The 72,089-nt window shown below is 42.7% G+C and overlaps 1 protein-coding gene across 2 annotated transcripts; it reads right to left on the bottom strand.

The window, feature by feature from the left end:
• Positions 1-17,269: 17,269 nt before the first annotated feature.
• Positions 17,270-40,263, bottom strand: Serp2 (stress associated endoplasmic reticulum protein family member 2). 2 transcript variants are annotated; one of them, XM_048341337.1, is made up of 3 exons: positions 40,064-40,263; positions 35,470-35,542; positions 17,270-17,437 (listed from the first exon to the last, which is right to left on the bottom strand). In XM_048341337.1, exons 1-3 carry the CDS (start codon positions 40,145-40,147, stop codon positions 17,397-17,399), a joined length of 198 nt encoding a protein of 65 aa, XP_048197294.1. In that variant the 5' UTR covers positions 40,148-40,263; the 3' UTR covers positions 17,270-17,396. The 2 variants fall into 2 exon arrangements, with proteins under 2 accessions (XP_048197294.1, XP_048197295.1); XM_048341338.1 differs by lacking the exon at positions 17,270-17,437 and adding an exon at positions 25,039-25,249.
• Between the last annotated feature and the right edge of the window lie 31,826 nt (positions 40,264-72,089).

The following is a 72,089-nucleotide window of genomic DNA, read 5'->3' as shown; positions in this document are numbered from 1 at the left end:
GATTGTTTGGGTAAATCGCCAGTGGTGGGATTGTTGGATCATAGGGGAGCTCCATGTTAGTCTTTTGAGGAGCCTCTATACTACTTTCCAGAGTGGGTGAACCAGTTTGTATTCTCACCAACAGTGTAGTAGTGTTCCCTTTTGGCCACTTTGCTGCCAGCATCTGTCATTATTTGTTTTCTTGATAATGTGGTCAAATCTCAATGTAGTTTTCATTTACATTTCTCTTATGGCCAGAAATGTTGAACATTTCTTCATGTGTCTATTGGGCCATGCTTATTTCCTGTTCAGAAAATGCCTCTTTTTTAATTCTTTAACCTACTCATTATGGGGTTGTTGTTTCTTTGAGGATTTGCTTTTCTGGGGAGGGGATTAAATTTGTTTTTAGCTCTAGGTATATTTTTGATATGAGGATTTGTCTGTTGTATAGCTAGTAAAGCTCTTCTCTCAATCTGTGGCAGTCAATGGTTTCTGGGTAATTAATGAACTTCTGTGCAGCCATTCATCACTTAGCAACTTTACCTGCCATTATTACAAAGGTCATGCTAGCTAAGGAAACCCTCTAAGTGTGGGACAGAAGCCACTTTGGGCAGGTCACTGGGGAGGCTGAGTTGCTGGTGCTTTAGGATAATATTGGCCTTTCAAATTTCAGAAAAATTGTGGAGACAAGTTGTTTTTCTTTGCCTGTAGCCATATAGGTCTTGCCTCCAGGAAAATCACTGAGTTCAGAAGTCCTGCCAGGCGGAGTAGCCTCCTGGCTTGGGTGATTGGAAGCAAGCCGAATTTTCTCCATTTCAGTTTATTGACAAGAATTCAAGGAGCTATGCTATAGCAACACCTTGGGTTATCAGTGGTCAGCTGAAGGTGTTTGTTTACTGGTCTTCTGGGATCTTATTAAATTTGAACTGAGGAAAAGGAACAATAAAACCCAGAGCTGGTGAGTGTATGAAGTCGCATTTCTGCACTGAGCTCAGCGTTTCTGCAGGGCAGTTTGGCAACCTGGACCTGAAGCTTTCAGTCTATGCAAATATTTTGTCTAGCAATCAATCTTACTGCTACTAGATTTTCTTGAGTCAGCTGTGGTGGTGCACACCTATAATTCCAGCGCTTGGGAAGCTCAGGTAGGAGGACCATGAGTTTGAGACCAGCCTTCAAAGCAAAACTCTTTCTCAAAAATCAAAACAAATCAAAGCAGCTCCCATAACAACAACCAAAGGTTTTCTTGAGCAAAGAATTGTGTTTACCACAAAGGTAGGTGCTCAAAATATTTATTGGTGGCTTTAACAATATAGCAAAAGAAGAACAAATAAAAATGAAGCAAATCATTCACAAAGTGTTTTTCTTTTCTTTGTTCTTGTACACACTATAAAACAAATGCTTTCAGGATCCCTAAGAGTACCCTGAAGAGTACTACAACAGCACAGCCCTTTGGAAAGCTGGAACGCACACTGGTCAACATCCTTGCTACAAACGCTCAAACAGTGAACTCCACATCAGGTTGCCCAACACTGATTTCTTTCCTAGGTGTCCTAGCATTCTTGCAGAGAGTCTATATTGCCTAGTTTAGGATGCAGAATTGTTTTCAAGAACTCAAAGGGTAAACTTGTCTGAAAGAGAAGCCATTGTATTTCTTTCCAAAATCATATCCATGAAATTCCAGCTCCATTCATACCAATCACCTATTTCCTAATCATGTGATTTCATTGAAGGCCACTTAGGGAATGACTTGGCACCTGCCTCACAAGTATGAGGCTCTAAATTCAAACCCCAGTACCTCAAGAAAGAGAAAGAGGGGAGGGAGGAACAATCTACCAAAAAAGAAAACAGAAGAATGGGCATTTGGGGGAGGAAGTAAGGATGATCATGGTTTGAGGCAAGTCAGACAAAGCCACAAGATTCTACCTGAAAAATAAAGCCAGAAAAGGCCTGGAGGCATTGTTCAAATGACAGAGCACTTGCTTAGCAAATGCAAAGCCCTGTGTGTAACTCTGGCCATACCAAGAATAATAAACTATGTAATTTAAAAAAGAAAAGGGACAAACAGAAAACAAAAGGCCTGTTTAGGGTGTGGCCTCATGACTTTCCCCCTGTGTTCATCCAAAGTTTCTCCCAAGGGCCTCAGTAGCCTGTTGAGTAAATGAGCCCCACACTCAGCCTGGTGCAAACTGCCATTGTGACTGGGTAGCAGACAGGAGTGAGGAGTGAGTTCTAGCATAGGGACCACTGCGGACCTTGTGGCACTCTTCCCCACCCCATAGCTCCACACACCGCCTCACCTCCTCTTCACCTAGAAAATGCCGAAAATGCCTGTGAAGTAATGGTCAGTAGGATCCAAACAACTCCGGGCAAGAAATACACAGGCTCATCTCCCTAAGACCTTAACATTCTGGAATCTGCTAACTCAGAATGTCTGGAATTCCTGGTGCCTTGCTTTGGCCTTACAAACTTTTTCCTTCTGAGATTTATTGCATCTCCAGCATAAATATTTGCAGTACCTTCGTGCCATCACTCCACAAATATTTGTTAAGTATCTTCATTAGAGACAGAAAACTGTAGCTCCCTCCAGGAGCTTTGTTGACTTCTTTGCCCCACTATCCCCCAGGCAGATTCCAACCATGTTTCTAAGTTTGGTGAAGGGAAGCCCTTCAGGTGAGATGTGGAAGAGCAGGGCAGGGATCCATGCTCTGGGCTGGGGGGGTCTTGAGGGTCTTGCATGCAGATGGCCAGGCAGGGATGAGGTCGTAAGCTAAGCTGATTGGCAAAGTTTAATACCTTCATTAGGATTCTCCTAATAGGAGATATAGAGACCCAATAGAAGATATAGAAACGCCTAAGAAGTGATTTGTCAGGGAGGCCAGGATGTCCCCATGAGCTAAAGAAAGGTGGTCATGTCATTCCGGACAAATCTAAGGCCTGACAACCAGGGTGGCAGAAGACAGATGCCACCATCAAGAAGAGAGAGCAAATTCTTCCTTCCCCTGCCTTTTTTGTTCTGTTCAGATCCTCTATGGATTGGATGATGCCTGCCCACCCACAAGGCCATCTGCTTTACTTATCTACCAATTCAAATGCTAATCTCTTCCAGAAACGCCCACACAGACACACCCAGAAATAACAGTTCACCAGCTCTGTGGGCATCTCTTAGTCCAGTCACGTTGACGCATAAAATTAACCATCATGACGGCATTCATGTCTTCCTTCACTCCACCCATCCATTTGTAGCTTCTTGTAACTACACTATAGACTGTGTGCCTCTGAATGCTGTAAAATAGTTTCCACTGCCTGGGAGGAAACAGGAAAGTAAACAACTGGAATCTAGAAAATTCTATGTTGAGGGAGTGTAAATGGCAGTATTGGAGACAAGATGGAAATGGCTACTGACTTGGAGGGGCAAGAGGGAAAGGGTATAGGTAGAAGGAAGCAACTATGAAAAGCAGAACATGGTGAATTAGCTAGCATGGCCTGCTCTAGGAACCAGGCAGTAGCCAAAGTCAAGGTTGCTCATACCAGAAGAGGCCAAAGATAAGGCAGGCAGCGGTCCTGGGACGCTACCAAGAGAGCTGAGCTGGCCCAGGCAGGTAGCATGTGTTGAGTGTTGTCTTTAGAAGACCTGAGCTGATTGGTGGACAGGTGGATTTGGAACACAGGGATGGGCAGGGAGTGGTGGCTGACCCTGCAGCCCAGCGATCACTTGGGAAACTGTGGTCACACTTAGTGGTATTCTCTCGAGGAAGGAGTAGATCTGAGACACAGGTAGGAGCAAAATGGCCAGTAGGGTGTGATGGATAAATAAAGGAAAGGAGGGGCCTGTAATGGCTAGCGCTGTGCCGGGCAACTGCTTGTGTGAGGGCAAGAAGAAAACTTAGGTTTGAGTTCCTTAAGGGACACCTTAAAGGAGAGCGAGGAATCTAGTGGACAGCTGGTCATTGGGAGGTGCAGTGTAGAAAAGAGGGGGGAACTGGAGCCAGAGCTGAGCTTGGCAGACAATGACAACCTGAATAAAGCAGACCTGCTGCAGAACTGGGCAATGGGCCTACTCCAGAGCCAGCTCCTATGACCCTGAACAACCCATCTTATCTCTGTGCCTCAGTTTTCTCATCTGCAGACTGTCCATCATAATAGGTTGGTGGTAGTGATTAAATGGGCATGCCTAGGTGTGCTCAAAGCATGTTAGCTATTGCTACTGGTATTTGGCTTTTTTTCCAGCTGAAGCTTTATGGTAGTTGGGATGGAAGAGAGGGGGAGAGAGTTGGAGTGAGCAAGAAGAGGCCTGGAGATAGAGGTGATACTGAGCCTGTAACAATGCTTTCTTGCTCCACTTCTGGATGGCCTGTTGCTTACAATTTATTTTAATTTAATTAACGTATTTTTTTATTGTCAAGGCGAGGTACAGAGGGGTTACAGTTACGTACATTAGGTAGTGAGTACAATTCTTGTCCAACTTCCTACCCCCTCCCTCATTTTTCTCCCACACTCCCTCTTCCCCTGTCCCCCCTCCCTGTTGTATAGTTAGTTTACAACATATTGTCTTGTAAGTATTGCTGTTGCACTGCTTTGCCTTTTACCCTTTGTTAAAGTCAAGTCCTGACCAGACCGGTATCTAAATGTACCAAACAACTTAATTCTATGAACAAATTAAATTGAAATGTATACTTTATGTTTCTCAGTGAACAAAGTAATGATATAAACACCATACTTAACATCTGTGCAAGCCACAGCTGTGTCCAAACCTGGCTGGTAACTGGCTGTGTGACTTTGAGTAGTTAACTACACTCTGTGAGCCTGAATTAGTTTACCATAAAATGAGTTCATGGGATCAGAAACATCACTCCATTTTCTCCTAAAAGTCAAATTCCAAAGCAACCAAACCTAAGTCGTAACTTGATAGATTTGAAGGTCAAATGGCAGGTCTTCTTTGACAGTGTGTACACGCGTGGGCTGGGAGAGGCTCAGTCCACACCAAGCGTGAAGCAAAGGCAGGGAGGGGACAGTGTGGCTGAGTGGAGGACACAGAGGTCTGCGAATTGACTGGCTGGGGCTCTTTCCTGGGTTCTGACCACAGATGGGTCAGAGGGTTCCCATCAGGAAGGGTCAGGTGTCAATCAACAGTGGGGCCACACTCTAATGTTCACAGCACAGTCTTTGCCCTCATTCTGTTTACAATCTGTTGGGGAAATAGGATATTGAACTAGTTTCAATAATGAACGAAGTGATTCCAAGACCAAGGGTGAGCCACTCAATTTCTTTGAGCTTTAATTTTCTCAGCCAAAAAGAGGGGATGCAAATGTGCCGTCAGAGGCGTTATGAGGGTAAAGGTGCTCCCATGGCTTTGCGTTTGCCTGGGGCGAGGTGTGCAGAGACCTCGGGAGTAAGGATTATTCAATGAAGAAGTGGAGCCAGAGGGACAGAAAGATGAAAAAAAGAAGAAATGAACCTATAAACTGCACACTCGTGCCCCTCAATGCTTGTTAGTTATAGACTCAAATTCTGTTCTGAGCTTCTAAGCTGTCAATGAAAGAAGGAAATAAGACCAATGGGAAACTATCCCTTCTGGCTTAAATTTTGTCATTGGATTCTTTCGGCTCCAAGCTAAATTCCAAGTGCCTTGGTTTGTCCTACACCCTCCTCTCTCAACAGCCCCTCACCACCAGAATCCCAAACTCTGCAACCATCTGTGAGCTCTCTCCTATCTCTCGTTCTGTACTGCTGTCCTCCTGTGCTCCTCCCGTCTGTCCTGCCCAAGCTGCTGGCCTGTTATCTCTTCGGCTTCCCAAAGTGCTGGACAGGAAAGAAAGCCTCAGTAAACATTGGTGGAATGCATGGATCGGCTGGAAGTGAAATGGCTGTCCCCAGGGGACAGACTGCACAGCTCTGGCCTGGCCTGACCTATTGGATTGTACAAATGCTCATCTGAGAGAAACAGGCTACTGAGTGGCGCCTATGCAGGACTCAATGAAGAAAGGCAGCGGAGATGAGAGGCTAGGAAGGAGTTTACTGAAGAGGGAGTGAGGGATGATTAACTTGTAAAGGGAGGATAGGAGTCTGCATCTCATCACCACACTGTGTAAGGTGCGCCTATACAAATCAGTGAGATTATAATTATTTCAAAAACAACAAAAGATCAAAGAGGAAATAAATTATAGTTCAAACCTGCAGATCCACACATTCTGAGACAAAGGTTACAAGGGAGACCAATGGCCAGTCCTAAATCATCCAATGTATGGACAGATAACAGACAATCAGACCTTGTCATAGTGAACTTTGAGATATACTGATCTGTGAAGAAGGCATCATAAATCTCATGGTAAATGTTTCCAGAAAAATCATAGCAACCTTCCCACACTGACATTTCATAGATAGAGAAAGCACCAGTGGCTCTCCTAATCTCTTTGTGTTTGTGTCTTTCCCTCCCCCTTTTCCTCCCCTCACCCCTCCTCCCTGGCCCCCCTTCTCCTCTCAGAAATAGCAAGAACATGTCCTTTTCATACATCACCCACAGCATCTGTTCCAGAATTTTCATGTCATACTCACTTGCGGAATAAAATTGGATTCAAAGAATTGAAGGTACAGTTCTCAGCTGTAAGCATGATGATGTAGGCCTGGGTTGTGTGCAATTTAAAAAGAATTATCCACGTGTAAAAATGTTTACTGCCTTATAACAAAGTAATCTAGAATGTATGTGAGAAAAGAATTCAGGCTGATGTAACTCTATGCAGCTATCCCTCTGTGTCCCTGCGGGTTCCCCATTCACAGACTCAAAGAACGATACACTGAAAATATTGGGGGGAAAAATTGTGTCTGTACTCAGCACATGTGGCCTTTCTTCCCATAGCCTGTTCTTCCCCAAATAACACAGCATGACTATTTGGCATTTGCATGAGACGAGGTATTGTAAATAATCTAGAGATTATTTTGAAGAATGCAGTAGGATCTGTGCATATTATTTGCAAAGCATAAGCCCTTTTATCTAAGGGACTTGGGCACGTGTAGATTTGGGTATGTGTGAGGGTGCCTCTCCTCTTGGTGACGGCCAAGCTGGACTATGAGGTCTGTTCTGGGCTTCATATCCTCTACAGAGGTGATAGAGAAACCCAGGTTGCCTTCGGGAAAGGGGGGATTAGAAGATCTTTGAGTTCTAAGATGTAGGAAATGACAAAATTATGGTTCTATTCAAGTTCCACTCACCTGGCCTGCAAGCCAGACCTTGCTCTGCTTGGAGTATTTGGATTCTCACTCCAGCCGTTACCTCTTGGACCCAGGCACTGCGCTCAGTACACTGGTGTCTCCAGCAGAGTTCTGGTGTCCATGGGACCCCCTCAGGCTCCGCCACAGCCCTTCTGCCAGGCCAGCCTAGTCATCTCCATCCCTTCTCCTACATAGCTGTCTGGATGAGGTGTTACTGTTGAGACAGGGTCTCTCTGTAGAGTCCTGGCTGGTCTCAAACTCATACTTCTCCTGTCTTAGCTTCCTGAGTGCTGGGATTACTGAGGTGAGTTTTCTAAACTTGTGTCACTCCCTGTTAAAATCTTTAATACATATGAAGAGTCACCATCTGACTGAAGACTTTCATGATTTGGCCCAATCCCACTATGGTAACCTCTTGTCATTTCCCCCTTCACGAGCACCCTAGGGCCTGGCCAGGCCACATGCCAGGTGGTCCCTCGGGATGCCAAGCACTTTCCCATCTCTACCCATTTGCAGCTGTGATTTCCTCTGCATAGCGGACTAAGACAAAATCAATTCAAAGTCACATGTACAAAAATAGAAAATAAAGGCATGAATACAGCATATGCCACCAATAGCTTAGCTCTTGAATGGCCCCAGAAGGCCAAGTGTTAAAGGTTGGCTCTCAGGGTGTTGTTATTGGGAGTTGGTAGAACTTTCAAGAGATGCCCTAAGGTCTTTGACAATGTGCCCGAGAGCCTCTGGCAACGTGTCCTGGAAAGATGCTGCAGGACCCCCCTTCCTCCCTCAGCCTCTTTTTGGCTTCTTAACCATAAGGTGGATGGTTTTTCCCTGCCACACACTCCTTCCATGATGTGCTGCCTTGCTAGGGGCCCAGAGCAATGGAGCCAACCAATCATGGACTAGAGGGCTGGGAATATGGTTTAGCAGTAGAGTACTTGCCTTGCATGCACGAAGCCCTGGGTTCGATTCCTCAGTACCACATACTCAGAAAAAAGCCAGAAGTGGTGCTGTGACTCAAGAGGTAGAGTACTAGCCTTGAGCAAAAAGAAGCCAGGGACAGTGCTCAGGCCCTGAGTCCAAGGCCCTGGCAAAAACAAAATAAAACAGTCATGGACTAGAAGCTCCAAACTTGTGAGCCAGAATAAACCTTTCCTCTTCATCAATTAATTATCTCAGGTATCTTGTGATAGTAACAGAAGACTAACACACTGCCCAAGTAAAAAGTAGCACAAAATGTAAAACACATCCCAGTAAGAAGTCTCTTCCCTGTCCTAGTTTTTTTCCTAAGTAGAATATTTAGATGGCAATCCAATAGCTCTAACTCTGCATCATCTTGGTGTCCTGAATTCAGAGGTTAAAAAGTAGTTTTTGTCGCTAGCAGAAGCTCTCCAGAGAAGAGGCTCTAGCTACTGCAGTAGAGAAGAACCCAGCCGACTCATATCTCACAGGGCCGGAGGGAAGCAGAGAAGCAGCTCCCCAAAGATGCTGGGGCTCAGGCCCCTGCATCTCCTTGCTTATCAGGCTTCTCTCACCCTCCTAATTTTCCTTAAGAATCAAATGCTAAGGCTGGGATGTAGCTCAGTGGCAAAGTGCTTGCCTAACAAGTACAATGTCCTGGGTTCAATCCCCAGTACCAAAAAAGAAAAGACAAAAAAAGAATCAAATGCTTCTCTATCAGAAGGATTTGTGAATTCCTCACTACTATCATGAGTTAGATCACAGTAGTTGATGATGATAAGGACAATGCGATGATATGCTTTTCCATCCATAAAGAATGCTCCTGTTTAGCTGACCGTCTATCCATCTACTGTCCAAATCTGCCCTCTGCCCTAATGTGGTACAAATCACCAGGATCTCGAGCTGTTTCTAGGGGTGCTTGGCCAGTGTGTTTCGTAGGCAGATGAGAACTCCTCAGTATGATATGAGAACTGGGTTCTTAGCCCTCTGACTGCTTTCCTGCAGGTTTCTGGGAGCTGGCTGCCTCCTGGCTGAAGGCTCAGTCCTGTCAGTAAGTCTTGTCTATCCACAGAGGTTGGGTTCTAGAAGCAGCTGCCTTCCCTCTCTCCTTCCAAGCTTGTCTTTCCCTTCAGAGTCTCAGAAGTCGACTCCATCTCCCTAGTTCTCCCTGTCCTTACCCACTCCTTATAAATACTTCCTTTATTAAACTTTCCTCATGGTGCTCCGCCAGGATATGCCACCTGGTTCCTACTGCACAGTCTTCTATTCAGTCCTGCTGACCCAGCGTCCAACTTACTACCTTCCCCACCACGAGCACTTAACAAATCCAGGAATGAAGGCACAGTCAGCATAGGCTGGATAGAGGAATATTAAGGTCTGTGTGGAAAATGGCCTGGGAGAGAAACTTTCAATATTTTTTTGTACCAGGACTCAGCATTTATGTACATACCCATTACACATGCACACACACGCACACACATACACACACATATGCATGCACATCTGGTTGGGAAGCAGTTCTATGTGGGATGCACTGTGATATTTTCTATTTCAGTCTGCTCCATTTCAGTTTTCAAATTAACTTCTCATATGGTCTGTAAAAAATGATTTTCAAGGTATTTGCAAGTCATAGCTGCCCATGGCTTAAAAAGCTGTAGCCTGGTGACTGTTAGCATTCACTCCCCTCTGTTTTAGAGAGGCGATTCTAAGGCACAATGGATGAGGATGTAGTACTGTCACAGTGGTGATGCGTTTCACAAGAATTGGTGTCACTGCCTTGAGAAATGGTAGCATTCTTGCTTGGAATTAGATTCTTTTAAGGCTTATCCTAATGTGAGAATCTGATTTGAATCACACTGCCAAATGAGTGGCTTTTAACTTCGGATTAAAACAAGTTGCTGTCTGGGAACCACAGGCTCCAGAGTAAACCAGAAGGGAATGGCCATCATGAGGGCTTGCCCAGTGGTCCCCGACCTTCCCCTGCTGTGTCCCGCTCCTTCCAGCATTCCAGCAGCTCCTCTCCTCAACAAAAGCATCGCCAAGGGTCTGCTCACATGCAGTGTTCTAGCAAGAGCACAACAGAGACCTGTCTGTGTCACCCAAGCCATGTATTATTCCATTGGCAGCTGGGTAGTCCCAAGTTTCAAACTCAGCCCACGTCTGTGGTCCTGTCCCCTGCAAGCATTATGTGATTCTATCTTGAAAAGTGAGTTTCGTGTTCTCTAAAATTAAATCTCCTCTTCTACTGGCCATCTGTCATTGTGCTGAGAACCAAACCACAAGGCTAGGGAGAGAGGGTAGAAAATGGTCACAAATATTATTTAGCTTCTAGTTAGAATCCAATCTATAAACTCCAGACAGCATGCACCTCCCTCAAGGTTCTTTTTTTTTTTTGGACAGGGGCTTGACTCAGGGCCTGTGCACTGTCCCTGGCTTCTTTTTGCTCAAGGCTAGCACTCTGTCACTTGAGTCACAGCGCCACTTCTGGCTGTTTTCTGTATATGTGGTGCTGGGGAATTGAACCCAGGGCATGGTGTATACGAGGCAAGCACTCTTGCCACTAGGCCATATCCCCAGCCCCTCCCTCAAGGTTCTTGAGACAAAGGTAGAAAAGACAAGCCTAAGGGTGTGTGTGTGACCAGATCGACTTTGGCTTCAAGCTTCTAATAGGAACCTGGATGGGATTTACAAATCATCCATTCGCCTGTTCATCAGACCTCAAATGCACACTGTATGTACAGTATGTCAGGCACAGGCAAGATAGTGGATGAAACAGAGACCCCATCTCTGCCACCATGTTCTAGTAGGGGAAACAAAACAAAATCAAACAAGCAAGGTTACAGGAGACAGAGCTCAGCACCGTGCAGAAAGTGATTCTGCAGGTGACGGCTCACCAGTGTGTGGTTTACTGTCATTTTGGTGCCATTTGATGGTTTCTGAAGATGCAGAGAGGAGATGAGCAGAAGAAAGAGCAAAGCCTGAGACAATAAAGACACACCTGTATCCTGAGGAGATGTAGGGCCAGAGCCTGAACCGTCATGGTATGAGGTGGCAGCCTGTGTTAGACAGCACACCTGCTGATGCTGTGTAACACATAAACCCAGACTGCAGGCAAGGCTTGCTAGATGAGCAGATCTGAAAAGGACTGCTATGGAGAAGAGAGTGAGTGATGAACATGGCAAAACCTGACCCCTCCTTCCTGCTATCTTTTTTTTTTTTTTGGCCAGTCCTGGGGCTTGGACTCAGGGCCTGAGCACTGTCCCTGGCTTCTTTTTGCTCAAGGCTAGCACTCTGCCACTTGAGTCACAGCGCCACTTCTGGCCATTTTCTATATATGTGGTGCTGGGGAATTGAACCCAGGGCCTCATGTATATGGGGCAAGCACTCTTGCCACTAGGCCATATCCCCAGCCCCTATCATTTCTTTAAAATACACTGAGCTGCTCTTATTTTGTTGAAAGTGGGGATTGGTCCTGTGAAATAAAACCAGACCTAATCCCGTGAGAAAATCAGAACCTTGCAAAGAGTAAATGACCCACCAGACAGCCAGGGGTCATTGAGTGGCGAGGCAGGGCAGCATAGGGTCCCTGCTCTCAAATCAGGGCTGTTGCCACCAAGCTCAGACACCAGAAAAGGATGCTGCCTCCTTTTGCTTCTCCTCTCCCCTCTGCTTGGCTCTGTCCCTCCCCTCCAAAGTCAGAGCAGGCGAAGGACAGGAGGAAAGGAAAGCAGACCTTGCCCACACCCAGCCTAGGCCTTGGGCCCAAAGGGACAGAGTTACCTTTCCCTCCATAGACTTTCACTAAGCTTAGGGCTGGCTCAGGACTGGGGTTCTCTGGAGAACTCAGGCCTCTGGTAACTCAGGAGGCCCAGGGGTGGTCAACCTGCACGTGGTGGAGGGGCTTCTGCATGTGGGAGGCTGTTCCTCCTGAAGAGGAGAGCTGCTTCTTATTCAGTAGACTAGACACTGTGGGCATGTGAGAGAGAGTGAGAGACAGACAGACAGACAGACAGACAGGGAGATGCAGAGAAGCCGACAGAACCTTCTGCCTAGTTTTGGGGTTAAATGATCTGATGTGCTGGGAACGGTCCTGTGGCCGTGTGACTATGGCAATGGTGTTTATTCTTATCGAGGGGGATTCTGTGATGGGGTGAGGGGAGAAAGGGGGCGGGGGCAGGAAGCAGCAAGGAAGGCTCTTGAACCGCCTGCCATTTAACAGGAGGCTGAGACTTATCTGATGAGTCTCCCAGAAAACTGCTTCTCCTCACCTTCTTCTCCCCCACCCCACCCCTCACTGAATTTCACATGTAAATAACGCAGCTACACCCCACAAAGGAGCAGGCTTCCCTGGGGCAGCCAGGCAGACTACACTTAGAGACCTGGTTGGCAAACAGGCGCACAGCTGTGGGCTGTGGGTGGCCAGCGGCCGGCCATCCTGGCTGCCTAGGAAGCAGCTGTGCGGCACAGCTGGTTCAGCGGCCCAGGGCACCATCTATAAATGAACCATTGGGCCTTTAAGCCAGGCCTCACCTGCCTGTAACTTATGCCTATCTTTCTGGTGACTCAGGAGGCTGAGATCTGAAGATTGGGATTGGAAGCCAGCCTGCCCCCCCCCGCCCCAAATTTAGTGAGACTCCTATCTCCAATTCAGTAGCAAAAAGGTGTAAGGGGAGCTGCGGCTCAAGTGGAAGAGTGCCAGCTTTGAGCAGAAATAGCTCAGACCCCGAACTCAAGCCTCAGTGCCTGCAGACAGACACACACACACACTACCACCACCACCACCACCACCACCACCATCATCATCAACATCATGACTTCACATTTGACAGCAGGAAAACTGCTTCCCACATGTGCAAGATTAAAGAACCTTGTGGTCCCTGGATGAGATGGTCTTTGCCACTCCAGACCCCACAAGATCCCCCTGCCCCCAGTGCCTTCTGAGCCTAGCAGGAGCCCCACCCCCATCTGTTGATTTACAGTCCAGACCATCACAGAGAATCCTTTCTGGTTAGCATTTAAAACCTCGTTTCTCCTTTGGTTTCCAGACAAATACTGACCAGGGGCTGGCAGGAGGCTGTGCCCAGCAGGCTGGCCGCCGCTTCAGTGCCCCCAGCCCTCAGCGGGCCCTGGCACTGGCTCTGTCCTTTGTGCCAGCAGTGGCTGCCTAATTATACTTCTCCCCTTTGCACCAAGAAAAGCAAATATCCCCCAGAAAATGCTGTTTGCGTTTGCTCCAGATCTGTTGCTGTGTGTGTGTGTGTGTGTGTGTGTGTGTGTGTGTGTGTGTGTGTGTGTGAAAGTGGAGACACTGCCTTGGGGGTGGGGACATGTTGGGTTGTGAGACACAGCATTGAAGCTTGAAGAGGTGCTAATGTTCAACACCACATGCATAGCTTGCATTTCAGAATTTCAAACCACAGAATAAGTAGTCTTGTTTCATACAGAGAGCAGCAATGATAACTGCTCAGAGGACAAGGAGGGAGGAAGAAAGGGAAGGAGTGAGGGAAGGAAGGAGGGAGAGAGAGAGGCGTAAAGAGGCACGCAGTACTCCTAAGGGCTTCCTTGCAGCACAGATGCGCAAACTGTTTGTTCAGCTGGCAAATAGTTTGCCTGGCTGCCCTGAGGAAGGCCGAGGACCCAGCTTCCTCCTGCCACAACCGGCTATAAGCTCAAGCTGGGTTGTTACATCAGAGTCTCCACCTCACTGCCCCTGGGGAGATGCCTGGCTTGGAAAGCAGCCCTGGTCTTTTCCAACACAAATAGGCTGTGATCTCAGGTAGCAACCTTGATGCTAGAAAAGGGGGAGCAGTTTCTGGGGACAGATATGTTCCCCATGGAATCTGCATCTCTCCCAGAGGTAGGCCCTGGTTCCCATTCAGGTTTGCAGGCCCGTCTGGGAGATTGTCCCTGAGATAAAGGTTTGCTGATGGTGGCAGAGAATGGCCCCAAGTCACTGAATGTAGCTGTGTGGTTCCTTGGCCAGGCTGCTTTGTCTGTTTGCAGTGCTTGCAAGAAAACAGAACATATGCCAAGTTTTCCAGCTTTCCTTGGGTGCAGGGCATGGAGCAAAGCTGTTTCTCTTCCCTGCATTTTCCCAAGTAGGCTTCCAGAGGGGATGGCCCGCACCAGCACCATGGACATGTGTAAGACAGTTTGCAGCTGGCTGAGAGAAAAATGTGGTTGCTGATTTCTGGTGCATGATAAAACGAATCTCGAAAGTGTCAGGAAACCCCTTTTTTCTCTCCATTAGTTCCTTTATTCTTTCTCCTTTTTCTTTCTTCCTTTTCATTTTCCCTCAGCTTTATGTAAGTGTAGTAACAACAACAACAACAACAAAAAACACCACCCCTGCATGCATTTAGGATGATTTGGTTATGTTATATAATTTGATGAAGTGTAGAATCCTGCTAATCATGTTAGTTAATGCAGCCACCATATTGCTTAGTCATCATTTGTTTGTGTGAGAGAACATTGGAGACTTGCTCTCTTAACAAATTTCCAGTATTTGGTATAGCACAAACCGGCTGCTGAAGCCTGTCTCTGTCCTCTTCTGGAGGAAATCTTAGGAAACTGAAATATAATCAGGATGAAGCCTCTTGAACACCTATGGTCTTCCACCAACTCAGATTAATTCTGAGGCTTGCCTAAACTCCAGCTTTAGAAATTACTACAAACAATAATAATAATGCATAAAAGCATGACACTGACAATGACATATACCCTTGAATTCTTTCTCCTCTTGATGGGCTAGGTTGTCTCTGTGTATATTCTCCCTTTTGGACCCTTATGGTGGGGACAGGATCCTGAAAATGAAGAAATAGTTTTCTCTGTACAGTCTCACAGACAGTGAATTGAGTGGCCATTATTATTGATTGATTGCTAACAATAATTATATATGCAAGTACTGCATGTTGCAGTTTTTGAAAAGCAGGGTTGCATACATCCTTTTGTTTGCTTCTCATGACAGCCCTGTGAAGGGTGGGGTATCTTTAAATAAGCTCATGCACATGTTCACATCCAGAGGACACAATGATGGCCAAACCCATGGCCCAGCCTTCTAAGCCTGAATTGTTTCTTCAATTCTACCCTACCTTCTACAGCTTCGACCTAACTGATGCCATTTCCCCCAAAGAACTGTTCATCCATTCATTCACACCTTCATTCCTTTCATTCGTACCTACTCACTTCTGTCTCAGATGGAGAACTACAAAACCAGCCACAAAGAAACAGCTTATGCTACCCACAGGACAGTGTCCTTTCCCAACATGGTGCTGTGCTCAGAATGCAGACATGGAAGGCTGGCTATTTAAGATTTCATCCCAGTTTACCTATCTTCCAGTTGCATAACCTTGAGCCATTTCTCCACACCTTTTGTGCCTTGGTTTCTCTATCTGTAATATATATCATTATTATATCTGTAATATAAATAATTAGTATCTATCTAAGGGGCATTGTGTGAGAATTAAAGCTCCTGGAATTGTTAGCTGAGAACCGAACCTATCTTACAGGAAGACTCAGTTCTGTTTCTTCTTAGGAAAGAGAGATTGCCCTATGCAATGAGCACTGGACTTGTGAACGCATACACCGTCCTGGCTTTGCTTGGTGTTTGTTGTGATTACTGTATGTCTTGATCTGCTCAGGACAATCTTAGGTTAGTTAGTGGGGTGTCTCAGTGGAATTGTTGATGATATTTTCTTCCATGTTTAAGAGTTTGTTGCTTTGGGTGATAAATCTCTTGGTCACCTTTCAGCATGCTGGTCACCTACCAACCGTGAGCTATACACAGTAGTATAGCTGTAGATGGCAAATGAACATGGTGAGATTAAGTCTTCAAGGGAAGGGCTGGCTAGAAAACCGAACGTAATACAATCACGCAGCACACAGGAAATATAATGGGTGGAAGATTCTGGCAGAAACAGAGTTCATCTAATTGATAACTTGGTTTCTCCAGTTTTCTTGAAGATTGCATGAATCACGATTAGTCTGGCCAGGCCTCTATGAATGGAAGTGAAGGGCTACTTCTGGGGCAAGGCAGGGAATGCTGTCCGGGACCTTCCTTTCTATGCTGAGGTGACTTGGTGAGTGCGATGACAAACCAGTACTGAGTCACCCTTTGCAGTGAAGCCCCTGCCAGGCTGCATCAGATTTGTGTGCAAGAGAAGAAAATGCTGTCTTGTGAGGCCATTGAGGCTTCATTGTTACAGCAGCACATTCTGTTCTAATGTTGAAACAATCTCTGTTTGAGATCATTTAAAAAAAACACAATGATCCCCTCTTGGCTCCCATCTAACCAAGTTGTTTCATTCCACAGTGTTTCATTGGGTTCAAGCCTCCTGCTTTCCCTGCAGAGTTTGCCAAGGTAGCTCCAATATTCCAAGAAGTTGTTTATTTTGTGCCAGAAATATGGATGGACTGTGACTGAGATAGGACTTTAGATTCTCATAATTCAAAGCAGGATTCCAACTTTCCTTCCTAAGAAATCCTGGTTTTCTATCTAGCCCTTATTTAAGGATTTCAATAAGGACAGAAGGTTCATGTTTGTGTTTTGTGCCAGTACTGGGGCTTGTACTCAGGGCCTTACAATCTCATTTGGCTTTTTTTTTTGCTCAAGGATGTTGTCCTACCACTTGAACTGTAACTGTACTTCTGGCTTTTTGCTAGTTAATTGGAGACAAGTGTCTCACAACTTTCCTCAATGGGCCAGCCAAAGTAAGAAGAAGCACCAAATGTGTGGCAAATCCAATGTTATTAGAACTACCCATGGGTTCATTCAGGCAGTTTTTGAGGGCTTGGCTAAGGACCTAGTAAATCTAGCTCTGTTTCACCACCCACAGATTCCCTATCTTCTTTCCCATGATACCACCTACTTCCTACTTCGCTAGTCTCCTTGTGCTTTCCTGCTATTTTTTTTTTCATTTTTCTCCTTGTAACCCACACAGTATAAGGTTGAACACAGACATTTATTTGTGAAGCCACTCACAGGGCTCCATGCACACATCAATGAAACCCAGGGGGAAGCAGACAGATGGCATTGCTCTGGCTACAAATCCAGCCAACAGAAATACAGAAATGTCCTTTCCGCTGGAGGACTCGGCTGCATCGACATGTCCAGTGAGGAGGCGATTTGGTCTGACTTCAGCGAGGGAGTGGTAGGAGCCTCCTTTCCATTGGTTTGCGTCCCACGAATATCCACTGCAGGCCTCCGTGGTCCTCCACCCACCAACATGAGGGTGTCCGATGCCTGGACCCTCTCACATGCCCATCCTTATGCTCTGAATGATCTGAAAAATAGCTGAAAGGGGAAACCAAAGCAGACAGCTCAGACACCAGAGAGGATGCAGTCAAAGACTCAAGCCACCGGCCCTCAGCTTCTGCTGACCGGGGCCTCGTCACAGTCGGCTCACAGCTGATTAGGTATTTCCTAACAAGGAGTTAAGTTAACAAGGGGTCAGTGAACTTCTTTCAAAGGCAGCCTGGTTCCGTCTGCTGATGGATGCCTTAGGGATTTAGAGCTAACGCCTGCTAATTCCACCAGGAGTTAAGGCCAGAAATCCCTCAGGATAGAGAGGACAGTGGCCCCTTTCCCCAGCCATGTTCTGTGGCTGCTGGGGAAGAGAGGCATGTGGGCTTTTGTGCAGAAACTGCACTCATTAAGCAGGTCAGTGGATCTGCATTGTCAAAATGGCCATGACCTGTAAAACAACCGGCTCTGTGTGGGAAGAAAGGCCAGGTGCTCACAGCAGACGCAGGAAGAGGGGCCTCTGGCTCTTGGTCATGCAGCATGCAGAACACAAAGACACAGTCTGTGTCTTTTGGCTGCCTAGGAATCTCTGGGATAGACTACCTCTTATTCCAGAGCAGTAGTGATTTATTCAGGGCTCAAGCCCTACCAGCTGGGCTGGAGTAAGGAATAATCCGAAGACCACAGAGAAATTCTGGGTCCCCAACTTATTTGGAAAGAGCTGGTTAACTATGCTTCTACCCCGGTTCTAGCTATTAGATTTCATATGTATCCCAGGAGAGAAAAGTACCAATTCCTTTTTACATTTTCCCTCTGTAATCAGTGGTTGTCAATGTGGATGAAAATGATGAGTAGCTATAATAGAGATGAATGATTTTTATGATGCCTTATTTTTATTGTGAAAGGAGCCTTGGTATTATCTCATATAGTCATGTGTAAAAATAGAGTAAACACTGAGCAGTTAGAGATCTGTCCCTAGAAGATATCCAGGAATATAGCTTCCTAAGGTGACCACAGCGAAACGAGGCTCTCCAGAGCTCTCCGAAAACAAGTCCTTTGTCATTTCGTCATCTAACATTACTGAGCACCTCCACGTTGTTATTACCTATTACCTGAAATGCTTGGAACCAGAAGTATTTAGGATTTCAGATTTTATTTTGGATTTTCAGATATATACACACATGAAATAAATTATCTTGGAAATGGAACCCAAGTGTTAATACCAAAGCTATTTATGGTTGATCACCTATGGTTCATGCCTATAATCCTAGGTATTCAGGAGGCTGAGACCTGGAGGATTGTAATGTGAGGTCAACCTGGTCAGAAAAGTTCACTAGACCCCACCTCCCAAAATTATCAGCAAAAAGCCAGGGTAGAAATGTGGCTCAACTGGTTAAAGCACCAGACAGGCACAGCAAACCCCAGTACCACAAACTTAAAAAAAAATCTATTTATGTTTCATATATACCATATACATATAACCTTAAGGTAAATGTATAAAAATTTTAAATCATCTTTAAATAAATCAAAACTTCATGGTATCAAATTTTCTACATATAGCATTGTGTTATCACTTTAAAAGCTTTGGATGGTTGAGCGTTTCAGATTTTAGATTTTTTGAATTAAGGATGTTAAACATGTACCAGGAGCTTTGCTTTGAGAACACAAAGAGAAATAACCCAGAGGGCACTGGGAATTATTCTTGGATAGCTCATGATCACCATCTTTCCCAAATGAGAGCTACTAACCATAATCATTTGGTATTTGGTGTTTTCACAATTATTTTGTGCCTATATCATAATGAGAAATAATAATAATTCTCACTGTGACATTGTTATGGAGGACAGACTGTGTGAAATAGTGAAATAGCTCTGTGTTGCTCTACTTCTGGACTTCCATTTCCTTTTCTTGTCTTTTTTTTTTTTCCGGTCACTTTATTCTTATTTCTGCTCACATCTCTGTCACCATGCCCATTTGTACTGGGCTATCTTCTGTTATTTTGTTGCTGTATGGGTGGGAAACTTTTTTCTACCAAGAGCCATTTGGATATTTATAACAGCATTCTAAAAATGACCAATACAAGGCTGGGACTGTGGCTTAGTGGTAGAGTGCTTGCCTAGCATGCATGAGGCTCTGGTTCAAATCCTTGGTACTACATAAACAAAAAATGAAACCAAAATGACCAATACAGGTGGATGGATACATGTGTCCTGTAGGCAGCCAATGAGAAGCATGAATATCTTTTCTGTCATGAGGCAAATGATTTTGTGGCCTGCATACAGTCCTTGGGCTGGATATTCCCCACCCTTGTGAGACTAAGCTCACACAACAACAACAATAACAAATTAGAACTGTACATTGAAATCGACCAGTTCCACTCAATTGCTAAAGAATGCTCAGGAGATTAAGTGAAGGAGTTAGTTCAACAACTTAGGACATTTGGCTAATCTTGACTTCTTGAGTAGATCTTGACAGAGAAGAAAGCATTCTACTAAAACATAAACTTGTAGAAATACTTGATGTTTCTTTCCTTGCTAGCAAAATAACAAGAAGTAAAGACTGCATAAATATTTTGTTTTCTGGTTCAACAAGAATACCAGGAGGCAATCGGACATGCAACAACATTAGGAAAAACAGTATGTCATGCTTCAGACTTTGTTCTTGGGATCGAGGAATCATCTTAGTCTTGACAAACAAGGATGCCATGCCCATCAGGACTACACATTTAGTATCCTTATCCAAAATGCTTGGCCCTGGAAGAATTTCAGATTTCAAAAAAATTTTACTATTTGCATATAATAAAGAGATCTTGGGAATGGGACCCATACCAAAACACAAAATTCATTTATACCTTATACACACGTACCCTGAGGTAATTTTATACAGCATTTCTACTGTAGCTGCATTGTGACTATGACCTGCTGATTACACAAGGGAAACTGTGCGATTTTCCACTTGTAGTAAGTACTATGTGGGCACTCAAAAAGTGTGGGATTTTGAAGCCTTTCTCCTCTCTGTCTCTCTCTGTGTCTGTCTCTGTCTCTCTCTGTCTCTGTCTCTCTGTCTCTGTCTCTGTCTCTCTCTGTGTTGTAAGGCTTGAACTCAGGGCCTAGGCTCTGTACCTGAGCTTTTTGCTCTACCACTTTGAGCCACAGTGCCACTTCCAGTTTTCTGGTAGTTAATTGGGGATAAGAGTCCCATGGCCTTTCCTGTCCAGGGTGGCTTCGAGCCACAATCCTCAGATCTCAGCCTCCTGAGTAGCTAGGATTACAGCCATGAGCCAGTACTGCTGTTGCTGCTGCTGCTGCTGCTCCTCCTTCTCCTCTTGCTCCTCTCCTCCTCCTCCACCATCTCCTCCTTCTTCTTCTGTGGTACCAGGGTTTTAAACTCAGGGCCTTCTGCTTACTAGGCAAGTGCTCTACAACTTAGGCCAGCATCTTTATCCCTTTGGCTTGAATTAATTTTCAGATAGGATCTTGAGCTTTTTGCCCAGACCTGCCTTCAATTGTGTTCTTCCTACTCCCTCTGAGTACAAGTATGAACCCCCATGCCTGACTCCTGTTTTAGAGCATTTCAGATTTCAGATTAGAAGTAGCCAGCCTACATTACAATTAATATAATGACTACTGCTTATCTGTGTGTGATTATGAAAATCAGTATTACATATTATTTGCCACCCTAAGAAGTATGTACTTTGAGAAAGTACTACAGTTGGAGCCCTGCTTTTTCTGTTTATAAAGCAGTAGATACAAGTACCTTGAAGATAGCAATATATGTAAAAGATCTGTTGGCGACAAGTGCTCAGAATGTTACTTTTCTCCTTAATCTTGTCTTTAGATAAGAAATTATCACTGGGATGTTGGTCAATTAATTTAGTTAATTCATGACTTCAGCTGTCCTGGGTAGTGGTTAAGTCACTCAATTCTCTTTACAGAACTACTACAAGTCTCTCAAAGTCATCTTAGACAAGCCAGCTGCTAGTGGCTCATATCTATAATCTTAGCTAATGATAAGACTAAGATTTGAAGCCAGCCCAGGCAGGCACATCTAATAGACTCATCTTACTTCACCAACAAAAAGCCAGATGTAGAACTGTGGCTCACGTGGTAAAGTGTGAGGCTCTGAGTTCTCTAGCCCCAATACTAGAACAAAAACAAAAACAAAAAACAACTTCGACAAAATGTGCATGCCTCCAAATGACAAGACATTCCTTAAAATAACTTATCTATTTCTTTGAGTCTGCTTTAGAAGTGAAAGGACATTTCTGATCTTAATTGAATCTCTGAAGTAACTTGCAAAAAAAAAATCCAGTAGCTTTTTAAAAACGTGTGGAGATAGCCCTTTAAAACAAATCCTTTTAGAGAAGTTACATTGATTAAAGTCTATTTTAAGCCCACATCTTAGAAACCGGAGAGACTGGTGTGTGTTTATTATTCTTTTTCCAGTTGTGTCCATGTCTTTTTAAGCAGTCTTCCACATTTTATACCAATTATGTTAATTGTAATTCTGTATGCTTGCCAATACTGACCTGCAGAGCAACCCTGGCCTTCTAAATGCTGACTGTAAGGCAGCGAACAGGAAGGGAGCCAATATGAGTTCAAAGAGAAAGGAAGCAGGGAGTCTACACCCTGACAAGTTAATAACTTAACAGTGGGTGAACAAAGCTGAGAAAACAGTCAAGCAGGCTGCAGGAGAGGGCCAGAGGAACAAGCATGGCAGGAGACAGAAAAGATGCCAAGAAAGGGAGGGGCGCAGGCATTCCAGGCCAGAGACAAAGTCCTGGGCAGGTCACTCACAGAGGCTGAGACAAGTCTCTGTGAAAGCCAGGTGTTGGTGGTTCATGCCTGTAATTCTAGCTGAGGTCTGAGGATTGTGGTTCAAAGAAAGGCTCCTGGGCAAGAAAGTCCTTGAGACTCCTATCTCTAATTAACCACCAGAAAACTGGAAGGAGAGCTGTGTCTCAAAGTGGCAAAGTGCCAGCCTTGAGCACAAAAGCTCAGGGACAGTGGTCAGGCCCTGAGTTCAAGCCCCACAATTGACAAAAAAAAACAAAACCAAAACAACAAACCAGTCTCTGTGAAAGTAGGTAGTACCAGAACGAAAAAGCTTCATAGGACCCAGTCCTAATGTGTAGTCCACCCTGTCCATTTCCTCACCATCTATTCCTGCCTCAATTGCCATTATCCTAGCTTCTCCCCTCACCTCATAGATGCATCTTTTGCTGAAGTCCTAAAGAACTTGATGTCACTGGGTATGTAATAGATATCCCTCTGCCTTCTTTTGCCTCACTACCCTCCTCTACACCACTGAACACTAACATTGGCTCTAGGAGGGCCCAGCCCCCTGGTTTCTAGTGTTCTTCTCTTTAGGTCTTTCTTCTAAGCTTCTTTTATGGGATCATCTTCCAGTACCTAAACCACTAGACTTGGGCACTGATATAAAACCATGAGCATCATAGGCTTTTTTCTCTTCATTACATTTTCTCCTAAGGTAACTCCTTCTGACCTGTGGGCATCAGTGGCCATCTAGCTGTTGATGACTCACAAATGTGTATCTCCAGCTCATACTTCTCCTCTAAGCTCCAGATACCTACCTTGTACCATCTGTTATCTCCATTTGAGTGGTTCTAAAATACTTCAAGCTCAATAGGACCTTCTCATGGTCTCTTCCCACTGACAAAACTGGTGTCATTATTCTCCATTCTGCATGTGAACTCAAAATACTAGGGTCATCTCTGACACCTCCCATTGATGGCCAGGCTGGGTGGATTTCTCCTAAGAATACTGGGCATGTGTGCTTCTTTTGATTTCCCTCACCCAACACCCAAGTCCAGGTCACATCATCATTCCCTAGACCCTGTGATGGCCTGCAGCTGGTCGACTCCTGTTGTTGAAGCCTTTCTCCTCAATATAGCCAGAGTTACTGTTTATTTTTTTTAAGCAAATAACATAGTGCCACTCCTGTGTGTAAAGCACTACCGAAACTTAGTACTGCTCAATTCTTCATGGCCTACAGATCCTGGCTCCTGTCCACCTGTCCGGATTCCCCTTGTGCACTCATTCCCCTGTGTGGTACCCCCTCATAGTTTCCAAAAGCTCCCTGGTGTCCCACAGAGCTTTAGCACAGTCCATTCTTTCTGTCCTGAAATATTTCTCTTCCCTGTTCCATAACCTGTTTCCTTTATAACTCAACATGTATTTCTTTTTTAGAGAAAGTTTCTTTGGCCCATTGGAACAGAGGTTCTCAAACTTGAGTGTGTATCACAATCGCTTGAAGATGTGTTAAAACAACAGGTACTGGGCTCTGTTAGTTTTTTAACCCAATGGGTCTTGGGTAGGGACATGTTGAGATTGTATTTCTAACAAGCTTATGGGAGTGTTGAGGCTGCTGGTCTAAGGACACACTTGGAGAACCACTTGCCCAAGAGTTTATCAGCCCTTATATACTTTCATAGACCCACTTGGCTCTTCTTTAATGTTTCATGCCCAGAATTTTACATAGTTTAGGATAATTACTGGGTTAATTCATCTTTTTTCTTAAATTCCAGGTAAGTAGGTACCATGTACAGTACAAAGTAGATCTGCTACAAAGGGCACAAAGAGAAATAAAATTTTAAAACCTCCATTGGGAGCTGGTAGCTCACACCTGAAATCCTAGCTACTCAGGAGACTGAGATTTGAGGATCACAGTTTGAAGCCAGTCTGGGCAGGAAAATCTGTGAGACTCTTTTTGTAAATTAACCACCAAAAACAGAAGTGGAGCTGAAGCTAAAGTGACAGAGTTCCAGCCTTGAGTGAAAAAGTTAATGGAAAGCACATAGGCCCTAAGTTCAAGTCCCAGTAAAGGCACACACACAAGAAAGAAAGAAAATAAAAGAAAGAAAGAACCCCTAAAATCTCACTACTTCACAAATCAAGAGATTAAATAGCTACCTTTACATCCAAAAGTCCCAAGAGCTCAGTCCTTGGAGAAGCCAACTTACCACATACCATAAACTCCCCATGGCCTCGGCTCGTGTCATGCTGACCCTGGGGACTAACCCTTCCTGGCTACAAAAGAGCTCCAGAAAGACACAGGGATAGCACAAGAAGATCCCACAGGAAACTGGCAGAAACTAAGACCTTGCCAGCTTCAAAAACAACTTCTATTGAAAACAAGTACTTGGTGAAGAGAAATCAAGGCAGTTGCTGAGAACAGAGATTAAGACAGTAGTGGAACCTCCTTTAGGATAATAAGACAACTCCAGAAATCAAACTATATTTTTCATTAGGAAAAATGAAAAGATGAAAGTACTGGTTTAAAAAAATGTTATAGGCCCAAGAGATAAGCAAAAATGTTAGGGGACGAGGCAGTGGAAAGGCAGCTCCTTTCTGCTGACAAAGAAAGCGGAAAGCAGGATAACATTCTCTGGTAGCTTCTTTAAAGATGGAGAAGGAAGAATAAAGAAAGATTCAAGAAGTAGAAAAAAGCAGGAAGGCAATGTTAAAAAGCAGATACTAGGAGAAAAGGATGTAATGCCTTCTATCTACATTTCTTTAAAAAGCAGAAAAGTGCTCCCTAGAAAAGAGACCCTAGGCAATTTCAGATGCTCCACCAGGCACCAGGTAGAGAGCTGCAAGTAACAACAGAGGCCAAAGGTCACCTTGAGGGCGCCAATAGCTGCTGAGATGTCTCCTCCAGGCTGTCCAACTCAGATCCCGAGGAAGGAACTCCAGAGCAGATGAATGGCTTCTGTCCTTCTTCTAGGGCCATCTGGATCCTCATCTACTCCATTTTCTGGTTTCCAGGGTGACTTCATCTGGGGTCACAGTTTCCAGAGAGTTCTGTCAGTCTTCCGCAAAGGCCAGTGTTTAGGTGTTCAACCTGCAAACATGGCAGACTGAAGTCTGTCCTAGAGCAAGTATCCAGGAAAGAATGAGCAGATCAGGGGCACTAGTGGCCCAATCAAGGAGCAGCTTGTGGCCGGAATAAGGTTCCCTCCATCTAGGAACAGGCCTTGGGTGGCTAGACAATAGGAATTTCTGGGAAGCACATTTTACTAGCAGAGTAAAGTAGAAGATGTTTTAACAGGAGTTTGTTTCGGTACACAGTCATATGCTAAAGGGTTGAAATTAGTGGAAAACGTTTACTCCATAGTATTCTTATGGAAATAGTAAAGAGAAAGATGGAATGTGAACTAATAAAAAGCAGATGGGTTTTAGGGTCTCAAAGAGCTAGGTTTGGTTACTAGCCATCTCACATTTTAGCCATGGGATGTTGGCTGATTTCCTCCATGAGCCTCAGTTTGATGATCTAGAAAAAGAGCCTAATAAACAGCTTCTTACGGAGATTGTGTGACTAGAAAAGAAAATGTATGTGTAGGGCCTGGTGTTACAGTATATTAGTCCTCAAGAAATGGTAGACAAGGCTAGGTGCCAGTGGCTTATACTTATAATCCATGCTACTTAGGAGGCTAAGATCTGAGGATCGGAGTTCAAAGCCAGCCTTGGCAGGAAAGTCCATGAGACTTTCATCTTCGACTAACCACCAAAAGCCAGAAGTAGAGTTGTGGCTTGAGTGGTAGAGGATTAGATTTGAGTTAAAGGCCAAAGGAAAGTGTGAAACACTGAGTTCAAGGCATGAAGAAACACACAAACAAAAAGACATAGTAGAAAACTATGACTACATCTGGCTTGCATTTATGGGCTAGTTTATAGTTCTTTCTGACAGCAGAAAAGTTGTGTCTGTCCTTATGCAGCTGACATCCTGGTCCTTTGGCTTACAACCCTACCTCTAGGTCTCCAGGTGCAGCTAGTCTGGGCTATGCAGACTCACATTTCCCAAGCTATGCTCTCCTCTCAGGTTATCTCACCGCCACAAAGCAAAACCATCATAAATATGTTAACTTGTTTTTCTTTCCCTGTAAGCATTTAGAATTGGTGTTAGAACCCTGTCAGAGGGGTGGGGGATAAGGAGGTAGTGTAAGAAAGGACTAACATATCGTTATAGTAATAGTAAATATTTATAAAACTGTGACCAAACGAGGTAGTGGTAGCTCATGCCTATAATCCTACCTACTAAGGAGGCTAAGAGCTGAAGATGAAGATTTGAAGCCAGCTCAGCTATAACAGTCAATGAGATACTCATTAATCACCAAAAAAAAAAAAGAAAAAAGCTGAAGTTGAGCCATGGCTCAAGTGGTAGAGCACTAATTCTGAGTGAAAAAAGCTAAGAGACAGCATTCAGGCCCTAAGTTTAAGCCTCAGTACTAGCATAAAAATAAAGAAACACTGATCATGACTCTAGTAAACATTTCAGCCCTCAGAATTAGTAGCCAAGCGGAACCTGGGAGTACAGAATAAGTCCTATCTTCTTTTAAGAGTAGAAGAACCAAGATTTGGCATGGGCATAAGTACTTTGAACCAAGCTACATAACCAGGAAAGTAGGCAGAATCAGGTGTTAAGTCTAAAGTCTCATTAGTGCTCCTAGCAACCATACTAACTCCATCCTGTGACATATGGATATGCTCATTTGGTAGCTTTCAACCATTACACTGTAAGATACAGCCCTCCTTCTAATCTTGTATTCCAGAAGATTCCATAGAGCCAGTGGCTCACAAAGCAAAATGTCTTAGCTTGTTGGAAAAAACAACAACAAACAAAACCAACAACAACAACCTATTTTGACTTCCCAACCTTGGGCTCAAAGAATATCACCACTAAACTTGTAATCACACCAGGGCCATACAGGGGATGAGGACCAGAAGACAATAGCAAGAGCAGTCCTTTGGTCTTCCATGTGTGCTTAGAACATCTGAGACTCGGTCTCTTCCCTCCTCTACTTCATCCCGAACATAAACAGCCTGGCTTTGGGAATCTGTGAGTGTGGCCCATGTAGAAATGAGAAGGGTGGGTGGGTGGAGCTGAACCATCTGACTCAAGAGGTTCAGGCGCTGCCAAGAGAATGTGAGGGAATGATGTCTTCACATCTGTTCTAAAGGGTTGTAATGAATAAGGACCTGCTTATGACACGTTATCTCTTTCCAACCCCAATCCTCCCAGGCAAAATCTCTGGGGAGTCCGGGAGAAAAGTACAGCCCGTGAACTGACAAACAAGTACATTCTCCCTTCCCAGAAACATGGGGCTGATGGAATGGGTAGTGCCAAACAAACCTAGCAGACTCTCTGCTCCAAGGCCGTAACTCTGTTGTGACACAGTTATTGGATGGGGCCCTCTTTTGTAAATGGAATCAGAATATCCAGCAATACAGGATCTCCTCATTCACAAACAGACACAAAACCCCCACACAAACATACACAAACACACCCTTGCAGACACAGAAACCAGCACGTATAAAATCACAGAAAACCACACGAACACAAACACACACAGGAGCCTACATACACCCCACCTCAACCACAACAGCCATCCTCTCATTTATTGCTCTCTAAGATTTGAACAAAGTTCTGCTTTAAGAAGAAAAAAAAAGGCTGAAAATGACTCAGGCTTTCTGGTCTCAACTTTTCTTTTTTCTGATTATAAAAGTAACATGATTGTTGACAAATTTGTACCAGCATGGAAAATTATAAAGAAAATAAGTCACTAGTTAACCTTATTTCCCTAGAGGCTTGCCTTTGCTGGGGAAGCTAAAGAATAGACACTCCGGCTTTGGAGCTATTAAAATTCTCATAATCTCTAATTAGGAAATGAATATCAGAGTTGGTCAGAGAGGAGATATAAAATTGAAATTAGGAATACATGAGGGGAAAATAGCTGAGGGGAACTGGGGCAAGGTTGGTGTTTCAAAAGTGCCTGCAGAGAACTAGAGGATGATGGGAATTAAATGGCGGCTATGTTGATTCCAGCTGAAGCCTTAATTGAGGCTTACGAACAAAGAAGCATTGAACTATGCTGCAAGGAGCTGCTGCAAAGACAGCATCACAGATTGCTACTGTACAGTGTTAATGTACAGTGTCTCAGCACAGGCTCTGAAGAGGTAAAGAACATTATGAGTCCAACAGAAGCACATGAATATGCATATGCCGACTACAAACAGTAAAACTGTCTGAATACCATATTAATGAAAAGACATAATATCACCAAGACCAAGGGCCATTCTAATCACAGGGAAGCTATAAGCACTGAAGACAGTTGATGTGAGAGTACTGTGGCCAGGGATAGCTAAGATGAAGATGTGGCCCTGCTGACAATACCATGTTCATGGCAGACATTACCAATCAACTGATCATGACCACTTTCTCATTGAGCCTAGGTGTGACTCAAGAATCCTTCTTAATAGGGTTCTTAAAAAAAGAAAGAGAGACAGAGCTGGGGACAGAAGAGAAGGAGGGGTGGAGTAAACAATCCAGGAGTTACAGTTCAGGCATAAACAGCCATGACAACTATCATTAATGGTCAAGCCTGCATGAGTCTTGGGAAGCTAGCAGCTGGCATATCTGTGTGACAGTATCTTTGTAGTGAACAGTCTCAGACAGACATTCTGGGTTATGCTTGTGTCTGAGTCTCAAGATAAAAACAAGCATGCTTTAGAAGCTATCAAACCGTTCTCCAAGGAGGTAGGTTTTGAAACCTGGTTCAAAGAGAGCCAGGGTGATCTGCTTATCTGGAAAAAGGCTCCACTGTCTGAATAAAGGGAAGATAATGCTCTTACAAAAAAGAGGAGAGGGAAAAGAGCAATCTTCTAAGGGGGCTTAAATTCCTTGGACTTCAGCATGAATCTGAAACTGGGTGGATCAAGCAGAGAAAAATTCAGCCACCTCAGCAGACTCAAGCCAACCCCAATCCCAGGTTGAGTAAGCATTCAATTGAGGAAAAGGTTTTAGATTTCAGATACACACACACACACACACACACACACACACACACACACACACACACACACACTCTTATCAAATTAAGTAAAATTGAACAAAGCAAGATATGGCCCTGTAATGTCCTAGTTGGACAATGCCATGTCGCACAAGAATGCATTGTCCCCAGCTCAGAAGGCCAAGATCGGGAGGATCACAGTTTAAGGGCAGCTCAGGAAAGGTTTACTAGGTCCCAACTCAATCAATAAAAAAGTGGGTGTATGCTTGTTGTTCTAGCTCTATCGAAGCATTACTAGGTAGATGATAGTCTAGTCTAGCCTGGGCAAAAAGTGACTTTATGTGAAAATAACAAAACCAAAAAAAGGCTAGAGATGTAGTCCAAGTGGTAGAACATCTTCCTAGAAAGTGTGAAGCCCTGAGTTCATAACCCAGTACTACCTCAAACAAACAAAACAGCATCATTTCCACTATTGTATACCATAAGGGAAACTATTAAACAGCGGTGCACTAGAGTTGCTTTAAGAAAATGAAACATACATTGTATTTTTCCATCTTCAACCTCAACTACAGACTTCTCTGACTTTGGTCTGCATGTTGGTGCTTCTTTATTTCTGCATAGGGAAGCATCGATGGTATTATCTCTGAAAACATCCTTGGGGGGGAAGAAAGGCACAGACTTCTGCTAGATTAGGAATGTGAGGGATGGCTCTATCAAGCCTGGGAGGATGAAAGGCAAATGGAAGTCTAAACTCCCAGCCTAATGCATTGTTTTTCCTTGGGGGCTCAGAGGACAGAGGCAGTGGTGAGTGAATTCTGCTTATGAGCTTTGTTACAAGCCAGTATTTAGTACTTAGGTGCATACAACTGCCTGTGGAGGACTTCCTATCTCGATTTTCCCTTTTACCCCCTTTTCTCTTTCTCTCTTCTCACCTTCCTTCCTTCATCTCTCTTTCATTCTCTCTCCTTCCTCTTTCCTTCTTTCCTTCCTTCCCTCCCTCTCTCCTTCTTTCAAGTTGCCCTCTTGCTTTGAGGAAAAGTCTCCACGTGTTGCTCAGGCTGACCTTGAACTAGTGACCATCCTGCTTTCAAGTACTTTCAAGTACAAATGTGCCATCACACCCAGTTCTTATCATTATTATTATTATTGTATTCAAATTATTATACAAGGAAGCTTCAACTTCACATGTTCATTTATATGTACAATGCTTCTTAATTGGTGTTACTCTTCTCAACACCTCCCCCTCCCAATCTACCCCTTCCCCATGTGTCTCCTCGAGTTATCCAGTCCCATTTTTATATATGTCAACAGTATGATAACTGTATTGATAAGAAAACCAATCCAGGGAGAGTAAATAGCTTGCCTATGAGGCATTCAGCCAACCATCAGGTCCCAGGCTTTGAAGCCACCACATCTGGCAGATTCTAATGTATCCTTCCCTCTGAGGTGTGGGATCTCATTGCTGCTATTGTCAGTGTCCAGAGAAGTCCCTTGCCTAAGAGACCTGTTGCAGTCACTTAAAGTGGAGATTTACGTACTTTCTTCCCTCCGTAAGGATAATTACTAGAGATTAAAGCCCAGTATCCAAGCAAGAACTGGCCAAGCAGGATGAGATCCTAGTACCAAGTGCATCCCCAAGAGGTTGGATGCTCTCTCTGATGTCTCAGCCAGGAGATGGTGGTCCCTGGGTACACGCTTGTGCCATGGTCTCAGAGTGCCTTCCTGCTACCCTCCAGTAAAAGGCATGTGCAGGGAATAAAGAAGGTCACCAGAAAATGGCTGAGAAGCAGGGGTCAGGACAGGGTAGTGGCTTGTGACATCCATAGTAAAGGAGTCCTTAGCCTGTTTACAGATTTCTTCACCTGCTTTTCTGCCTAAAATGGAATAAAGATGACCAATAAGACAACATAGACTTAAATGCCAACTTCTTACTAGCCCCAATCTTTCCCAGATAAAATGTACATTTCTTACTTCTTATCTGTACCTAAGTACACTGGCAATACTTCTCCTGACCAATCACCAATGAGGAAAGTGGGTTAATAGAGTGCAGTAATGAAAGTAATGAGACTTGCAGGGGATCAGATGGATGATCAGCATCTATCTTCATTCCCATTGGGAGATGTCACCTTTTCCCTTCATGTCTGAATGAAAAGATACAAAACCAGCCCCACAGACTCAGACAAAGCAATAGGAGCTCTAAGATGTCACTAGAACTTGGTGGACTGCAACTTGTGCCTTGCATGGGGTATATCAAGCTCCAAGAAGAAAGCCAGTGGAAAGGGATAGAAAGGGGTGACAGTCTGAAGAAACACAGGGATCCTGCAAAAGCCCCAGTGCTGTCTGCATGGGCTGAGCAAGCAGAAGCAAGGGCAGTGCCTGTGTACACCCTGCAGACAACCAGGCAGGTGGGAGGTGGAGGGAATCTTTCCTATTTGGGATCACAGAATTAGAACAAAGGTGAGATACCACAGTGATGGAGGTGCCCTGTATCCTAGTGCCTGCAGGAAGGCTGGCTACCTAAAGCAAAGCAGCCGATACATGGGCCAGACTTGAGGAAACCACATTCTTTCCCACGTAGAAAAATGGTAGGTAGGAACTTGTGGCCTGTGACCCTAAAATGTGAGAAGCTCAAAGAGAAAGGCTCAGCAAAGCGAAATGAACTCTAATCCTGAGAGGTAGCAACAGGCACAGATAGAAAGGAGCTTTTATGTGTTTCACGACATGTGCTATTTAGAAGAGGACGTGTACAAAGATAGAAGGAAGGGCACAGTACCAAGGACAAATAGAGAAGAGTGACACATTTCTGTGGGAACAAGCATCCAACCTGAGCCAAGATTTGTAAGAAAAAGAAAGTGCTAATGTTGGCAAGAAGGAAGAAAAAGGTGGAGTGGATGATTTGTAGCTATGATGAGAAGCGATGAGGCCCATTGCTCTGGAATTATGGAGGCAGAAAGGATAGTGGAGGTAAGGTGACTGAGCCCTTGTTTGTGCTTAGTCTCTCTGTAGGAGAAAAAGGATCTTCTAACTACAAAGGCTTAAATAAACATAATTAAAAGGATTGTGGATGAAGTGAGGGTGTAGCTCAATGGTACAGAGCTCTCCTAGCATGTACTAGGTCCTGGGTTCAATCTCCAAACACCGCAGGAGAAGAACAAAACAAAACAAAACAAAAATAGCAGTGGATAGTAAGGGAGAAGGGTGGGGTACAACAAGTTGTGTGGCCAAATTTCCAGGCCTGGCAGGGTCACCTCCCAGAGATCTGGACAAATCTATGAGTAAGATAACAGCCAGTGAAGCCAACATACTTCATCCTCGAGAAACTATTGAAGATGTGGAAAGTTCTAGAAAATAGTTGCTTGCCAGTGTCCTAATTTACTTAAGAGAAAAAGACACAGTTCTTGCTCTCTGGACTCATAAGCTTGGAAAAACTGTAGTCATATCGCTTAGAAAAGGAAAAGATGCTATTTTGAGAAGTAGTATGGATTGAGGAAAAAGAAGCCAGACCCAAACATTCTTTTAGGTGTTTTCCCCCCTTACAGCAACCTAAGTGGGCAGTTTGAAGAGTTACTTACAGTTTCTACTTATAGTTACTATGTATCTTGAGGATAACAAAGAAATAAACATTAGTCTAGCATCTTCAGATGCTGGGCAATGGAGCAGTAATTTCACAGCTTGGGGATCCCAGGGACTTGTTACATTCCCATGCCTGCTGTGTTATCAGCAATTTCACCTATGTCACATCTGTCCCCTTCAGCATCGCCTTCCTTACCCCTTTTGCCTGGCTGTTTATTTCCAAACTCCACTCAAACAACACCTTCCACAGGAAGGAAGCTGTCCCTATAGCCGTGCAACATGGAAGTCCTCTGTCCATGCTGGCTGAGTGTTGAGTGACTCTGTGGTCACCACCACAGTGCTCTCTCCCAGGGCTGAACCCCCAGCTCCCCTATCTGCCTTCCTAGCATTGCAAGTTCCTGAAGGGAATGGATTCCAAAGCCCAGCACAATGCCACACACAGTGCATTGTTGATTTGAGTTTAGCTTTCAGGTTCAAAGTCAACCCAAAGGGAGTTGTCTCACCGGGTTGTTCCATGAGGTTTTCTAAGCCTAAACATTTTGTCAGTGACTTGGAGGTATAATACACTTTCTGAGATTATAAAGCTGGGGCAGATGGAGAATAAGATAAAAGGCTCAAGGTTCAAGATCTAACAGTCTAAAGATTCATCAAAAAGATCTGGAAACATAGATCATGTTTTGTATAGATTGATTTTCTTCATTTTTCTGTGGTGTGCTAAAAGAACAGGTGTGTTTGCTATTTTGGTTTGGGGTTAAAATTCTAAGACATATCATCAGAGGCAAAGCATCACAAGTGAATATATGGTTACTGGTGAAAATGATGGCAGCAATATACCATATTTCTTGAAATTGTATACTGTGCCTTGAACTATGCATCATTAATGAAGGACAGTATACTGAATTACTGCATATTACCATTGGCCATTTGTATATTATAATGTAATCAATAAAATATTTATTACAGACACTTGTCTATGTCTCCAAATGTGATCAACCCTCTGTTGAAAGACAACTGAAAACTGATACTAAAATTTTAACAGAAATAATCATGAAGGTTTACATTAGGTCTCAAAAAAGTTAACTAGGTAACCATAGTATATAGAGAATATATGGCTCCATCTATCCATCCATCCTTCCATCCATCCATCCATCACTATGTGCTAAATATTGTGCAAGGAACTACCTATTTAGTGGGAAATAAACACTACTTTCCTGGAACATTCTTGTGGAAGGAAATGGATATTAAGTAAGTGAAATAGTGTTTAATGCTAACAAGGTCCATGTGCAAGTGGAAGCAACCACGTGTGATGGGGACGGGGGTTCCCTAGGACACGGAAGTACTCAGGCTTTCAGGAAGTGTCCACAAAGAACTGGATGTTAAAAGGTGTGGCAGTTAAAAGGTAACTTCAAGTGCAAATGATACTCGTAGAAGCTGAATGATTAAATCAAGTGTGGTGACAGTCCTGCTGCATCTGTGGTGGTCAGACCACTTCTAGACTTCCTTCCAAAACTGCCAAAGCTGTATTTTTAAGGAGTCACTGAGTATATCCAGAAGAAGAATGTAGAAACCATATCTTAGGAGACAAAGCTGAGAGGAGCAGGGAAGTTTAGTTTGCAAGGAGAACTAGAAGACACTCATCTTCAAAACAGCTAAAGATTCACCTGAAGATGTTCAGAAGAGAATAGGAATAATCTTGTTTGTTTTTGAAACAGGGTCTTGCCCTGTAGCCTAGATAGCCTGGTCCTTATGAGCCTCTTGACTTAACCTCCAAAGTGATGAGCTTACAGAGATCTGCCACCCTGCCCAGCCAGAAATGGGCTTTTGGAAGAAGTGAGCACCTCATCTCTGAAGCATTTAGAGACTGAGAGAACATTGGTTATGCATCGTGAAACAGAGATGGCTATTCCAAGCAGGAGTTTCCCTCAAGGAAAGGGTAGAACTTCATTTCATTGAATGGATGAATGATCAAGTTCTGTACATCGCTCTCTCCTTCAAAAAGTGTTTCTATTTTCTTGGAAAAGTGATATCTTGAAGATGAGAGGAAAGGATCTGTTATCAGTGCTGGGAATTTCTTGTCTTTGGGGCAGAAGGGTGCATGGCCCAAGCCCTAGCAGACTTCCTATCTTTCCAGCTTTAAGCAACTCACAAGAACTGAGTTGCACTTCTCAGTACTTCAGAAACCCCAGATACAGGGACCAGAAAGCAGGTTGAGGCTCCTACTAACAGCATTTAATACTTTTACTTGTGTGTATGTGTGTGTATGTGTGTGTGTGTATGTGTCTTTATGTGTGCAAGTACAATTCTCTGAATACCACTTCACAGTGTCAGGTGGCCCACAATTTTATATGGTTCAAGGTCATAGGCTCAATTATACCTACAAGATCTATAGCATATTCTAGAAGGGTATCTCCCTCACTTTCTCAGGCAGACAGCCCTTTTTAGGCTATGCCTAACCAGAATGAGTTACCTGAACTCTATAGTATATACAACCCATTTAATTACCTGATGCTTTGATAGTGTATCAATTCTGTCTTTATTTTCATTTGTAATAGAATCTACACAAAATCTCATTAAGATTAAGGCTTAGGCAGCTGTTTATGTGTATCTAAGATTAATATATATTTTTATTTACTTAGTGAGTAAAAGTGGTATTTCAATGACTGTGGAGAAGATCAGATAGAAATTCAGTTAAATACCATACCTGAGCCACAGACAACAAAAACAAACAGGGCCAACAGCCATGGTCCTACAGGGTATTTCTCTTCTTGAGGCCTCTAGAAGGTAATAAACAAAAGTACAATCAGAATCATGGATTCAAAGAACCATTATTGTGTACTGCTAGGTATTGTGTGATGTGCCAGAGATACTACTGGGAATAAAACAGACTCAAGCTTAACTCTCATTGGGCATATACAAAGTCAGCTTTAAAGGATTGGGATAAGATTAAAAAAAATTAATTCACCAAGAATCTTATTAACACTCTGTAACTCAATGAACCTAATCAACTTAAAATATTCTAGGGACAGATAGCACAGAAATACATAAATGAACAGGGATTTCAGAGACAAAATTATGTTGGTAATAACAGTGTCTTTCTGTTGAAGGTTTATTCTATGTTAGGCACTCTAACTAGGCAGGCTGTATTTATTATCTCTAGCATGTACAACTTAATGCCAAGCAAATATTATTGTTTTCATTTTGTAGTTGAGAAATAGATCTAGAGTTTGTTAACTTGAGCAGAAGCCGGCATGCTATTTACCCCCAACCTTAATGTTTTCTAGTACTAGATTCATCTTTCATTCTTGTACCTGTGTATCCCCAGCAGGCCTAGAGAACACAGGCCTTTTCATTCTCTCTTTTATGAGACAGGGTCTTGCTATGTTGCTCAGGCTAGCTTCCAACTCCAGCCTCAGCCAACAAAGGCATTTTCCAAATGCTTCTATATACCAAAAAAAATGGGTAAGTCCATGCAATAGCAATCTTTAGGAGCACAGAAGCACCCCACCTGTAAATGGAAATAAGGGGAGCTGCATGTGGAACACAGCTCCTAGGCCTCACTGAAGCCTGTGTTTGGAGAGGTCTCAGCACTCCTTGAGAGGCAGAGGGCATGGCCACACCTGCAGGAACGCTTCCCCAGGGCCTGCTGCTCTTCTCAAACCAAGAGTAAAGGGAATAAGAATGTTCCCCACAGCACCTTTACTTTTATGTTTTGGTGTCCTTAAAATGAAATCAACCAAGGCAACAACTCAGACTTTGTGTAGAAGCATTAAAAGCAGCAGTGATTTGTCGAAAAAAAAGGGAGAAGAGCCGGGCACCGGTGGCTTGTGACTATCATCCTAGCTACTCAGGTGGCTGAGATCTGAGGATTGCAGTTCAAAGCCAGTCCAGGGAAGGAAAGTTTGTGAGACTCTTTATCTAATTAACCACTAGAAAGTCAGAAGTGGAGCTATGGCTCAAAGTGGTAGAGCATTAGCTTTGAGTAAAAGAGCTTAGGACCAACACTCAAGATCTGAGTTCAAGCCTTACAACTGACAAAAAAAAAAAAAAAGGAAGAATGTTTAACAAAAAAGAAAAGCAAGGGGCTGGGAATATGGCTTAGTGGTAGAATGCTTGCCTAGTGTGCATGAGGCCCTGGGTCCAATTCCTTGGTACCACATAATCAAAAAATAAATAAATATTTTTTAAGAAAAAGGGAAAACAAAGACCTTACTAATTACTTCCTCATTGAGAAAAAGATAGGCTACATTTATATAAAATACACAAATACACTCACATAGTATATTAGTTGAGCAGATATAGTAACAAATATTTCCTTGTGGTAGAACTCAGGAAAAGGACAGACACTATATCTCTTTCAGGTATAAAGCCAGGGAGGAAACTTAAACAAAGGAGAAAACAGGTGTTTTTTTTTTTGAGAATGAATATGATTACAATTACTCTAAACATAATGCCTTAGTGCAAACAAAGTCTGGGTTTAGGCAGGGCATTGTTTTTTGTTTTGTTTTGTTTTTCAGTAATACTTCCTAATTGGTGATGGAGTTGGATTATTCCTATACTTCCCTCTTGAGAGTGGTGAAGGCTGAAGTGTCAGTGGGCAGGTCTACTGGGACGAAGGATGAGAGGCACTCATTCTCCATTCTCCATTACTGTCATGCCGGGAGGAGTCCCACTCAGGGAATATCAAGCTGTTGCTCTGCGCCAATCTTTAGTGATTGCATATGATAATGCTGTCATGCGTTGACACTCAAGGTTAGGTCAAGCTAGGATCAAGTACGTAATACTTGAAATAAAGTTACCTGAATAGAGTATGGCATTTACTCTTTCCACCCTTTCTACAACCTTTCTAACAATTGATCAACATTGCTCGGGAATCAATTCTGTCACAATTGTCCCAGTATTGACACATAAAAATTTCTTTTAGCTCTATTGTCAACAAAGCCACTTAGTGACTTCAGGAGCCTGTAAATGATCATTATTGGTCTAGTAACCATGACAACTGGAGTCCTTTATTTCTCATTTGTAGAAAAATACAAAATCATCATGTAGAGATTGGAGTACATAACAACAACAACAACAAAGAAAAACCCAAAAGTTGGTGGCATTCTCCCGTGAATCCATGTTACTTTGGGACTTTCAGGGCTTACAAACATCAAAATACCAATTTATCTCCTTTTGAGAGCTTTAGGTTATTGTTTTTTAGAAGAGGTGTTCAGTATCATCTCACTGTGATAATTCACATAAACCTGACTGTATTGCTAGGAAAGAAGACAGTAGCAATTCTGTAAATAATCAGGTTCCAGAATAGAAGGGCATGGTTTTGCCTGGGATAAGATAGAAGCAGAGTAACTCCTATTGTTGCAATCTAAATCGCCTTTCACTTAGGAGTGATTACTATGTATAATCTCAAAGTGTGTATCACATTTTGTGTATTTTTCTGTTTCTTAGATTAATTTATTCTCTCAGAGAAAACAACCTATTTACCCCAAGACCATGAGCTAATAATGAAACATGGAAGCATCTGCATACAATTACAGGAAAAGTTTATTTCCGAAGTTAGCCTAAATTTTCAGTTGAAATCTGTAAATGTGTTCTCATTTACTGAGTTGTGTCCTGAATAAGTTTTTTTTTCAAGTTAGTTCCATCAAAGGATAATCATGTTTGACTTGTAATTGGGAAAATGAGATTTAGGATTTATAGTTTCTTTTTTGAAGGAGAATTTCATTTTTCTTTTTGAATGCTGACCCATTCACAATAGAGTTAACCATAAGCTCCCTCCAACCAATTGAAAACAAACATGTATCATGGCTTGGTTTAGAAACCTTTCATTACAAATTTAGTTAGGTCATTTAAAAAACTGTCATAGGCGCCAAGCACTTTTGGTGGGCCTATCCAATCACAACCCATTTAATGTACTCCTACCTCACATTAAACATAATTTAATGTAGCTCTGAAAGTTGAGTCAAGCTAAATTGCAAGTGTCTTGTTACATTTGCTAGATATTTAAACAGTGTTTTCCCAGTCTTCACATTTTCTCTTCTTATTTTGGAGCTAATAATATTTTTTTTGTTGGTGTTTTAGGTCTCAAACATTTTTCTAGTGGTCTTGAAAAGCTAGCAGACGTTGAGTCTACAGAGCCTAATGGATAAAAGAGCCCTGCAAATTCAATGTTCTTGTGTTATTGCTAATCTTAGGACTGTTTTTAAATGTGAATTGGAGCAGCAACTTTTTTTTTTTGCTAAAGAAAAAGCCTTTTGCTCAATTAATCAAACACACACACACACACACACACACACACACACATATGCTAAAACCAATTGCCTTCCTCACTGCTGCAAGTGTTTCCAGACAAACCCTAAATTTCAGCCGGACTTCTACTGAATAAGGTAACAGACTCCCAGGTGCCTTTGCTTGTAAGACTCAATCCCAAAAGCCATCCAACCCATGTCTCAGAATGTCCAAAGTCACAGGCCTGGCATTTTCTGTTGAAAACAACCTGCTCGACTGAAAGAAATGGCTGTGCCCAAGGGCATACATGTTACTTAACATTCCAGTTGTAAAGCTTTAATCTACAGTTCTGGGGGACATTGAATCTCCGACCCTAAATTGGTCTCGAGGGTTTTATACCAACAGAATTTGCCCCAACCTCACTGGGTGAACCATAGTAACGTTGCACTTAAACTTGGGCCCAGAGGTAGCAGCAGAGTTCACAGGAAAAGGGCAAGAGGAGGATGAGGGAAATGTGGGCCAGAATCTGGATTCCCACTTTGAGCTCTTTTAAATATGCACAGGGAGACCATGACACAGTGGCTGGGGTGGGAGGGAGGTCTTGGCATGGTGCGTATTTGCTAGAGAGGGAGAACAGAGGTGCAGGCTGAGAGCTGGAGATATTAAATGGATTCTATGTTATTCATGCATTCATTCATTCAAAACATGCTAGCATCTGCGTTTCCAGGCCCAGTATTCATGCAGTTGGCTTCACTCTACCCTATTGATGTGGCTTTCTGACTTTCCCAAGGACATGGGGAGGCTCCCCCGCGCCCCTCAAATAGTCTAGGCAGCCACTCCCTAACGGGTTACAATCAACCCCATCCTCCTGGCCCATGAGGATGGCGGAGCTGTCCGCGCCCCTTGAGCCCACCTGGAATTTGCGCATCCCGGGAGCCCCCGGAGGACCAAGTACCCAGATGTGGAGGCCTGGCTGGGGGCCCGCCGCCCGCCCGGCCGCCCTGCTCCGCCCCGCCCCGCCCCGCCGGGTCCTGCCCCGCTCGGCCCCGCCGGCGCCGCCCTCGGCTTACCAGGGTTTTGGCTACGTTGCCCCTCTGGGTGATGTTTTTGCTGTGCTTCTCGTTAGCCATCCGGATCCGCTGTTTGGCCACCATGGCTTAGGCGCTTGGAAATGCGCTAGGCTCTCACCTGCAAGGATGACCCCCGATTAGTCCGCGCCACGGGTCGAGCGCGTCCCCCCAGGTCTCCCGTGGCCCTCGCGCCCCGGGCGCTGCAGGTGGCAAGGGCAGCCGAGCCCAGCACACCCCGCTCCCCAGCCCCAGCCAGCCGGCTCCAGAGAGAGGCCAGCGCCCGGACGGAAGTAATCTCTCATCTCAGGAAACCCTCTCCGACTTCCTCGCCATCCTTCCGGTGCCCCCAGCTACCTACCCAGGCGCGGCCCACCCAGGCAGGCGGCTGGGGCCGGGGGGCCCCTGCCTTGTCACTGTTCTGCGGCCGGAACGCTGCGGGGCCGAGGGTTCCGGCGGCCGCAGCGTTTGTGCTCGCGTGGGGGATGGGGGCGCGGCCGCGAAGGGGCTTCTCTGTCGGGGACACCCGGGCCAGGCAGAGGTGGGACGCCCACCTTCAGGCCCAGAGCCTCAAAAGTCAAGTACAGCCCGCCCGAGTTGGGTCTTCAGCCTAAAGAATCATCCCTTCAGGTGGTTAGGAAGGGGTCCCTTCCCAGGGAACTCCGCTTTGGGACCTTCTGGGCTGCCCACCTCCAGGACAAATGAAAGATTGGGGGTCCTGAGGATGGAGCTGAGTCAGGCTGCCTGGCCCCCAGAGACTTTCGCGGGAAGGTGGGCCACCCAGCCATTTGAGCTGAACACAGAGAAATGATGAAGAGGTCTTGAACCAGCAGCCCAGATAGGATTTGATAGTCACTGCTCCAAGTTGACACTTTGGTTCCCCACCTGCCTCAGTGCCTTGGACCTACCTCAGGCCCCCTTTTCCCCAGGCGTCCTGGGTGTAACCTCTCGCGTGAGCTGGGAAATGCCTTGGCTGTGGAAGAATGAAGGCAAGAATTTGAGTGTCTCCCTACACACTGGTATCAGGACTCAACAATGTTGTTTAGATTGGAGAGGTGTAAAGAGATTCAGCAAGTCAATTTGCCACTGTTGAGTACACGCAAGGTAGCTTAAGACTCTTAAGGAGGAGAAAAAGGGAAACATCCAGGCAGATCTGGAGCTGTGGGAAGTAGTGATCAGGGCAAGCTTGGGGTAAGCACTTCCACCATGTGGGGAAGAAGAGCTGTGGCCACAGGCCAGCATTGGCAGGCGCAGCGCAGGTCTATCCAAGACTATGTTTCCGCAGGTCCAGTGTAGGCAAAATTCCCTGTATGAGTGGTAACTTGGGAAGAATCCTTCTCTTTTGAGACCGTTCTACAAACGAACTCCCTCCCCCACATGCACCTTGTCTGTCAAGCTTCAACAGAGGCTGTTGGGAGCTGCCCAATGAAATCCAGAAGATGGAATGAATTATTTAGGACTCTTCACATCATAAATTCATTTTTTCTTCCTACTTTAGAGGTCAATTCAGCTGACATGAGCTTCCACTGGCTCATTTTTGTCCAGTACCACCAACATGACCATCATTATTACAAGATTACACACCAAGTCAGCCATATTCTAGCCCTGTGCTTCTTAGAACCACTGGTTTTTCTAAGAAGCAGGCACTTGCTGAGACTTGCTCACCTCTCCTTAATTCTCCCAGTTGGACAGGGAAAGAGAGGCAGACAGATTCCAGGTCCCAAGGACCATTCAGAGATTAGACAAAGATGATTTTCTCCTTAGGACTTCCACTAGAAGTGTTTCTAGTTGAAACAAGCCATGTTCTTACACCTCAGGAAGACAGCCTTGTTGGGGGGAATTATCTATTGACCTTTGACTTCCGCTTCTTTCTAACCAATTTTACTCCTTTCATTTTATAGATTCAATTCATTTGTTTGAATTATAAGTAGACTAAATACTTACCATAACCAAATTAAAATAAAAAGTGAAAAGTAAAGGTCTTCCCTGCCCACTCTCCACCAAAAAAAACCCCAAACCCACAATTTCTAAGTGGGCTTTTAGAAGTTTCTATGAATAGATGAGCATGATGTTACAAGCCTAACCCTGGAGAATTATGAGGCTAGCATGAGCTATGTAGAGTCAAAACAACAATGGCATATGTATATGTATATGCATATGTATGTGTATATTTTTATGTGTTCATGCAAATATATGGGAAAAGTATAATGTATATGTATATTGTTGTAGAATATACTTGGTCTTAATTAGATTTCTTGACAAAACTCCTAAAATACTTGGTGTCTTCTGTGTGCTAAGAATGTCTTTTGTATGCTGGTGAATTGATGGGTGGCTGACACCCAGAGTAGCTTTGAGATGAAGGCTGATCCCCAGAGAGACCAACACATGATTAAAGGATTGGAATTTTTAACCCCACCCCCAATCTCTTGGGAGGAGAGAGAGGCTGAAGGTTGAGCCAATGACCTAATGACCAATGATGTTATCAATCACACCCTTGTAAGGAAGCCTCCATAAAAGTCCAAAAGGGTTGAGTTCGGTGAGCTGCTGGATTTCTAAACACAAGGAGTTCCCTGCAGGGGCTGGAAGCTCTCTGCTGCCCTACTATGCACCTCTTCCTTGTGGCTCTTCATTTGCAACTTCTGTAAAATCCTTTAAAATAATGAGTAAGAATTAAATTTTTCCCCAAATTCTCTGACCTACTCTCCGATAAATTAATCAAACTCTAGTAGAAAGGTCACAGGATCTCTAATTTCCTGTCAGTCAGTCAGAGATGACAGCTACCGCTTGTAATTGGCCTTTGATGGATCCGATGCTAAATCCAGGTTGACACCAGAACTGAAATGAATTAGAAGACACCCATCTGGTAGAATTGCTCAACATGTGGGGGAAGTTTCCTCAAATCGGATGTCACAAAGTTGTATTGCTTGTGTGAGCGTAGGATAAGCACCATTTTCCCTGTATTACATACGATAGAATGAGATTTCTAGAAATAAAATTTCCACTTCTTATCTCCTTTGGTGGAGCTTCTGGTCCTGGTTTGGGAATGAGAAGACTGCATGGTGGAACCTTTATTTTACCCATTTGTACATCCACTGGTGTCATGGATACTCTTTTGAAGCTCCCATTCCATCTACTCCCTTGAAGGTCTCAATATTGACCAAGGAGGTCTCCCCACCCCCACCCCCAAATCTTTAGAGATCTTTTCCTTCTTCTCCCTCCAGCTTTCCTTAAGTTAGAGACTATGCTGGCTCATCCCAAAGGACTGTTTATAAGGTGGTGGGCCCAAATCTGGTGCTGGGTGCCTGGATATCTCTAGTAATCAGAACTGGGCTTAGAAGCGGCCAAATCTGGAGTTGTTTTGCTTATTTGAGATAGGAGAACAGAGGAGAGGAGGAGAAACTTGATCAAGGGCTGAGAATTCCCCTGAGTTAATCTGTGCTGGCAGCAGGAATTTTGTGACATTCCAGAAGCTTGCAATGCTCAGCCATACTACCATGAGTAATGCCATCAGTACAGGGCTGGGAAAGTGATTAAAATTTAGGGTGGTAGCTTCCTTAGCCTTTAGAACAAGACTCTCTAACAAGCCTATGTACCTTGATGCTAAATCTGTTTTACTTATAACATTGGGTTTGTGTATAGGGACTGGATTTTATTCTTTTCTTTTTTAAATCAATGTTGCATTATCTAGCATACAGATATTACACTAGATCTGTGATTCAGTCCATAACCTGCTCTTTTGCTGCAGCCACAATGCAGATGGATTCTTCTTCCATTGGTCAGAGAGCACAAGCAACCAAGAACTCAGATGCACAGGAAAACAAACACCCAGTATGTTCTGCTCAGTCATATCCCTTAATGGCTCTGGAACCCCAGTCAGGTTACTGGGAGTTTTTAGACATTATCACTATATTCAACATTTATTTTAAACAAGAAAAATTGACTATAGAGGCCTTGGAGACAGGTGTTGGGGTGGCCAATTCTTAATTACAGTTGGGAGTGGTTGGCAGGCACACCCTATATAAATAAAGCCAGCAGATCACAGACATTTCAAATACATTCAGTTTTTTCCTCATCTAAACCATATCCATGCTAAAGAAGAGGGAAAAACTGACAACTCTCAAATCTTTTCTCTTTTTTTGTATATACTATTTACATGGTTGTGGATATCTTCATAATGGTGTCTTAGTAGTGGACAGAGACAAAAAGAAAGTTGACAGCCATTATCATCTGCTATATGCATTACAATCAAGCTCAATTTAGTAGATTATGGTTTTATGGCAGCATGCTAGGTTGTAACTGAAAAGAAATGTGGTCATCATTCATTCATGTTTATTTAGTGTCTGCTATATGCTAGATATTGTTTTAGGTTCTGAAAAAAAATCCAGTAACCCATAGAAGAATTATTATTTTGGGGAACTGTCAAATCTTGTAGAAGGGACAGAGAAATACATATTGTAGGGTTGTCCTGGTTTCACAAATGAGCAAAAGCCTCAGGATTACAAATAGAATTGTCGCAGAGCTGAGAGCAGAATTAAGGCTTCTTGACCTCTTTTTTTCCTTCAAAAAGAAGCATTAAGTAAACTTGTATAGAGCAACAGAGTTCCTCCCCAGACTAAGCTTTGGAGAATCATTTTTATGTACACCTGAAAAAGTCATATCCATACACACACACACACACAGTACAGAATAAACAACCCACACTGCAGATGGACTTTGGTCATGAAATGGAGGCAGAAGACAGAATGTAACCTTTATCACAGCTATGTAGTTCCTTGACTCGAGGTGATCTGATTAAATTTTACCATAAGAAGCGTGATTACCTTTCTCAAGTCTGTAATTGGTTGGCCTAATAACAATAAAGCCATTGTACCACACAAGACACACACACATATACACATACACACACACACTGTACAATGTTTTCCTAGTCTTCCATGGCAGTTTACTTAGGTTTCCACATGTTTGAACTCTAGTTATAAACAAGATCCTGATTAAATTTCATCATTTATTTCAGAACAAAGCCACCTTGTTTTTATTCAATCAGAGATATATGTTTTTTTCTTTTCCAGATGCATATTTTCTGATAGAGAAGAAACGATATAAGAAATCATAGGTAGCATTTCCTAAGAGGGTCAGACAGAGAACCAAACCTTCTACCTAAGCGTTTTCATTTCTGCCATAGTCTAGTAAGTCATGGTTCTGGGAAACATTCAAGTCCTGGCTCTTCCACTTAGTTTTATAATGTATGTCTTTTCCTATATCTGTAAAATGGGGGTGACAGTGGTAATACTCATTAGACAAGTTGTTCTGAGATTAGATGACAATGCCAGGCTCAATTTTAAAAAGCACCAAGAGGCTGATCTTATGGTTATCACTGAATAAATGTCAACTCTCATTAGGGTTTTCATTTCCATTTTGCCATTGAGAAAGCAAGTTTGCAAAAGGTCAGTAACTTGCTTAGGGAAACTCAAAACCGACTGACCTCAGGTAGTCGTGTTTCTCTGAATGCTTGTGGAGCTCACTTCAGATATTCAGATAAACACTACTTACTAGAAGTTGTAAGTATAGATGAATATAAGACTGAAGTAAGAGACAAGACAGGGAGATAAATTTTCCAAGTCATGATTTTCTTATTATTTAAAATCCTAAAAATAAATCTTGAGTATTACTTTAAAGGGGTAACAGGGAAAGGGTATAGAAAAACAATTGGGTTTATCCAAAGGGTTTAGAGAAAAATTGAGCTCCCTTGTCTTACATCCTATCAGGTAAGATTCCATTGTTACTTCTCAAACTATGTGCATGATATATTTGATACATTTTCATAAATTATTGTTTATACACAATCTGTTTGAATAAACATTGGGGGGGGGATGCTGAAGTTTGTACTTGATTTGCTGGTGCTCTGCTATATTTCCAGCCCTAAATTTTTGCTAGGAAATTAGAGATGGAATCTTCCAGACTTTTCTGCTACAGCTGGCTTTGAAGCATGATCCTCCAGTTATCCACCTCCTAAGTAGCGAGGCTTACAGATTGAGTCCCCAGTACCCAGCTCAAACAAACCTTATGAAATCCTTTTAATTTCCTTTAAATCTCAAATAGTATCATGCTACGCAACATAATCTGTGTCTTGTTTTTGTTTTGTTTTCACTTAGTATTTCAGAATTAACCCATATCATTACATCTCAGTCGTTTTCATAAAAAATGGTTGTAGAGTACTGCTTCATATAGTAATTCTATAATTCCATAATAAGCACACATCAATCCTTTATTGATGGGTCCTTAGGTTGTTTAGGCTTTTACTGCTATAAATCAATGAATATGGAAACAAGTATGACAGATATCTATTATTATTATTAGTATTATTTTGCCAGTTCTGGGGCTTCAATTCAGTGTCTGAGCACTGTCCCTGAGCTTGTTTGCCCAACACTACCACTTGAGCCACAGAACCACTTCTAGCCTTTTCTGTTTATGTGGTACTGAGGAATCGAACCCAGGGCTACATGCATACTAGGCAAACACTCTACCACTAAGCCACATCCCAGCCCAACAGATATCTATTTAATAACATCTAAACATATAATTTACAAGTGAAAAATTATGCACATAAAAGCTTAATAGATGTATATATACACATACACATAATATATGTGAGAGGTTCTGGCTATTTTTTATAGTTGTGTGACACTGGATAAGCCATCCTAACTACTATTGTTTATTTCTATTTCTTTGTAAAGTTTATCCCAGTACCACTGAGTGCTATGTTTATGTGGCCTACAGCACTAGTCAATTAAACCTATCATTTCCTTAATCAAAGTTATTTCTTTTCATGTTTTTTTAAGAACAAAATGGACAGATAGGCCATGGGTTGCTAGCCCCTTTAAGGAATGCTGTCATGTGTCAGTATCTTGACATCATGGTATGCTACCATACTCTGGTAGTAACTACATGAACTGTCTATTCAGTGGTTGGCAGAACTTGTACTTCATTTATTCAGATAATATGTTGAATTGTGTTTAATACACAAAGCAGCATCACACTCCAAGTTGTGACCCAGGTATCAAAATAATATATAATAACTTAGGTCCTCCTTGTCTTACCTGTGCTTTTTTTCCCCCTTTGCATTAAGTGAAAAAATAAATGACCTTTTTAGGTAATGAAGGAACATACAGCTTGTATGGATCTAATCAGCATTATTTTCTTTTCATCTATATCAAGTTTAAGGAAAAATTTAGAACTTTCCAATAACTTCACGAAGTTACTAAATAGGAACTTACTAATGCAGACACTCAGCAATGCCATAGCCTTTCCAAATGTCAGCATGTTCATTAAACCTAGGATTCCTAAAAATTCTGGAAGCCTGTCATATCCAGTAGACTTTATAAAGGTTTTGCAAAGAGCTTATTGGCAGTGATACGTATGGATTAGTAAAACATCTGCAGAAAACAGGAGTCTGGCAGGGACCTGTTTTCAACTGAGTCCACGGTGGCTTTTTAACCACTGAGAATCCTGGGCTATTGTGTATGTTGGAACACTGGGCTACTCTGCCTCTCTGAGCTTCACTGGGCAGAACTGCTTGGAAGGCAAAGGTGGCATTAAGATCATTAACTATCACAATGAAACCTGAGACAATGCTTGGAACGAGGTAAGGGAAACCAAAAGAGGAACTTAGAAGAAGTCCTCACCTGGTTCGTGGTAGAAAGGAATTTTAGAATCCTTATGTTAACCAGACACCAAAGTCTGGGGCTGAGCCACTTGCCCGTGGCTCACGCCGGTAACCCCTGAGGATTGTGGTTCAAAGCCGGCCCAGGCAGAAAAATCCGTGAGATGCTTATCTGTAGTTAACCAGCGAAAAGGCAACAAAAAGCTGGCTCAAGTAGAGAGTCAGCTTCGAGTGGAAAAAGTCAAGACAGAATAGTGAGACCCTGAGTTCAAGCCTCAGTACTGAGGCTGGAATGATGGTCTCTCTGTCCCAAGCAAACATGCACACCCATTTCATCTGAAAAATGGAATCAGGAAAAAGCAAATCTAAAGGAAGAAAGGAAGTGAGTTGAGGCCATTGGCAATGTTCAGCAATAACTGATTCCCAGGAATTCCTCTAAGCATTGTGTGGAGTGTGTGGCTTAAGCTGCCCTTTGACTCCAGGGCCCTTTGTCCAAGTGTGGCAAATACCAGCAAAGGGGACACAGGCTGCAGCCCCTATCTTTGGGGTCAGGCCTCAGGGAATAATGTGAATTCTTTCTGACAGACAGGCAGAATGTTCTATTGTTCGTGCTTCAAAGCATTTTGCGGGGTTTAATGAATTGATCCTTACACCACCACTACTGGGAGAGAGATCTTTGTGGTTATTAGGATTATTTCACATGTATAGCTGAGAAATTAGCACACAGATGGTCAGAACCAGAGAATTTTTATGTAGGAGGACCTTAGGGACAGCAATCTGATTACAAGTAGGGTAAGGTAGACAGTGACAGAAATGTCTTGAAGCTGTATTTGCACAGCACTTTTATACAATTCAGAAACCTCTTCCCTACTTGGGCTTTCTTGGAACACAATCATTGCTCCCTAGAATGGGATTTTGCAGAGAGAAGGGGGCAATTCTCAAGTTCTGCCTGCAACCTCCCTCTTTGCAGGAACACCCTGTTTAGTGAGACATCAGTGGCTTGTGCCCATAATTCTAGCTATTTGTGAGGCTGAGGTCTGAGGATCAAGATTCAAAGCCAGTTTGGGCAGGAAAGTCTGTGAGACTCTTACATTAACAAACAACAACACCAGCTGGAAAAACAAAAAACTGGAGGTGGTTCTGTAGCTCAAGTGGTTAGAACACCAGCCTTGAGTGAAAAAGCTGAAGGACAGTGAGTTCTAAGGCTCTGAGTGCCAGAGCAACCAGAGCCTTAAAAATAATTGTGGTCATCTATCGATGGAATCTATTAAAGCCTTGTGTTCAGATTGATAAAAAAAAAAACAAAAACAAAAACACAGGTGTATTGTCTGTGAGCTGGTTCTTCCCTTTTGGAAGCTACTAGTAGAAAGGTCATTCCTAAAATACCTGAATGCCTGTGCCTTTGAAATGTCTACTGAATCCTTTGAAGAGCATTTCAGGGACCATAACCAGAGAAAGAGAAATCAGATCAGGTAAGTATGAACCAAGAGTTCATAATCCCAGAACTCTCAGAAACTCAGTTGTGATGAATAAACTCACGAGGAGCCCCCAAGGGCTGAAGGACCAGGGAGAATTGAGATGGAGTCAGACACAGGAGGTTTCCTGGTGAGCCAGGCTTGTGTAGAAAATTGCGACTGTTTTATTATCAACCTGGCAGTGCTATCATTACCAGTAGTTAACACAGGACTGGTGTCCCACCACTTTTTTTAGTTTTGCTTCTTCAAAACAAGGGGGGAAAAAGAACTATTCAATCAGTCACATTTTTTTTTCTTTCTACACGTTGTTCTGTTCTTTTTGCTGCCAAACTCTATTTATGACTTTTACTAGAGGAATATAATTAGCTATGCTAAAATGGAGAAATTCATTTTCATTATGTACCCTCTATCTTATCATAATGATAGAGCAAAGGAGATAGAAGCTCTCGCCTCCCATATTCTCAAATTCAGTGAGTACAGTTATTGCATGTGAAAGTCATCAATCTCCTCCCTTACCAAGCAACTGCCACAACAGGATTTCCAATATTCTGATGGTTCCTTTGCATCTACTTAATGGGGAACTGAACTGGACAATCTCCAAGGTCCTTTTCAACCCCAAGATCCTCTGAGTTTGTGAATGACAGGGAGTTATAAATACCAAACAGGAAGAGAGAGGGGTGTGTGTGTGTGTGTGTGTGTGTGTGTGTGTGTGTGTGTGTGTGTGTGTGTGTGTATGTCAGTGGAGAGCTCCTACGAAGACAAAGTCCTTAAGATTTGCTCTGTTTTCTTCTGATGGCTAAGACTGCCAGTGAGCCAGCTTATTGACCTTCCTCTTTTGCTTCTCCATCCCTCCTAAGACGCTCAAACCTGGGCAATCCATGGGAGCCTTTTCATGAGAAGCTGTATGACATTGTAGCTTGTGTTTTAGTTTAGTCCAGCCTTTCTGCTCTGTTCCATCAAAAGTCAAAGAGAAGATGTCAAGCCGTCATTACTTTTTTTTTTGTCGTTCATGGGGCTTGAACTTGGGGCCTGGACACTGTCCCTGAGCTTTTTTGCTCAAAGTTAGTGTTCCATGACTTTGAACCACAGCACCATTTCCCGCTGCTGATTAATTAGAGATAAGAGACTCACAGACTTTCCTGCTAGGCTGGCTTCAAACTGCAACCCTTAGATCTAGTATTACAGGCGTGAGCCACCAGCACCCTGCTCAGGATTACTATTACACCATCTTTTCTCAGTTTCTCTCCTGCTCTCTGGGTTATCTTTTTTCCTTCCCTGCTCCAACCCACAGTCTAATCAGTACCCAACAGAGCTTTATTACACTCTTGCTTTTCTCAGTGACAACTTAATGAAAAGGGGACTTAACTCCTCTTCTTGTTTCCCTCCATTCATCCTTTGACTTCGACTCCACCCCAGTGTGAACTGGCTCTGATAATGGTATAGTTTGCTTGCTCCATCCCTGGCCTGTTGAGATCTGGAAACAACTGGCTCATTTGACACTTATTTCCGTAGCTGCACTAGTCTTAATCAAATTGTGATCTCTCATGTGTTGATCTCTCATGGATATCTGTTTTCTTAACTTTGAAATGCACCTCCACTGCCGCATCCTCCCACTATTGTGTGTGTGTGTGTGTGTGTGTGTGTGTGTTTTACTTTATGTGGGTGGGTACCAATATAAAAGAAAGAAAATGACCAGTTAAGTCTCTGACTAGTTTAGAAAGAGTGGGAGAGAGGAGGCCAGGGAGAGAGTTTCCAAGCCCACTTGGAAACTTTTAGCTGAATAAGGCCTTGCTAGCCCAAGACCTAGGATGGGTGTTTGCAAAGAAGATGGTATAAATATGGCCTCACATTCATAACTACCTGTTTCTAAAATATAGACCCCCCCAATGTCTACTAATTCTTTAGTAGCCTTTTCCTGATGATTCACCCCCCCCACCCCGAAAACTCTTCATTTTGTTGTTATTGCAAAGGGTTGAGAATCCTTTTCATAGTAAAATACGTACATGTAAATTAACCACTTTAAGGTATATACTTTGGGACATCCACATGAAGACATTCACAGCTTAGTGTAATCATCATCCTTATTCACAGAACTTCTTTTCCGGAACAGAAACCCTGTACTTTTACACAAACCTCTCATTATTCTATTTCCATTTTATTTCTCTCTACCAATTTGGCTATTGGAAGTTCTGAAAATTTCAAAACATTTTTTATGTTTTATGGTACTGACAGAAGGGATTTGAATTGTCGTCTCCCATCTTGGTGCAGAAATTATCAAGATAAGTGTACTGACTTATTTAAAAATAAATAGAAGAACAAGAGTGGATAATAATTCTTGATAGAATACTTACAGTCCAGAGGAAACAGCATTCCAACCTAATGGTCATACTGAGGTGCCAGACTTTGAAGTCAGGCCCCACCACGTGAACCCCATTTTAGAATCGAACCCTGAGCCAATCAGATTTGTACCTGTGTTCTAATCTTGCTTGCACAGCTGATTGTTGTAACCTTGTTCTTTGCCTTTATAAGCCCTGTGTAATCACAGCTCGAGGCTCCCTCCTAACCTCTGCTGTGTCGGTGGGTAGGACGAGGCCCGAGTTGGCAGCTCATTAAATAAAGCCTTGCCTTGCTTTTGCATTTCGGAGTGTCTGAATCTCGGTGGTCTTCTTGGGGGTGGTCTTGCGACTTGGCACAACAATACAAGTAAATGTAAACTGTACATTCTGCATTCTACCCTGCATTCAGTTCTACGAAAGAATATATGGTATACGTTCAGGGGTCCTGAAAGTTATGACAAAAGTTTCAGAGCAGGAAATATTGAGAGTCATGTCTATAAAGAGCACTCATTGGTTGGTGTTTTAAGCCTCAGTTAACAATAGCAACAACAATTAAGAGTGTCCAACTGAGTCTGGTGACGAGTGGCTTCAAATTGGATTCAATGTGTTTCTTACTGACTTGGTTTCAGTAATTCCTTTAGAAGAAAGGATGTTCCTTCCCATCTTTTCTATTGAGCCCAAGTGTGTTTTGAAGGTCACATCCTGTGAATGACTTGGACAGGGAAAACTGTGGGTGGGAGAGAGTCAAGGATGACTATGTGAACACACACATGGCAAGTAAGAACTCAGGTTGTCGGGACTGGAAATATGGCCTAGTGGCAAGAGTACTTGCCTCGTATACATGAAGCCCTAGGTTTGATTCCTCAGCACCACATACATAGAAAATGGCCAGAAGTGGTGCTGTGGCTCAAGTGGCAGAGCGCTAGCCTTGAGCAAAAAGGAAGCCAGGGACAGTGCTCAGACCCTGAGTTCAAGGCCCAGGACGGCAAAAAAAAAAAAAAGAACTGAGGCTGTCATTCACCAGCTGAGGTAAAGCTGAAGGACAGGACAGGTTTGAGAGATACGTATACCCTCTATTTCACACATAAAAATATGATAATAATACCTACAGCAAAAGAGTTTCAAGCTAGAAAAAAAAACTAGCAACAAAATGTAAAACTGAGGGTCAGACTGGAATTTATGAACATGTGCGAATAGTCACAATCTATGATTGCATTCATCATCATCATTTCACCGGGTGCCTGCCAGGTGGGTCTATAAACTTCTCAACAACCTGTGAGGTGGTTGTTATCTACACCTCCACTGAACAGATCAGGATGACACACTGCCCGTGGCCAAGGTAATAATGAGAGGATTCAAGTCTATTTTGTGTGGTTTATCATCACAGATTCTAACTGACTGGGATTCTCACTTCGACAGGGCTCCTGTCACCAGCCACCCTTCAGGGAAAGCATCACTGGGTGGTACAGATGAGAGTACGAAGGCCTTCTTATGTCACAGAGTGTCAGAGCATAAACCTACCATGTTGATAGGTTCAAGACAATGCTCTTTCCATTCTACCAAAGCTGCCCCTAAAGGTCAAGACCTCTTCTTTGGGCTGCATGGAGGGGAAAGAGGCCATTCCCTCAGGTGCTGAAGAGAAAGGAAAGGGAGGAGAAGGTAATGAATGAAAAGTCAGGCACAAGGTAAACACTGAGGAGAAAATGTTTTCCATGATGAGTTTATTGTCTTCTTGGTGAGTAAGCCAGGCTTTGAAGATAGATAAATATTTTCTAAGCAATGGAAAGAATTTTTTATTTTATTATTTTTTAAATTATTATTATTATTATCATTATCTTTAAGTAGTTGTATAAAGGGACTTCAAAAATTTTCAATTATAAATAAAATTGAAATAAAGAACTGCAAAAGCTGGGCACTGATAGCTCACACTTGTAATCCTAGCTACTCAGGAGGCTGAGATCTGAGGGTCATAATTCAAAGCTAGCTTGGTCAGGAAACTTCATGGTTAACTCCAGTTAACCATCGGAAAACTAGAAGTGGTGTTATGGCTCAACATGGTAAAGCGCAAGCCTTGAGCAAAAAGAGCTCAGGGACAGTGTACAGGCCCTGATTTAAAGCCACACAAATGACAAAAAAATAAACTATATATATATATAAAATCGAGAATTTCAGACAAGGCAAATATTATATGTTAAATTGTCTGAAAAATACTTCAGGGGAAACAATAGCAGATGCTATTGCTCCATTGTCAGAAGCAAGCAGAATAAAGGAAAATGGGGTCAATTAACTGAATTTATAAAAGTAGAGTTATTTTAAGCTTTGAAATTATTTTATTGTCATTTCAAAGCTTGAAATAACTCTATTTCATATATTCAGTTAATTGAACACTTATTGAACTGAACATTCAGTATGGAGTCCAGATTCCCAAATCTTCAACTTGGTCCTTAAAAATTCATATTAAATTAAACTCCTACCTATCTTGAATGCCCACTTATTAGATGGGTAGTAAAAATCAAGTTTATTTACATTCTCTAAATCTCAATTTTATAATTTTTAAAACCAGTTTTATAATACTTAATCTTTTCAAGTAGAAGATTAAGATGTAACATCAATATAACACTTGGTGCAAAATAGGTATTCTATGGGCTGGGGATATAGCCTAGTGGCAAGAGTGCCTGCCTCGGATACACGAGGCCCGAGGTTCGATTCCCCAGCACCACATATACAGAAAACGGCCAGAAGCGGCGCTGTGGCTCAAGTGGCAGAGTGCTAGCCTTGAGCGGGAAGAAGCCAGGGACAGTGCTCAGGCCCTGAGTCCAAGGCCCAGGACTGGCAAAAAAAAAAAAAAAATAGGTATTCTATGAAAACCAGTCATTATTATTATTAGTCAATTCCTCTAGCTGAAGGCTTCAGTGGAATAAAATATTATTTTTATATGTCAAACTTATACACAAAAATAATAGATGAATGGCCAGTAATGGATGAAAACAAGTTTCTTAAATATTGAAATCATTTGAGAAACTCTGGCAATCTTACTTCTTCTGGTTTGAAAAATAACAACAACAAAAAAAAAAACCCCACAAAAAACACGGATCTATTTTCAATTCTGTAGATCCTAATCCTATCCAAACTATACTTTTCAAAAGCTGTCACATAACAAAGTTGACACATGCTTGTGACCACATTTTCTAGGAGCTCTTCCCATTTTGATGTGTTCACAGATTGTGTTACTAGTGAGTTAGGCAGAATAGAAAATAAGATATCAAGTTGACATTTTGGACAGATGAAATACAGATTAGTTAGGCAGGGACATTCATTCACTCAGGGGTGTAAGGAAGGATACTGTAAACAAAGCAAAAATTTCATCAGAATATTCCAGAAGACACAGGATATGATGAAAGTGAATGCACTGGGTTTTGTTGTCAGAAAAAAAGATGAGTAATTCAAAGCTGTTGCTTATGAGAGGTGATCTGAAAAGCAAGAAACCTGACAAAATATTTGACACACAAGTCTACCCTTACAGGTCACAGAATAAAATCTTTGTGTTTTGTCTTGGCTGTTCTTGGAGTAGACTAAAAAGTTAGCATGAGAATTTGAACATCTGGGTTCTATTCCCATGTCTGCCAGCTATAGAATCCCAACAAATAATTGATTTTTAGGCTTCATTTGTCTGAAATGTAATAGGAAACTATTTGTTCTCTTAACTATGAGGTTGTTGTTATAATCACATTGAATAAAACAGAGAAATGATCTTTGACGAATATAAGGAATAATATGTTATTATTATATGTTTCCTGAAATTTACACATTTCCTTATTTCATTTCCTTTTATTTTTCCTTCCTCCCTCCTTACCTCCTTCCCTCTCTCCCTTCCTCCATTCCTCTCTTCTGTCTCCTCTCCCTTCTTCCCTTCCTCTCTCCTCCCTCTTCTCCCCTTTCCTCACTCTTTCCCTCCTCCTCTCTTTCTTTCATCAGTCTTGCTCTCTAGTTCAGGCTGGCCTCCAACTTGTGATCTTCTTGCCACTGCCTCCTCAGGCTAAGATTACAAGCATATACTACCATGTTATCTACATTCATTTTATGTTTCAAAAATTGTCCCAGTTTCTGCTTATTTGTCCAAAAATGCTTAGTAGATACTTGTGTTGCTTTGTTAAGAAATTGGATGTGAAGATGTGCTTGGGCTTGCACTTGATTCTTTCTTTACAGATGTCAATCTCTTCCCAGAGTTCCTACAGGACAACCTGAAGGTATAGTGATTGATACGAGAGATGCTGCCTATCACATGCCAAGCCTTACATTGTGGAGAGATTCCATTTATCTTTTCCCTGAAGAGATTAGGATAACTGATTAGAATGAAGTAAGTTCTTTTGAGCACTTTTCTTAGGGTTGGCAGTATAAACCTAATATTTGAAATTGAAAAGATCAGGAACTACTATGCCTAATGGGATCTAAACTCCAATAATTATTAGACATGTTATTAGTCAGTGTAGGAAATAAGAAAACCCCACCATTTATAATTTTATGGTGTTATTATAAGTAGATCCCAATTTTGGATATTTTCAAATGGAAGGAGTTTTGTGACTTAAAGTTGATGAAATATACTCATCTTTATCCATGTCTACTGTTTAGATCTCAGAACACATCCATGAGAGTGAGATTCCTTCCCATATTTTATGGATAAGGAGTATAGAATGCAGATAACTTACTTCGTCAAATGATTTAAAGCTAGTAATAAAAAATTCCTGGAATTTAAGCCCAGGCCTCCAAAGCTTATTACGCTATGTTGCTTTATTTCATATTGATCTATCAGGAATTTAAACTCTTTCTTTGACCATTTAAAAGCTAGACAAGATTTGGGCTGACAAATTCTATATCCTGGCTACACTTTACTTCATTTTAAATTATTTATTATATTTTAGTTTTGCAGAATATCTGACCCTATAATTACTGAAGCCAAGATATTAGCTTGCTCAGACAGAAGTCTGGCAGAAAAGAGACTGCCTTTCTTAGAAAGGAGGACTTGTACCAGGATCAGAAGGTGGTAAGATGGCACCACCATAATAAAGGGCAGACAGCCTTTTCACTTTAGACAAAAGTTGGCAAGTACAGAAGCAATATAGAATGTTAACAAATGTCTTGTGTGCAGTAGCCAGAAAGAATGAAGATACATGTGCGGTTCTGTTTGCTTCAAAGAAAGCTGGAGTCCTTTTTAACTCATCCCTTATTTCCTCCTGTTTTAAACTTCCCTGAGGTCACTATCATCATGAATTGAGTATGCTTCTTTCACTTAATCATTTTTAATTTTTGTAACATGACATATCATAATCCTATATTAAAAAATGTTTGTGTGAGCCAGGAGCCAGTGGCACACACCTGTAATCCTAGCTACTCAGGAGGCTGATATCTGAGGATCGTGGTTCAAAGCCAGTCCAGGCAGGAGAGTCTGTGCAACTCTTATCTCCAATTAATTGCCAGAAAACTGGAAGTGGCACTGTGGCTCAAGTGGTAGAGTGAAAGCCTTGAGCTGAAGAGCTCAGGGACAGTGCCCAGGCCCAGAGTTTGAGCCCCATGACCAATGAAAAATTTGCATATTATATTAACCATTCCCTTTTGATCCAATTCAAAGGAGATTTCTAAGATGTCACAATGATGACTTACGAGAATGCAATTCATTCATTTCAACGTAGACATTGTGTTTCCTCTAGTGAAGATGCCACAGAATCTGTTAATTCTCCTGATTTTGGCTATCATATAATATAGCAAGCCTAACCTACTTGTACACATCTCTTTGTGTATAGGGCATTTCTTCCAGGAATATGCTCCTAGAAATGCTATAACTGGCCATAGGCCTTGTATGTTTTCAATTTATCAAGTGTTTCCTGTATTTTGTATCCTATTGGCCTTGTATAAGAATTTCTTATTCTCCCCACTCCTTTGACAGTACTTGGGTGTTGTCAAACTTTTCACCTTTCCCTAAGTGGAAGATGTTGACTCTGTTGTTTTAGTTCACTGTTGGTTCTATTTTTTCTTCCAGTGCGGGTTAGGGATCATTGGAAAGTGGGCTATGCTTACTGCACCCACTCCCAGCCTCCCAGAAGCGGATCTGCCATTCCTCCTCTGTCTCAACTCCGTGCCCCCGTAGGCAGGCTGGGTGGTGGGCAGGCCAGGGTGTGGCGCCTCTGCATGTGGGAGGGGCACCATGCTCCTCTGATGACTGCCTCTTTGCCACATCCTGTTCACTTCTGCACCACTGCCAAGCCATCACAAATATTGACCCCAATTTTCCTAAGTGTAGGCTTCTCTTTGTTTATTGGCTGGGCATGTTTAAAGCCACTCTTCTGGGTGAGCAAACAGAGCCGAAAGTGCCTGCAGCCATAGACCAAAGGCAGAAAGCACTCTTTTTCCTAAGAACCCATGTCAAGTACACATGGTAGCAATAGCTTGTTGACAAGTTTCTCTCTTGGCGGCCCTCTTTAGCTCTTCCAGCTCTTCCAGTTGTGTGGTGAAGGACTTGAGGTTTGGGTATAGATAACTGATCTCAGCTCCACCTCTTCATGGGGAGTTCATCTCCAGTTATCTCATCTGTGAGATGGGGCTCACAATAACACCTGCCCTATAGGATAGGCAGGCTTAGGAGAGGTGATGCAGACGCACAATAAGAGCTTATTCAATGCCAGATATCTGTGCTAGTAATGATCTGATTAATGGGTGGTATCATAGATCATGGTAAATGATGCAAGAACCACAGCAGTTACAATGTTTCCCACCTTTAGCCCACTATATAATGCGCCATTTGCAATTTTACCTTGTAGAGTGATTATAAACTGATGGTCCATGGAAAGGTGTTTTATTTTATTAGAAAATATTTATATTAGTAGTAGTATTACAATTATTCATTTGATTCAGCTTTCATAAATGGGGAACTCTCAAGTAATTATCTTAATTTCATGCTTAAAAACTTGAGCTTCTGCAGCTTTGCATCAGATGCTTATGTATTGATCATAACCCCCCAGAGATTCCTCTCCCCTTGGGTTATGCTTCTATCTCATGGCCCCAAACAAACATGCTGAGGGTGTATGTTGACTTCTTGGCCTGGTCATTACAGGAATAAGAATTTGCAGTGTCTCCTTTGGTAACTATCAGTGCTCGTGGCTCCTTCCTGATGGTCTTGTTTCATTTTTTGAATCTGTCCATGCCTATAGCCTCCAGGAGGAGAGAAACAGGGAAGAAAACTAATATTTGGTGTCAACCAGCACTGCGCCAGACAATTGTGCTCTGCACTTCAAATACAGTGTATTATTTCATCTTCACAATAGCTATGAGGAAAATACGTTATTATTATCTTTTTCTTTTTTGGTGCCAGTTTTAGGGCTTGAATTCAGGGCATGGGCACTGTCTCTGACCTATTTTGCCCAAGGGTAGCACACGATCACTTGAACCATAACTGCACTTCCAGCTTTTTTGATAGTTAATAGGAGTTGAGTTGTGCTTCATGGACTTTCATGCCAGGCTGGCTTCAAATCTCAATCCTCAGATCTCAGCCTCCTGAGTAGCCAGGATTACAGGCCTAAGCAACCCAGAACCTGAATCTGTTATCCTTTCTTTACAAACGGTAGAACAAATGTAGTGACTTGAATAAGTCACCCATGGTTATACTGCTATGAAAATAGATGTATATAACACATAACTTGTTTTCTGCTCATGCCCCTGTCAGTGGATAGAATAGTGACTTATCAGAGATATTGGTGGTATTACTGTTCAGGCTCCATCTGTATTGTAGCAGTTGTTTCTGGTTTTCAGGTCTCCTATTGGGAAGAAAAAGGTGAACAGGTATAAAACCAATGCCTCAAGGCATTGGTTAGTACATTCTGTTTGGAACCACCTTCCCCCATGGCGGCCATCTTCCTGCTTGCCATGGTGTTTATTCCCTGAAGAACTGATGGTCATCTCCACCTGAGATGTGTAACTCTTCTGGGATGGCTTGGAGTCTGGCTAAGTCCCAATGTGCTACAAGGCAAGGTTTTGAGCTGAAAGAGGTAGGTATCTTACCTGTCTGGCCATGACTTCTCAGCATAGCTGTGGAAGGACAGAGAAAATATCAACCAGACAGTTGGAGCAAGTGGAAACAGGATGTGTTCCATCCTGGAGATAATTACATGGCTGGTGTGGTGTAGTAAATGGTAATGAGGCACATGAAGTCACACAACACATGTGCCTGTGATTGGCTGAGGAATATTTCTCTTACCTGAACAAATATTTTGCAACAGTTACCTGGGTGAAAACCAACTTCCTGTAAAAGGGTTGATTAAAACCAAACAAAACAAAGGTTCTTATGGGCTTGAGTGCTCCGTACTATGTAATTATTTCCTAGCTAATGATACTAACTCCACTTAATGTAAAGGGGGGGGGAGGTGGGGCCCAGAAATAATTCTCACTGGCTAAGAATGCTCCAGAGTACATAGCTATTGCTTCACAGCTTCAAAGGTGAGAACCACTTGTTCCTTTTATTCTTCAAACACAATTCTCAGCCACTGAACCTTCCTGAAGTTGTTTTTTAAAAGCATCATTAAATTTAGCACTCACAATTTAGCAGAAAGTCCTTGTTTGACCTTCGAAGCCAGAGGAGTTTAGTACTGAGATCCCTGGCTTGTGACTTGAGTCTTTGTTTTTCTCTCCATAAATTAAATAGGTGGATTTCTACATAGGGTGTCATGAGGACCAAACAATATTAGGTCCAATCTGGGCAACAAACATTTACTGAATGTTGATTAGGAGCCGAGAAGGCATAATGACAAAAGATCCTTGAGGCTCTGTCACACTTGCCTAAAGACAGACCAGAGGGGGCTGGGGCTATGGCCTAGTGGCAAGAGTGCTTGACTTGTATACATGAGGCCCTGGGTTCAATTCCCCAGCACCACATATACAGAAAACGGCCAGAAATGGCGCTGTGGCCCAAGTGGCAGAGTGCTAACCTTGAGCAAAAAGAAGCCAGGGAGGGTGCTCAGGCCCTGAGTCCAAGCCCCAGGACTGGCCAAAAACAAAACAAAAACAAAGACAGACCAGAGGTGCTCTGTTCGCTGGCAAAGGATGACTGCTGGGGCAGAAGTCTGGCCTGTAACACTGAAGCCCAGGGGAGGCCATATCCAATTGGAGGAGGCGGTTGCAGTAGGTGAGAGGTAGTGAGTGCATTGTGCTGACTCTGGAAGGTGGGTATTGGCTCACCCAAAACAAAGTGGAGGACATGGTATGTGGGGGTTGTAGACAGGCAGCTAGAAAGGCAAGTGCATGTGAAACAGTGTACAGATCACTCACCTGCCTTTGTGTATAACTAGACTCAGTGGGAAGAGGTGGGAGCAGGCAGAGGAGTCCAGGAAATATGGTATGCAGAATAGAGCAGGGCAGGGAAGGCCCCGACTACAAGGTGAGAACACCTGTTGCCTGCAGGCTGGAGGTGAGGAGCCGATCCCTAAAGGAAAAGATATTGCCAGATATTACAACACCAGCAAGCAATGACAGAGTTTCACAGTCATCAGGTCATACTGAAGCAGTCAACACCTAGTCAATTTTGTAAAGCAAACACTCTCTGGATCTTCAGCACTCCAACGTCTCTTCTTATGTACAATCTTGAGCCAACTTGAAGTGACTTCTCACTGCCTTTCTAGTGTTCTTTCAGTCATATCCCTCAGCCCAGACTTGGGCTCCTCCCCATTCTTGTGTGTGAACAGGTCCCCACCATTCACATTTTCGGCATGGCTTATCCCTGGGAGCCCCCAACCCTATCCTTGGGAGGACTCTAGGCCTTGACTAAGGAAGGCCTGTGTGGCTGAGCACTTGAGAACACTGTGAGCTCTCTCTTTGCAATTCTGTTTGTTCCCAATCTACATTTACCATATTGACTTTGCTTCTTCAGCAAGCCTCCTCTTAAGACAGCCTGGAAGCAATGGAGAAGGAACTAGGCTCTCAATAGCCCCTTCTACTTCCCAACCCAACTGCCCTATCTTCTTAAAGGGCCCACCACCAGAGACTGGTGACAAAGCCTTTGACACTGGACCTTTGGCAGACATTTATCCAAACATGTAAAGAGCCAGTGCTTAAAAAGTTAAATAAAAGTCAATATATTGGTCTGGGAATATGGCCTAGTGGCAAGAGTTCTTGCCTTGTAAACATGAAGCCCTGGGTTTGATTCCCTAGTACCACATATATAGAAAACGGCCAGAAGTGGCGCTGTGGCTCAAGTGGCAGAGTGCTAGCCTTGAGCAAAAAGAAGCCAGGGGCAGTGCTCAGGCCCTGAGTCCAAGCCCCAGGACTGGCAAAAAAAAAGCCAATACATTAAATAAGTTAAGCTAGATAAAATTCCTTGACATATGATCATGTTGTATGGAAGTTATAATGTTTCTGATAAGGAAGACAAACTATATAGACAACAGTAAAAGAAATGAGAATAATGAGTTAGGCTATGGTGAAGGATATACAGAACACAGAAGTGTATCTTTGAGAATATTCATGAAGCATTACAATTTAAGTTAAAGCATCAGCATTTTCTAGTAGCCAATAACAGTGCATTTCAAATGTACTGTGGACCAAAAACACTGATTTTATTGGAAGACTTCTCTAATCATTGTGATGTGAAGAAATCTTTCCAATAGCTTTGTTGGCCATTTAAACAGTACCTGAAATTTCCCATAGCATTGGAATGAAGGCTACGAGAAATATGAGGGAGGACTATTCAGAAGAACTCAGTATGCCCTTCCGACTCCTGGAGAATAAAAAGCACAGAAATAGTGGGACAAAGGGTGAATTATTTCAGCCATGATATTTAGTAGGCACTATGAACTATACAGCTTGTGGGAAGGGGGATGGGAGAAAACAAGGGAAGAGGTGACACTGTTCAAAAAGAAATGTACTCATTACCTGACTTACATAACTGTAATTCCTCTATATATCTTCTTTATAATAAAAAGGCAGGGAGGCTGCTAAAAGTTCAGTAGGAATAAAAGTTACAGGATTTTGGTTACTCTAAAAGCTACCTACAGTTATGCAATCTGACCACTCACTCAAGGGCCAAGTGTGCATAAAAATCACTGCTGTAGGATGAATGGACAGCTAGAGGGGTGTGTGTGTGTGTGTGTGTGTGTGTGTGTGTGTGTGTGTGTGTGTGTGTGTGTGTGTGTGTGGGGGAGATGTCTCATTTCTGAAAGGATCCAGAAGAGAGTTTAGAGGTAGAAAGACTGGAGGATCTTTTCTGGCCCTCTGAAGGCTACAGAGGCCCTTTCTCTTTGGGGATGAAGATCTTGTTTATGCTCTTAAACACTTGTCTAAGGATCAACTTGCTCACAACGATCTCTTCCACGGTAGATGTGTGTTGTCAGTGGGGTGATGGGTTTCTACATGCTGCACCATTGCTTGGTCTGTGGACTATGCCAGTGCTGGTGAAGGTATATCAGCGCAGGGGCCATGCTCATTACTTGGATGATAGACAGGTTAAGGTAACTGTGAAAAAGATCCCTATAGCAACCAGGATGGAAGGCACAATTTTATTATTTAAAAAAATGCTTGGGGCTGGTAATGTGGCTTAGTGGTAGAGTGCTTGCCTAGCACGTATGAAGCCCTAGGTTTGATTCCTCAGCTCCACATAAACAGAAAAAGCCAGAAGTAGCACTATGGCTCAAGTGGTAGAGTGCTAGCCTTGAGCAAAAAGATGCCAGTGCTCAGGCCCTGAGTCCCAAGCCCCAGGACTGGCAAAAAAAATTAATAAAAATCCTTTGCTGGGCACTGGTGATTCACACCTATAATCCTAGCTACTCAGGAATCCGAGATCTGAGACTCATGGCTTGAAGTTAGCCCAGGTAAGAAAGCCCAGGAGCCTTTTATCTCCAATTAACCCCCCCCCCCACACACACCCAAAATAAAGTGCTGGAAGTAGAGTTGTGGCTCAAGTGGTAGAGCAGTAGCCTTGAGCAAAAAAAGCTCAGAGACAGTGCTAAAGTTCAAGCCCCAGGACTGGTGCAAACACAAACAAAAAAAATCCTTTAACTAAAACAATTTATGATTCTAGCTAGCTAGCAATTGATGGACTTTTTTCAAAAATTCTAAGCCTGAGGTTAGGTGTCTGATAAAAATGGAGATTAGCAAACTGTAGGTAGGTGTCTACCCATTCCACAAATAGTTGTGGATTTTTATTTTTTATTTTGCCAGTCCTGGGGCTTGAACTCAGGCCCTGAGCACTGTCCCTGGCGTCTTTTTGCTCAAGGATAGCACTCTACCACTTGAGCCACAGTGCCACTTCTGGCTTTTTCTATATATGTAGTGCTGAGGAATCGAAACCAGGGCTTCATGTATGTGAGGCAAGCATTCTACCACTAGGCCATATTCCCAGCCCCCACAAATAGCTCTTGTATCCTTGTTGTGGTCAAACATTTTTCATTTTTAAAGCTGGAAAATATTCTGTAGTGAGCAAAATATCAAAAAGATCTTTGCTTTTAATGAGCTTAAAGTCTAGTGGGGATCAAGAGATGCTAAGCTAAATAGATTTTCAAATTATATAGGGTATTTGTTGGTGATGAGTGCTATTGAGAAAAATAACTCAGGGCAGATGCTATACAGGGGTTGAAGTCAGTGAGCACATCGCTGGGAAGAGAATAGGAACTAGAAGACTTGAAGAAATAAGGCTATCACAAGATATCCTGAAAAGAGCCAGAGAGATGGAAAATGCTGAGGTCCTGGAGTGAGAGTGTGCAAAGAGGCTGATATGGCCCATGTGGGAAGATGAAATGGAATGGAATTAAAAATCAAGCCTTGGGGATCATGGAAAAGAATCAGACTGTTATTCCAAAGGCATTGAGGAGCAGGTGTTAGCCATGGCTATCCAGAGCAACAGAATTAATAAGACAGATAGATTGGTTATAGAAACTGGCTCTTATAGTTATGGAGGCCAAGATACCAGGAGGCTGTGATGTCTACAAGCTGGACAACAAGGAAAGCCAGTTACCTAGTTTACTCTGAGCCCATAGGTCCGAGGATTAGGGACGTTAATGAATGGAAGTCTCAGTGGAGTGGAAGACCACAGAACTGGAGGGTAAAGAGTCTGTTCTTATACGACCCAGAGACTGAAGACTGTGCCAATGTCCAAAGGCAAGAGAATTAATACTGAATAAAAACAAATAAGAGCTTACCACGAGTCTTAGTCTATTTTTCTGCCTCTCTAAGATAACTCTGTTAACAGGCCTTGGTAAATTAAAAACAATGGAAGTTTATTTGATTCATGGTTCTGCTGGCTGGGAAGTTGGAAGAGCACAAAGCCAGCATGTATCTGGTGAGGGTGTTTATACTGAATCACAATATGGCAGAAGGTCAAGACTGCTTGAGAGACAGAGAGAATATTTGGCTGGACTCTCCTCTTTTGTAAACAATCCATTCCTCTGATAATAACCCTAATCCATTCACTCCTGAAGGCAGTGTTCTAGTGATCTAATCACCTCTTTATTTGTGGTGCTGGGGATCAAATCCAAGTCCTGAAGCACCTAAGGCAAGTGCTGTCCCACAGAGCTTTACCCCAAGCCCCCGCCCCTGCTGGGAAGCCCTTGCTAATCACTTCTTAAAGGCCACACCTGTTCAGGCTGTTACAAGGACAATTAAATATCAACTGGAGTTTTACAGGGACATTCAAATTATAATACTATAGGAAACTCAGAAAAGCTGTGTGCTTTGTGTGTGTGTGTGTGTATGTGTATATATATATATATATATATATATATATATATATATATATATATACATACATATATATACGTTCTAGTAAGAAGCAGCCCCAACCCTGGAGTTTCCACTTGTATGGGGGATGATCAACTGCTTTTCTCACAGCTTGGCTGGGTTAAATCATATGGGACCTTTCTCTCACTTGGCTGGGTCAAATACTGACGTTTACATATATATATTTTTTAAAAATTACAGAAGAAGATCATTAATTATTCACTGCTTTTGGAATATTTATAGCAGTATAATTTTTTGCTCAGACCCACTTCCTCGGGAGCTTGGAGCAGGTACAGGCATTACCTAATGCAATCTGGGCTGGGAGAGGGGAAGGGAGGCATAATAACTTCTATTGTCTGGGGTTAAAATCAAGTATGGGGCAGAGGTCTGCACAAGTACACCGGGAGCTGAACAGGCCTTGCCTTGATTGTCTCTGGCTCATGAATCTCTCTGTGCTCTGTGGAAAGTAAACATCTTTATTGATATCTTCGCAGATGAAAATGTTCTTTTCTAACATCTTCTTGACATTCTACACAATTTTGGTTAGAAATAATGGCAAATCCTTAGAAGTGGCACTGTGGCTCAAATGGTAGAGCACTAGTCTTGAGCACAAAGAGTCTCAGGGACAGCAACTGAGTTCAAGTCCCACAATTGAAAACTAATGGCAAATACACTTAAATACCAAATAATATTGTTAAAGCCCAGTTATCCTCAGATTGAGCTGTATAAATTCAGAATATGAAATCAAATGCCCCTTTAGGCCTATCCTGTTCTAAGATGTTGTGATTCCAGCCTTGGAAATTGAAATATCAACCCAATCTACTTCTGAATGGCTGTCTCAATACTCTGGGTAGTCAGTGAGCCATCCTGGTTCCTCTTCTTTTGTGGAAAACATGGTTCAGAGGTTAGAAAAACACAACTACCATATAATCAGTGGCTTGTAAGCCATTGCTAAGCAAGTGAGTGCATAGAAATAAAGCCAGGAGTAAAAAGTCATGAAATGAAGAAGCAGAAACTCTCCATCTGGAGAGGAGACTAAAGATGAGTCCAATGGAGTCATCTCAGAGGGCAATTTTTATAGTGTACAAATTGAGAAAAAAATGGGTTCCTCCCATTTCTCTTCCCCTTGGCTTTGCTCTGATTGCTTAATGGCTTGGGCATGTGCTACCCTAGCTCTTTCCATTGGTTGACTGGGAACCCAGGGCATTATGGGAAGAAGAAGAGTTTGTGGATGAAGAAGCATTTGAACAGGAGCCTGAGGCACTATGGGGGCAAGAAGTGTCATGATGGCTGATACCATACATGGTATCAGCCACGTTTAGGTCCACCACTTTTTACCTCCATCTACTTAAGAGTTCCCCTTTCTCTCTCACCATGTGGCTTAGTAGGTGTCTTTTTCCTTTACATCATTTACTTGTTCCTTCATTCATTGCTTCTTCCATTTATCAAGCAGTGCCGACTGCCTACTTTGTAGAGGGCCTGGAAAAAGCTTTGGTCTTCACCCTTTGAGCTCTTACCATCTTGTGAGTGTATGGACAATCACAACTGAAGATCATGAATGAAAAAATATGCACAAGAATATTTTAAGAGCCCCAAGGAAACAGACCTCACCCAGCCTTAGAATAGTTGGAAAGGACAGAAAAGGAAGCTTCCGGTAAGAGGTGATGTCACAAATTGGATGTTTAATTGTTAAATTCTCACCGAGGAGAATCAGACTGTAAGTAGAAGGGAATGTGGTAGGAATCACCAACAGCACTGAAGATGTATTTGAGTCTTGAATTTGATCACAGACAAATGGGCATGGAAGAGTGTTTTCCTCCATCTATAATCAGATGCTTGGGCAGTGAAGATTGAGAGTGAGGGAGTTGGGAGTGGTTTTTTTCCCAGGATTTGATTTTTCCAAGTGAGTATGAGAGAAGAGTGCTTGTAAGGGATGGTTATGATCAGTGACCGTTGGGGAGAGGAAGTATAGCTGAAGGAATTTGGAGTCTGGGTATTAGACTGAAGGGAGTGAGGTAGAAAGGCAGGAAGTTGGAACGGTTGGTGCTAGAAAGTGAGATTCCACAAAGAAGAGATAGCTGGAGGCAAAAATAAGGTCATGGCAGTGGGCCTGGGGTCAGATGTAGGACAGAGCCTCTGGAGGAGAGAAGCAAGGAACTGAGCCCACTGGATGTTAACATCACCAGGGCTGTGACAAGACAGGCATTACTTTCCTATTGCTGTTATCACAATGACAAGAACATAGTAGATAAAGCCCAGCCTAGGTCCTATAGATTTAAATCAAGAGATTACAGGCTGAGTTCCTTTTCAGAGGCTCTTGGAGTCTCTTTGTTCTTTCTAGTGTTCAGAGGCCACCTGCATCTCTTGGCTGGTGGTTCCTTCTTCCATCTTCAGAGCTGGTGACAGTGAGTAGAATCTTCTCTCATCACTGATTCCCTGTCTCTCTTTCACTATGAAGGAGTTTTGTGGTTATATTGAGTCCATTGGGGTAATCCAGGATACTTTTCCTATTTTTTACATGTTGTTCATTATCAGTCTTAATTCCATCTGCAGTCTTATTTCTCTCTCCCTCTCCCTCTTTTAAATGTATGTTGTTTATTGCTTAAGACTATCATAACAAATACTACAGACTGGAAGACCTAAACCACACAAACTGATTTCCTCACAGTTCAGGAGACTACAAGTTCAAGATCAAGGCATTGGCAGGTTAGGGCTCTTCTTAGACTGTTGCCTTGGCTTGTTTGTTGATTGACATCTTTATGCTATGTCCTTACAATGACTCTTCTCTGTACAAATAAATCTGTGATGTCTCTTTTTGTATCCCAATTTCCCATTTATATAAAGACTGCAGGTAGAACAGGTTAAAGGCTTTTTAAAAATTATTATTATTATTAAATCCTCCTTTAAGGGTCCTGTCCTTCAAGAGCCTCCCAACAAAGAAAAGCCCAGGCCCAGATGGATTCACCAATGAATTCTATAAAACTTTTAGTGAGGAGCTAATACCAATACTCCTCAAACTCTTCCACGAAATAGAAACAGAGGGAGAAATCCCAAACTCATTCTATGAAGCTAATATACTCATCCCCAAACCAGGCAAAGACCCAACAAAAGAAGAGAACTACAGACCAATATCACTAATGAACACAGATGCAAAGCTCCTCAATAAAATATTAGCTAACAGGATCCAGAAACTGATCAAGAAAATTATACATCATGACCAAATAGGCTTCATCCCACAGACACAAGGATGGTTCAACATCCGTCTGTAAATCAATCAATGTAATTTACCACATCAACAGAACTAAAATCAAGAATCACATTGTTATCTCAGTTGGTGCCCAAAAAGCCTTTGACAAAATACAACATCCATACTTATTAAAAGCTCTGGAGAGAACAGGAATAGATGGAACATTCCTCAAAACAATAAAAGCCATATACAACAGACCAACTGCTAATATCATATTAAATGGGGAGAAACTAAAATCATTCCCCCTAAACTCAGGAACAAGACAAGGATGCCCACTCTCCCCACTTCTTTTCAACATAGTACTGGAATCCCTAGCCATAGCAATAAGGCAAGAGGAGGACATCAAAGGGATCCACATCGTCAAAGAAGAAATCAAGCTATCCCTATTTGCAGATGACATGATCTTATATCTGAAGGAACCAAAAAACTCAGTTCCCAAACTCCTACACCTAATAAACCATTTTGGCAAAGTAGCAGGATACAAGATCAATCCACAATAGTCAGCAGCTTTTCTGTACACCAGCAATGTACAAGCAGAAAAGGAAATTATGGAAATAATACCATTTACAGTAGCTAAAAAAAGAATAAATTACCTAGGGATCAACCTAACTAAAGACGTGAAGGACCTATTTAATGAGAACTATAAAAATCTAAAAAGGGAAATCAAAGAGGACACAAGAAGATGGAAAGACCTCCCATGCTCATGGGTAGGCAGAATCAATATAGTGAAAATGGCCATATTGCCCAAATGGTTATACAAATTCAATGCAATCCCCATCAAGATCCCAGCTACATTCTTCACTGAAATAGAGAAAGCAATCCATAAATTCATATGGAATAGCAAAAGACCTAGAATAGCCAAAGCAATTCTAGGCAAAAAAGAGCAGTGCAGGAGGTATCACAATACCAGACTTCAAGCTCTATTATAGAGCCATCATAACAAAAATAGCCTGGTATTGGTATAAAAACAGACCTGAAGACCAATGGAATAGAATTGAAGACCCAGAAATAAAACCGCACTCTTACAGTCAGCTGATATTCGACAAAGGAGCTAAAGACATACAATGGAAAAAACAGAGCCTCTTCAACTACTGGTGCTGGGAAAACTGGGCAGCCATATGCAGAGTAGATCCTAGTAGATCAGAGTAGATCCTAGCCTATCACCATGCACCAAGATCAACTCAAAATGGACCAAGGACCTCAATATCAGACCTGAATCCTTGAAACTACTGAAGGACAGAGTAGGAAAGACACTAGAACTGATAGGCACAGGAAGGAACTTCCTGAATAGAGTCCTAGGGGCACAACAGTTAGGGGAGAGACTGGACAAATGGGACTACTACAAAATAAAAAATTTCTGCACAGCTAAGGACATAGCCACCAAACTAGAAAGACAGCCAACCATATGGGAAAGAATATTTACCAGCACAGCAACAGACAAAGGCCTAATATCTGTCATCTACAGAGAACTCAAAAAACTAAGCCCCTCCAAGCCCAGTAAAACAATTAGGAAATGGGCAAAGGAGCTCAAGAGAGACTTCACAAGAGATAAAAATGGCAAAGAAACATATGAGGAAATGTTCAACATCCCTGGCAGTAAAGGAAATGCAAATAAAAACAACCCTGAGATACCACCTCAGTCCAGTTAGAATGGCCTATACTCTGAACTTAGGCAACAAATGCTGGAGTGGTGCGGGGAAAGAGGAACCCTTCTCCATTGTTGGTGGGAATGCAAATTAGTACAACCACTTTGGAGAACAGTATGGAGGTTCCTCAAAAAGCTCACCATAGACCTACCCTATGACCCAGCCATACCACTGCTAGGCATCTATCCTGAACAACAGGTCCCAAGACATCAAAAAGACATTTGCACTTCCATGTTTATCACTGCACAATTCACAATAGCCAAAATATGGAAACAACCCAGATGCCCCTCCACAGATGAATGGATCCAAAAAATATGGTACCTATACACAATGGAATAATACATAGCGATTAGAAATGGCGAAATATTGGTATTCACAGGGAAATGGTCAGAACTTGAACAAATCATGTTGAGTGAGACATGCCTAGAACACAGAAAACAAAGGGGCATGATCTCCTTGATATATGACTGTTAAGGTGTGGGGAGAGGGGGACAGTAGAGACCAAGTCTGCGATACCAAAAACTTCTTGTCAAATGGTATTTCCCACAGGTTTGGGTCAGCGACCCTATATTATGTAACTAAAACCAAACAACTATTCAACATATAAAGGCCAAAAATAGACCTCTCAGTGGATCACAACAGATCAAAAGCTATGTATGCACGTTCATATAAGACAAGGATAAGCAAACTCTATTGTCGACATTACATTTAAAGCCCTAAGTGAATTTCCTTTGGCGTAGGCCACGTGGCTACTGTATATGTTTTTGGTATACTGTGCAATGTATTTATGTCTACCTGACCTAGGGAAGGGAAAGAAAAACAGGGTGTAAGATATCACAAGAAATGTACACCCTGCCCTATTATGCAACTGTACCCCTTTTGCACAACACTTTGTCAAAAAAATTTGTTTAATTAATAAATAAATTATTAAAAAAAGAATAAAATTGAGATAAGAAAAGGAAAAAAAAAAGGGGGGCCCTGTCTTCAAATATAGTCACATTCTGGGATTAGGGCTTCAACACAGAAATTTTAGGAAGGAGCAGTTTTGTCCCACAATACTGTATGACAAACGCATAGGTTGAAGGGATTTGGATATGGGCGTCTTTGGGGGAACTTTTCTGTGTCTCACGAGAGTAATGTTGAAGAATGTAGCAATCATTCTAGTGCTAAAAGACCCAAGTCATGGGGATGGGGATGGGGTGTGTATTGGCGACTACAACAGGAATCTCTGGCCTGACAGTATTAGTATTGCTGGAGGTTTGGGAGAGGAGGCGGGAGGAACAATGAGGCACCTGGCTGGGTAAGTGACAGGGAGCTGGGTGTGTATAGAAAGCATTGCTGCTGGGAGGTTGCTGTGGAGAAGGCTACTGAGAACCAGATTCCTTAGGGAATAGCTGGGTGCGGTGTGGCAAGAAAGTGACAAAGATTTCCAGAGACAAGGTTAAGGAGATTTCCGTTTTCAGATCATGAGATCAGAGGGTCCAAGATAAGAGTCTGGACATAGGAGGAGGGAAAGGAGAGAGAGACAGAGACAGAGACAGAGAGAGACAGAGACAGAGAAAGAGAGAGAGGGAAGGAAGGAAGGAAGGAAGGAGGGAGAGAGAGAGAATTTTTAGTTTAAAGCGCGAAGGTGGGAGTAAAACAAATAGGAATATGGCCTGGGAGGTTTGGTTTTCATGGTAACTAATGTGAACAGGCAAATAATTAACTACTCAGTGTCCCCTCGAACCTATCGTCTTCGAGAAGCTTTCACAAACTGCACACTAATCTCATTCCTCTCATTCTTTCTTTCACCAGAGATATCATTTGGGTCTCTCCTTAATGTTTCTTTAAATATATAATTAGATAATTGTAAGGATTGCTATACAATTAGACTGTAGCTTCTTCTAGGGCAGAAGCCATACTTATATCACCAA

Source organism: Perognathus longimembris, chromosome 3 (genome assembly GCF_023159225.1).
Source record: "Perognathus longimembris pacificus isolate PPM17 chromosome 3, ASM2315922v1, whole genome shotgun sequence".
Lineage (NCBI taxonomy): Eukaryota > Metazoa > Chordata > Mammalia > Rodentia > Heteromyidae > Perognathus > Perognathus longimembris.
Note: the sequence above shows the minus strand (reverse complement) of the source record. Positions and strands in the feature narration are given on the sequence as shown.

Coding starts and splice junctions, on each gene's coding strand:
- Serp2 (XM_048341337.1), bottom strand. CDS start 40,147: ATGGTGGCCAAACAGCGGATCCGGATGGCTAACGAGAAGCACAGCAAA. Junction 35,543..40,063: donor GCAACGTAGCCAAAACCCTG/GTAAGCCGAGGG, acceptor ATTACCTTCTAG/AGGCCTCAAGAAGAGAAATA. Junction 17,438..35,469: donor TTTTGTTGTCTGTGGCTCAG/GTATGGTATTTA, acceptor TTCCCCTTTCAG/CTATTTTTCAGATCATTCAG.